This window comes from Salvelinus alpinus, chromosome 20 (assembly GCF_045679555.1).
Source record: "Salvelinus alpinus chromosome 20, SLU_Salpinus.1, whole genome shotgun sequence".
NCBI classification, from domain to species: domain Eukaryota; kingdom Metazoa; phylum Chordata; class Actinopteri; order Salmoniformes; family Salmonidae; genus Salvelinus; species Salvelinus alpinus.
Genome location: NC_092105.1, coordinates 23,828,689 through 23,888,429, shown reverse-complemented (window position 1 = coordinate 23,888,429; position 59,741 = coordinate 23,828,689). Strand labels below are relative to the sequence as shown.

The window sequence follows — 59,741 nt, the reverse complement described above, 5'->3', positions numbered from 1 at the left end:
GGTCGTACTGAACGCCGTCTTCCACTCGTCTCCCTCCCGGATACGCACCAGGTTGTAAGGGCTCCTGAGATCTAGTTTGGTGAAGAAGCGCGCCCCGTGCATTGACTCAATCGCAGTGATCTGATTTAGGCCTCAGTAGTCAATGCATGGGCGCAGACCTCCCTCCTTCTTCACAAAAAATAAACTTGAGGAGGCGGGTGAAGTGGATACCCCTGACGCAGGGATTCGGAGACATATGTTTCCATAGCCGCCGTCTCCGCCTGTGACAGGGGATACACGTGACTCCTGGGAAGTGCGGCGTCTACCAGGAGATTTATCGCACAATCCCCCCCGTCGATGGGGTGGTAATTGAGTCACCTTCTTTTTGGAGAAGGCGAGAGCCAAATTGGCATATTCGGGGGGAATTTCCACCGTAGTAGCACCAATGGAAACCCCTACACACCTCCCTGATCACTCTCGCGACCACCCCGTGAGAGCCCTCTGTTGCCATGAAATGGTGGGGTCATGAAGAGCTAACCATGGAAGGCCTAGTACCACGGGAAACGCAGGAGAGTTAATGAGGAAGAGACTGATTCTCTCCTCGTGACCCCCCTGCGTCACCATGCCCAGGGGAATGGTAGCCTCCCTAATCAACCCGTACACTAATGGTCGACTGTCCAGAGCGTGAACTGGGAAAGGCCTAACCACCTGAACAATAGGGATCCCTAACCTATGGGCGAATGCTCTGTCGATAAAATTCCCAGCTGCGCCTGAATCGACGAGCGCCTTATGCTGGGAATGCGGGGGAAACTCAGGAAAGTAAACATGCACAAACAGGTGGACAACAGAGGGCTCTGGATGAGAGTGGTGCAGGCTCACCTGGGGCAACGCCAGAGTGCCCTGCCTGCTGCCTCGACCCCTAGAGGAACCAACCCGGCACCGACCAGCAGTGTGACCTCTGCGGCCACAGATGGTACACATGAAGGCCCCTCCTCCGGCCTCCCTGAGCGCAGCACCTCCCAGCTCCATAGGCACCGGAGCGATGGTGCTGGGAGGGGGAATCGACAGAGCCCTCTCTTGACGTCCGCGGGTGACCAGCAGGTTATCCAACCGAATGGACAGGTCCACCAGCTGGTCAAAGGTGAGGGTGGTATCCCTGCAGTCCAACTCCCGACGGACCTCCTTGCGCAGGCTGCAGCGGTAGTGGTCGATAAGGGCCCTGTCCTTCCATCCCGCTCCTGCGGCCAGGGTCCGAAATTCCAAGGCGAACTCCTGGGCGCTCCTCGTCCCCTGCCTCAGGTGGAAGAGACGTTCACCCGCCGCTCTACCCTCGGGCGGGTGGTCGAAGACTGCCCGGAAGCCGTGAACTCCTCGAAGTCATCGAGCGCTGCATCTCCTTCTCCCCACACGGCGTTAGCCCACTCCAGAGCTCTCCCCGAGAGGCACGAGACGAGGGCGGACACCCTCTCCCTTCCTGAGGGAGCCGGGTAAATGGTGCCCAGGTATAAGTCCAGCTGTAGCAGGAAACCCTGGCAGCGTGCTGCCGTCCCATCATACTCCCTGGGAAGGGCATCCCACTGGGACCGGGTACAGGAGGGACGAGTAGTGGTAACCCCTGTTGTGCTGGTGGAGGTGCTGGAGGGACTCTCTGTCTCTCCCAGCGGTCCATGGTCTGAACGACGCGGTCCATCGCAACACCGAGATGTTGTAGCATCGCCGCGTGTTCTCTGACGCGCTCCTCGACTCCTATAACCGGGGTACCTGCTCCTGCTGACTCCATGGTCGGGTGTGGAATTCTGTTAGGTATGCGTAACTGGCTGTAAGGGAGTCAGGCGCAGGAGAGCAGAAGTTGGGTAGCCAAAGGAGCCTTTTATTTCGGCGAACAAAACACACGGCACTAAGAACTCTAAACACAATATGGGTTGACATAACCCAGCGCAAACCAGTCTAGCACATATATGAAACAACAAACAATTCCACACACAGACATGGGGGGAACAGAGTGTTATATACACGTCTAATACTGAGGGAAATGAAACCAGGTGTGTAGGAAAACAACACAAGACAAATGGAAAAATGAAAGGTGGATCGGCAATGGCTAGAAAGCCGGTGACGTCGACCGCCGAACGCCACCCGAACAAGGAGAGTAACCGACTTCGGCGGAAGTCGTGACACTAAGACTCTTCCTAGAGCTGGCCGCTCGGCCAAACTGAGCAATCGGGGGAGATTGCTCAGAATGACCAACGGGTTCTTGGTCACCGAGTACAAATGTATCCGACACAGAGACAAGAACAAGGCACTCAATATCTGGTCTCGAGACAGGACTCGTTCTCGAGTACTACAACACTGGTGGCAGCCATCTTGGATCAAGTGAATCCATGGACACTAAGAGGGAAACAGCAGGGGTTAGCTGGTGTTCAGTTGTAGGCAGCTTCCTTTTCCCCGTTATCATCTCCTTTAAAAAGGCTGGGGGCCAAACACTTGCCAATCAAATTCAATCAAATAGATTATGCTCACAAGACTATATTGCTTATAACATCAAGGTGGATCAATGTCATTGTGTCTTAAATTCATCATTAGACTTCAAATGTTAAAGAAGATCCTGGACGTTTCTCTGACAGGGTATCGGTGGGGAACATTGAGAAAGTGTACAGCAATGATAAAACACTTTGTTCTAACATTATCAACAAGTTTTGTACACTTTAAAGGTAGACAGCAAAATTACTGGAGATATTGAAATGGGCGAGATGCAACACTTCGCTCTCACACGGTCAGACACATTATCTGTGCATGTGCACTGGTTAGCTTCATGCTGTTAACAGTGTGGTAGCCAGGGCACCAAAACAGCTGAGAAGTTGAGCCTCGCGCTTCAACGCTCTTAGTTGTGGAAATTGACCCACTATGCTGTTTACTTTCTGAATCTACGTCATATCGCTGTGTCTACCTTTAAACAATTCAGCATAACAGACCTGTATAATTTTCAAACCAAGTTCAAGTGATAAAGGAGCATAATCTGAGTCTTTCAGTTCTTCAATTCTTCAGCTCTTGGTCTCTGTGTACATATCCACTCACATGAGTGTGCCTAATTGCTGAGGTGTGGTCTTTCCACCCAGCTCTAATTAAACCTCACCGTTGTTACCACTGACCCATGAGTCTTTTTGTATTTGCACATGGGATAGCTGAGTTGGGTCTAATTCAGCCAAACTAATCAAATGGGTTTCTATTGCTCATTAAAAGGCCTCATCTGCCATGCGGTGTGCAGTCTCTAACCTTTGAGAGTGGCCACGTGGGAGATGTAATCTCATTTGTATACTGTGCATGTCAGTGGAGGTGTTAAAGGGCAAGCAAACAGCACTCTGTGTAGACTGGAGTTTAAGGAGTGTCATTATCCATGACTGTTTCCCCTGACTCTCCCAAATGAGCCCCTTAGCAGCATTGGCTCAGACTCTAAGTGGTGCCAAGTGTAGATTAATTACAGCAACTGTAGCTTGACGTGTGTACTTCAGAAACGATAATCAAAGGGATTCATTGTGTTCCACAACACCCCAAAGTCTGGCCATTGATTATATATTTTTCAGATTTTAAACACATGATACCCAAATAGCCATCTTACTGTAGCCTACTCATGATATTGCCATGGTCCCTCTCCCTTGTCGCTCTCTTTTCTTGAATATTAAGTGGCTGGAGGGATCATCTGTGTGGTGCCACTAAAGTGGTGAATGTCAAGAAGCGATGGTGACGGCAGAAGGAGCGTTAGAGTGGTGATTATGTGTCGGAGCTGGGCAAAAGAACGCGGCCCATTTCAGGAGAATGATGGGAATCTCCTGATAGAAGCAGTGCACCCCACAGTCCACTCTGATGCCCTGGGGGTGGCAATGTTGGGTGATGGATTCTCTGCCCTGTGTAGCTGCCTTATTATGAATAAGGCCCATGAATGTGACACATCTGAGAAACAGTGGCTCCCCATTCCGTCTGATTAACAGGATCCTGGGTTTAAATCAATCGGAGCTGAGCGCAGGGCAGACACATAACTCAGCCACTATGCCTCTGTCTCAGTGGTGGACACTGCCAGGTTACTGTGGGTATCAGAGGAACCAGAAACATTTTGTGTGTGAGGTTAAAAGGGTGTAATCGTTTGTAATATTGACACTGTGGCTACTGAATCAATCCCAACTGAAGCTTTTCAGAGAAGTTATATAGGACACTGTGAAAATATAGGACACTGTGAAAATATAGGACACTGTGATTTTGATCTCCTCTGCTCACTCCACAGTCCCACATCAAGGTCAGAGACTCCAACCCATGTTCTTTTTCCTCTAGTGATTTTACATCCAGGCTTCTCAATGCTGTGTCTGTGTACCGTATCACTCACCACAGAGCTTTATAGAAGAGATTTTACACTGAGGTTTTACACTTCTGCTCCTCTATAGACCCACGTTTTAATTTCAAAGGCCAGGGACTTGAGTCTCTCTCTAGCTGTCACGACTGATCTTTCACACAGCGCTTAATTGAGATGACACTGAATCAAAACAGTACAACCTCAACATAGAGACTCACGGCAGTGGACAAGCTGCCGCAGCACTCCCAGCCCCAGCAGCAAACATGCACTGAGGCAGAATGCCCCATGATTCACTACTACAGGTTGTCCAAATATTTGCTGTGAAAGCATATACAGATATAGGATCTTAATCTGACCAGTATTGTCACAGCAAAAAGATCCTGCAGCAACAGAATTTTAACATTAGTCCATAACGTTGCTTGATCTGTGGTTAAGCTATTATCTGGCCAAAATTAGACTACTGTCACGCCCTGACCATAGATTGCTTTGTATGTTTCTATGTTTTGTTTGGTCAGGGTGTGATGTGGGTGGGCATTCTATGTTGTATGTCTAGGTTGTCTTTTTCTATGTGTTTGGCCTAGTATGGTTCTCAATCAGAGGCAGGTGTCAGTCGTTGTCTCTGATTGGGAGCCATATTTAGGTAGCCTGTTTTTCATTGTGTTTTGTGGGTGATTGTATTTTCTGTTCTGTGTTTTGTTTTCACGGTTCAGGAGTGTTCATTTGTCGTTGTATTGTTTTTGTTCAGTGTTCAGTTTTCGTATTAAACAATATGGACACTTACCACGCTGCGCATTGGTCCTCCTCTTCTTCCAACAACGACGAGCGTTACAACTACATTAAAGTGGAAACTGTTAACATAACCATGTGTTGGTGCGAGTTTTCTGTGAATTTATGTAAATCACAAAGCTCATCTATATTTCCTGCAGTGCAAGAAAATTTGCTTCAACAAAAAAGTGATCAAATTATGATCCCACACCTGTAAAGCGGGACATTTATAGGTGGAAATATATGCTTTTTGGAAATGGGCGGGCATTTCAGCTACTGTTTTAAGCTGACCTGGTGATTCTGTAGGGTTCATTCAGCCGGGCCTTATGTCTTCAAATTGAGACAATTTTTCAAATTCATTAGAAGAGTTTGATAACTTCTACGCTTGGTAGTGGGTTTCTAAATGCGTGTATAAGCTGGTGTCTGGATATTGGTCCTTTGAAAGGGCGTCAAAGCAGGGACATCAGAGCCCAGTGGAGAACCACAGGAATCCTCAGCATACTGATATCCTGCATCTCAGTCCCTTCTGAGAACTGAAAGTCACAGGACGAGGACGGTTACTGATTCAGACGATGTCTACTCTGGAATCAAGAGCAATGACTGCTGGCTTTGTTGTACCATTAGAATCTACTCCCAACCTCCCTCCCAGAAAGAGAAGTGAACGGTAGATAGAGAAAACCCAGGTGGCCAGAGCAACAATAGTTGATAAAACCTACATGAGCTGACTTTGAATAGTAATAAATGTCACAGAAACAAAAGATACAGTACAGTACACCTGCTACCCTTACTTGTGTTATTTTTGAGTGTGTCTTATTTGGAGATGGAAGGATGTGACAATGATTGGATCCGAAATTAGGAACATTTGTGGTGAAGGGAAATGATAAATAGTAAATGATCTGCATCTTTCACTTCTTGTTTTCTTCCATTAACATATCTCCCATACAATCTCCTTGTGCCCTTCTGCTTTTGTAGAATGCGACCTTTAGCAGCCTTTGAAATAAACAGGGTAAACAGATAAGAACGGGTTGAAAGTTTGTTTGCTTTGATATTTTCACTCAAGTCGGATGAGAATGTCAGTCATGACGCATTTGATAAAATGCAAATGGTGAAAAAGTGTAAGTCATTAAATAGAGATTTTGTATTTCAACATATTTCAGTTAGTTTTTGTAAATCCGAAAGGAAAAGGAAATTGGAACAGAGAGAGAGAAAAAACAAAGATGAAAGTTAGAGCCACAATCGAAAAAACTAACTTCTCTGTTTGAAAACAACCTATGTGCAATCGATATAAGTCAGAAACATTTATTCTAGTGTGAAAATGTACTACAAAGTGTAAAAAGGATCATTTTGGTCATGAAGCCCAAAACGGATATTTGTGAGATGTAAGGAATCTTACATCTCACAAGTAATCACAAATTCGTAATCACCAATTCACAAGTAATCACCAATTCGTAGTGCAGCTGAAGGCTACTCGATTGTAATGCACAACATGTGGGTGTGGAATGCACACTGACCGTGGTAAATTTGGTTTGACTTTGGATATCCCTATGGCGGTAGCTAGGAACCATCAGTAAAATGCACAATGTACATTGGACAATATTTTTATGTTTCAATAGCTCCAAATTTCAACGACTTAAAAACCTAAAATCAACAATAATTTGTATAAATTCATATACAATATATTGAAAGCATTTAATGACACAACTAAAAGGTGTACAACATGAAAATATTGTCCCATTTAAATTGTGTATTTTATTGATGGTCCCTAACTAACCCCACAGATAGGCTATCCAAAGTCAAACCAATTTTGCCACGATCGCACACCTGCGCTGAAGTTAACTGGTGAAAGAAGTTGGCTAGCTTGCTACTTCCATACACAATACCTGTTTAGACATTTTCAAGTTATCTAGAAGTGAGTGACTAACTGTGTACTGTTTTGGCAGAGTGAATGTACAAACGCTTCGCACGTGCGAACACACACAAGAGACATTCACATCGAAGCACGTCTCTGTGACCCAAATCTCATTCTCAGTCGCATTTCCTAATGAGGATTGAAACCATGGCAAAATTAGTCATTTCAGGCCCCCTTTAAAAACTATTTTCAGGATTGTTTCCTGTTATATTGATGTAATCTACAGAAAACGACAATGTTTTTTTCGATCTTGTCTCATCACTGCAACTCCCCAACGGGCTCGGGAGAGGCAAAGGTTGAGTCATGCTTAACCCTCACCCGCTTAACCCGGAAGCCACCTGCACAAATGTGTCAAAGGAAACACCGTTCAACTGACGACTGAAGTCAGCCTGCAGGCACCCGGTCACCACAAGGAGTCTCTAGAGCGCGATGAGCCAAGTAAAGCCCCCCCGGCCAAACCCTCCCCAAACCCGGTCTGGGGACCCCGCTCAGGGCAGCGCTGGCACGTTCGTTGCAAACAGAACATCCAGGACACCGCTACTTGCCTCATTCACCCATCACTCTGTTGAAGCACTCTGAGGGAAGGTTGTGGATATTATAGGATGTGAATGATATAGGTTTGGAGACATCTGAGATTTAAGCTTCATACTGTGCTACATATGTGCTCTTACAGCCTTCTCAGAACTCTATTCACTCCTTTTCTCATCTGGTCTCTTCTCCGTCTGAGAGAGAGAGAGAGAGAGAGAGAGAGAGAGAGAGAGAGAGAGAGAGAGAGAGAGAGAGAGAGAGAGAGAGAGAGAGAGAGAGAGAGAGAGAGAGAGAGAGAGAGAGAGAGAGAGAGAGAGAGAGAGAGAGAGAGAGAGAGAGAGAGAGAGAGAGAGAGAGAGAGAGAGAGAGAGAGAGAGAGAGAGAGAGAGAGAGAGAGAGAGAGAGAGAGAGAGAGAGAGAGAGAGAGAGAGAGAGAGAGAGAGAGAGAGAGAGAGAGAGAGAGAGAGAGAGAGAGAGAGAGAGAGAGAGAGAGAGAGAGAGAGAGAGAGAGAGAGAGAGAGAGAGAGAGAGAGAGAGAGAGAGAGAGAGAGAGAGAGAGAGAGAGAGAGAGAGAGAGAGAGAGAGAGAGAGAGAGAGAGAGAGAGAGAGAGAGAGAGAGAGAGAGAGAGAGAGAGAGAGAGAGAGAGAGAGAGAGAGAGAGAGAGAGAGAGAGAGAGAGAGAGAGAGAGAGAGAGAGAGAGAGAGAGAGAAGCTATGTGCACACTGCCCACAAAATGAGGTGGAAACTGAGCTGCACTCCCTAACCTCCTGCCCAATGTATGACCATATTAGAGAGACATATTTCCCTCAGATTACACAGATCCACAAAGAATTTGAAAACAAATCCAATTTTGATAAACTCCCATATCTACTGGGAGAAATTCCACAGTGTGCCATCACAGCAGCAAGATTTGTGACCTGTTGCCACAAGAAAAGGGCAACCAGTGAAGAACAAACACCATTGTAAATACAACCCATATTTATGCTTATTTATTTTAACTTGTGTGCTTTAACCATTTGTACATTGTTACAACACTGTATATATATAATATAACATTTGTAATGTCTTTATTGTTTTGAAACTTCTGTATGTGTAATGTTTACTGTTAATTTGTATTGTTTATTTCACTTTTGTATAATATCTACCTCACTTGCTTTGGCAATGTTAACACATGTTTCCCATGCCAATAAAGCCCCTTGAATTGAATTGAATTGAGAGAGAGAGAGAGAGAGAGAGAGAGAGAGAGAGAGAGAGAGAGAGAGAGAGGTTACATGTTGAATATTCTGTGTTTTCATTCAGGGAAGTTTCTCTATAAGTACAGAGCAATTAGCTACTTAGATAATCACCTAATCATGCACACGTGGTAATTGGAAAAATACACTAAGCAGCTTAAGTCATTCAAGCAGATAGGCGGTCACTATGTAAACTCTCCAGGTGCGGATAAGAGAATTTGTCCCAGATTAAAATCTGTTTATTTTGGATGGGTGTATTTATCTGGATATGTTAGCATAACCTGATATTATCCCCAACTGACAACATAAATGTAAACATGATTGAATAGATAATCATTTGAAAGGAAGAGAAGAAATTGACTTAATATGTGTTAACGCGAGGAAAGGGCTGAGAAGTACTCTGTTGCGGTCAGTCCATTCCAGTACACACCTTTCTCTTTTTTGTATCATTCTTTGTAATACTTTTTCCAAGAAGTCATCAGTCCCCTTTCCCTACTGTTTCAGTGGTTGTTTGTGAGTGGCTGTCTCTGCCTTGCCCTGTAAAACAACAAGGCAGATTTATTAATATAAATGTGTAAAAATAAAAACTTTATTGGAAGACCATGCTAAACAGAGAGACAGGTGAGACCATGCTTAACAGAGAGACAGACGAGACCATGCTAAACAGAGAGACAGATGAGACCATCCTAAACAGAGAGACAGATGAGACCATGCTAAACAGAGAGACAGATGAGACCATGCTTAACAGGGAGACAGATGAGACCATGCTTAACAGAGAGACAGATGAGACCATGCTTAACAGAGAGACAGATGAGACCATGCTTAACAGAGACACAGATGAGACCATGCTAAACAGAGAGACAGATGAGACCATGCTTAACAGAGAGACAGATGAGACCATGCTAAACAGAGAGACAGATGTGACCATGCTAAACAGAGAGACAGATGAGTCCCATTTAAATTGTGTATTTTATTGATGGTCCCTAACTAACCCCACAGATAGGCTATCCAAAGTCAAACCAATTTTGCCACGATCGCACACCTGCGCTGAAGTTAACTGGTGAAAGAAGTTGGCTAGCTTGCTACTTCCATACACAATACCTGTTTAGACATTTTCAAGTTATCTAGAAGTGAGTGACTAACTGTGTACTGTTTTGGCAGAGTGAATGTACAAACGCTTCGCACGTGCGAACACACACAAGAGACATTCACATCGAAGCACGTCTCTGTGACCCAAATCTCATTCTCAGTCGCATTTCCTAATGAGGATTGAAACCATGGCAAAATTAGTCATTTCAGGCCCCCTTTAAAAACTATTTTCAGGATTGTTTCCTGTTATATTGATGTAATCTACAGAAAACGACAATGTTTTTTTCGATCTTGTCTCATCACTGCAACTCCCCAACGGGCTCGGGAGAGGCAAAGGTTGAGTCATGCTTAACCCTCACCCGCTTAACCCGGAAGCCACCTGCACAAATGTGTCAAAGGAAACACCGTTCAACTGACGACTGAAGTCAGCCTGCAGGCACCCGGTCACCACAAGGAGTCTCTAGAGCGCGATGAGCCAAGTAAAGCCCCCCCGGCCAAACCCTCCCCAAACCCGGTCTGGGGACCCCGCTCAGGGCAGCGCTGGCACGTTCGTTGCAAACAGAACATCCAGGACACCGCTACTTGCCTCATTCACCCATCACTCTGTTGAAGCACTCTGAGGGAAGGTTGTGGATATTATAGGATGTGAATGATATAGGTTTGGAGACATCTGAGATTTAAGCTTCATACTGTGCTACATATGTGCTCTTACAGCCTTCTCAGAACTCTATTCACTCCTTTTCTCATCTGGTCTCTTCTCCGTCTGAGAGAGAGAGAGAGAGAGAGAGAGAGAGAGAGAGAGAGAGAGAGAGAGAGAGAGAGAGAGAGAGAGAGAGAGAGAGAGGGAGAGAGAGAGAGAGAGAGAGAGAGAGAGAGAGAGAGAGAGAGAGAGAGAGAGAGAGAGAGAGAGAGAGAGAGAGAGAGAGAGAGAGAGGCTATGTGCACACTGCCCACAAAATGAGGTGGAAACTGAGCTGCACTTCCTAACCTCCTGCCCAATGTATGACCATATTAGAGAGACATATTTCCCTCAGATTACACAGATCCACAAAGAATTTGAAAACAAATCCAATTTTGATAAACTCCCATATCTACTGGGAGAAATTCCACAGTGTGCCATCACAGCAGCAAGATTTGTGACCTGTTGCCACAAGAAAAGGGCAACCAGTGAAGAACAAACACCATTGTAAATACAACCCATATTTATGCTTATTTATTTTAACTTGTGTGCTTTAACCATTTGTACATTGTTACAACACTGTATATATATAATATAACATTTGTAATGTCTTTATTGTTTTGAAACTTCTGTATGTGTAATGTTTACTGTTAATTTGTATTGTTTATTTCACTTTTGTATAATATCTACCTCACTTGCTTTGGCAATGTTAACACATGTTTCCCATGCCAATAAAGCCCCTTGAATTGAATTGAATTGAGAGAGAGAGAGAGAGAGAGAGAGAGAGAGAGAGAGAGAGAGAGAGAGAGAGAGGTTACATGTTGAATATTCTGTGTTTTCATTCAGGGAAGTTTCTCTATAAGTACAGAGCAATTAGCTACTTAGATAATCACCTAATCATGCACACGTGGTAATTGGAAAAATACACTAAGCAGCTTAAGTCATTCAAGCAGATAGGCGGTCACTATGTAAACTCTCCAGGTGCGGATAAGAGAATTTGTCCCAGATTAAAATCTGTTTATTTTGGATGGGTGTATTTATCTGGATATGTTAGCATAACCTGATATTATCCCCAACTGACAACATAAATGTAAACATGATTGAATAGATAATCATTTGAAAGGAAGAGAAGAAATTGACTTAATATGTGTTAACGCGAGGAAAGGGCTGAGAAGTACTCTGTTGCGGTCAGTCCATTCCAGTACACACCTTTCTCTTTTTTGTATCATTCTTTGTAATACTTTTTCCAAGAAGTCATCAGTCCCCTTTCCCTACTGTTTCAGTGGTTGTTTGTGAGTGGCTGTCTCTGCCTTGCCCTGTAAAACAACAAGGCAGATTTATTAATATAAATGTGTAAAAATAAAAACTTTATTGGAAGACCATGCTAAACAGAGAGACAGGTGAGACCATGCTTAACAGAGAGACAGACGAGACCATGCTAAACAGAGAGACAGATGAGACCATCCTAAACAGAGAGACAGATGAGACCATGCTAAACAGAGAGACAGATGAGACCATGCTTAACAGGGAGACAGATGAGACCATGCTTAACAGAGAGACAGATGAGACCATGCTTAACAGAGAGACAGATGAGACCATGCTTAACAGAGACACAGATGAGACCATGCTAAACAGAGAGACAGATGAGACCATGCTTAACAGAGAGACAGATGAGACCATGCTAAACAGAGAGACAGATGTGACCATGCTAAACAGAGAGACAGATGAGACCATGCTAAACAGAGAGACAGATGAGACCATACTTAACAGAGAGACAGATGAGACCATGCTTAACAGAAAGACAGATGAGACCATGCTAAACAGAGAGACAGATGAGACCATGCTTAACAGAGTAACAGATGAGACCATGCTAAACAGAGAGACAGATAAGACCATGCTAAACAGAGACAGATGAGACCATGCTAAACAGAGAGACAGATGAGACCATGCTTAACAGAGTAACAGATGAGACCATGCTAAACAGAGAGACAGATAAGACCATGCTTAACAGAGACAGATGAGACCATGCTTAACAGAGAGACAGATGGGACCATGCTAAACAGAGAAACAGATGAGACCATGCTAAACAGAGAGACAAATGAGACCATGCTTAACAGAGAGACAGATGAGACCATGTTAAACAGAGAGACAGATGAGACCATGCTAAACAGAGAGACAGATGAGACCATGCTAAACAGAGAGACAGATGAGACCATGCTTAACAGAGAGACAGATGAGACCATGCTAAACAGAGAGGCAGATGAGACCATGCTTAACAGAGAGACAGATGATACCATGCTAAACAGAGAGACAGATGAGACCATACTTAACAGAGAGACAGATGAGACCATGCTAAACAGAGAGACAGATGAGACCATGTTAAACAGAGAGACAGATGAGACCATGCTAAACAGAGAGACATATGAGACCATGCTAAACAGAGAGACAGATGAGACCATGCTAAACAGAGAGACAGATGAGACCATGCTAAACAGAGAGACAGATGAGACCATGCTAAACAGAGAGACAGATGAGACCATGCTTAACAGGGAGGCAGATGAGACCATGCTTAACAGAGAGACAGATAAGACCATGCTAAACAGAGAGACAGATGAGACCATGCTTAACAGAGAGACAGATGAAACCATGCTAATCAGAGAGACAGATGAGACCATGCTTAACAGAGAGACAGATGAGACCATGCTAAACAGAGAGACAGATGAGACCATGCTGAACAGAGAGACAGATGAGACCATGCTAAACAGAGAAACAGATGAGACCATGCTTAACAGAGAGACAGATGAGACCATGCTAAACAGAGAGGTAGATGAGACCATGCTTAACAGAGAGACAGATGAGACCATGCTAAACAGAGAGACAGATGAGACCATGCTTAACAGAGAGACAGATGAGACCATGCTAAACAGAGAGACAGATGAGACCATGCTTAACAGAGAGACAGATGAGACCATGCTAAACAGAGAGACAGATGTGACCATGCTAAACAGAGAGACAGATGAGACCATGCTAAACAGAGAGACAGATGAGACCATGCTAAACAGAGAGACAGATGAGACCATGCTTAACAGAGAGACAGATGAGACCATGCTAAACAGAGAGACAGATGAGACCATGCTTAACAGAGAGACAGATGAGACCATGCTAAACAGAGAGACAGATTAGACCATGCTTATCAGAGAGACAGATGAGACCATGCTTAACAGAGAGACAGATGAGACCATGCTAAACAGAGAGACAGATGAGACCATGTTAAACAGAGAGACAGATGAGACCATGCTAAACAGAGAGACAGATGAGACCTTGCTAAACAGAGAGACAGATGAGACCATGCTAAACAGAGAGACAGATGAGACCATGCTAAACAGAGAGACAGATGAGACCATGCTAAACAGAGAGACAGATGAGACCATGCTTAACAGGGAGGCAGATGAGACCATGCTTAACAGAGAGACAGATAAGACCATGCTAAACAGAGAGACAGATGAGACCATGCTTAACAGAGAGACAGATGAAACCATGCTAATCAGAGAGACAGATGAGACCATGCTAAACAGAGAGACAGATGAAACCATGCTAAACAGAGAGACAGATGAGACCATGCTAAACAGAGAGACAGATGAGACCATGTTAAACAGATAGACAGATGAGACCATGCTAAACAGAGAGACAGATGAGACCATGATTAACAGAGAGACAGATGAGACCATGCTAAACAGAGAGACAGATGGGACCATGCTTAACAGAGAGACAGATGAGACCATGCTTAACAGAGAGACAGATGAGACCATGCTTAACAGAGAGACAGATGAGACCATGCTTAACAGAGAGACAGATGAGACCATGCTAAACAGAGAGACAGATGAGACCATGCTTAACAAAGAGACAGATGAGACCATGCTTAACAGAGAGGCAGATGAGACCATGCTTAACAGAGAGACAGATGAGACCATGCTTAACAGAGAGACAGATGAGACCATGCCAAACAGAGAGACAGATGAGACCATGCTAAACAGAGAGACAGATGAGACCATGCTTAACAGAGAGACAGATGAGACCATGCTAAACAGAGAGACAGATGAGACCATGCTTAACAGAGAGACAGATGAGACCATGCTAAACAGAGAGACAGGTGAGACCATGCTAAACAGAGAGACAGATGAGACCATGCTAAACAGAGAGACAGATGATACCATGCTTAACAGAGAGACAGATGAGACCATGCTAAACAGAGAATGAACAGTGTTGGAGGGGAGAACATCTGTTTGTTGGCATAGAAAACTTAAAGAGACATTCTCAGCTCTTTCCCTCAGATAATGTGGCTAATGCATCACACTGGAATGCACTGGTGACCAATCAGGTAATCAGGCAAACTCAGTTTCTGGATGAGTGAGGCATACAGCAAATGGAAATAACTCACTCATAACTCACTCATTGAGATTCGGCACCTTACTTTAACTAGAAATAAGTTTAGCATTATCAAACTTCTGAATAATTTGAACCCAGTTGAAAAAGCATTAATTGCAGGTAAGCCTCTCACTCATAATGCTTCTTATTGTTGCTCTCTCATTTGAGAATGCAGGCCTTGTAGCTCTGAGAATCAGTATGGCCACTCCTACCTTGAACCATATCAACATGCAGGACTGAGACTGGGATCCAGGTTTAATTGGTTTAATGTAAATGGGAAGCCAAGGGGAAGCATCGGTGGCACACCTGAGGAGAGTGAACACAATGTTATTTTTAGAGGGAAAACGGAGAGCAGTGTCACACCAACTTATTGTGAAGGGATGTCTTTTTCACTTCAGCTAACATCCCCCTATCTCTCCCTCTCTTTTGCCCTCTCTCTCATTCCCTTTCTCACCCTCTCTAGCTCTCTCTCTCCTTCTCTTTCCTTCTCTCTCTTGCTCTCTCTCTCTGTGATTCTGTGATTATATCGCCCCATTTCTACCTCCCCCTATACTCAAACAGCTACCGTGTCATGCTATCTGACGTATCTGTAGTGAAACATGTTTCCCTAGAACCAATATAGACCATGCCTATTCCATCAAACTAACAATGATTTAACAGCTAATGCATCAACATGTCAACCATAGACACAGAATGGGGTGTTGTGAAGCATATAGTCTGTATGAAGCAATCACATACTACAGAATATAACCAACTACAGAGGTAAGTAACATGTTATTATTGTATAGCAGTAGTGTGATGTCTCTAGCAATGGTATTGTGTTAGTGTTGTGTAAGTATTGTGTCATTATTGTGTCAGTATTGAGCAGTGCTATGGTGTCAGTGTGCTGACACCACTGAGCCTTGTTAGTGTCTGAGGTGCTGTGTTTAAATATAAACGCTTCCTCAGGCTTACAGACGATCACTGTGGTCTCAGCTGCAGAGCTTTAGGGACAGTGTGCCTCTAATACACTCCTATCAAACACATAGCAAAGCAGTCTCCATTCTTCTGTCCCTCTCACTAGCACAAAACATCCACTCTAATGACTGCCTCTAAACACATCAACATGACACTCAGACACGAGTCGATAGGGATTCAATCTTTACCTTTAGGAGTTAAGTTCTCATTTACAGTCCCAAATTAAATCTGACATTATTATACAAAGTAGAAAAGTGTTGTATTTAAATGTAGCTCTGCAGAAAGTAATGTCTAAATGGGCTGAGTAAGAGCCCTGACCCCTAAGAACCCTAAGTAGGACATGACACTCCCAGAATTCCTAGTGGAGTCTCCTGATAGTGTGTGAGTCATGGGTAAAGATCCCTCTCTAAGTGTTTAGTACCCTCCTGACCTTTCCACTAGGTTGGAGCTGAGGTTGCCCATAGTAACGCCAATCAAACTACTCATTATGCTAATTGTTCACCGGAGAAAACGAGCTTCGTGTTTCCACAGATACACAGTGTACTATGATATCCTCTCAGACGGAACCAATGAATGACACATTTTTATTTGAGATGTCCTAATCTACAATATCGTGCATGCATACATTTACACGCAAAACTGTACACACACACACTCACATACACACCTTCCACCTCACCCATTTTTGCGTTTAAACTGCCTTGTTGAAGCTGTGCACCTTGACTATGTTCCCTTGAGCCCATTCTTACTCTTTCCATTATTTATCAGCTCTCTGACAAGAGCAGGGAAGCTGATTTCTGTCGTGTTTTAAGATGATGCGCATATGAAAAGAGCCTGTTGCCTGAAAAGGTCAGACAAGGAAATGGGAAGCTTGACTTGCCTAGAATGTAAAGAGACCAACTCCCACCGTTTACTGTTCAGCCATAACTTTTCCTTTAGGATTTGGATTTTGGCTAAGTGCCACAGGACTTATATCTCCATTCTCTGAGCTGGTGTGTCAACAAGGATGTTTTCCATTTTCTTTAATGCAATAAGGGGCCCAGGGATTGAGACAGAGATTTCTGTTCAATGAATGACATGAATGCCTTCTAAAAGCGATAGGTATTTGGATCTCATATAGCGTAGGCTACCATCTTATGACGGGGTCTTGCTGTGATGTGTAACCTTCTAGAGGAGAACAACCTCATCTCTAGGTTATTTTCTGATTACATCCCAAATCTCCTCCACCATTTCCTGATGTTCTCTGTTCCTTGAAAATATATGTTGCTGATTCCAGAACAGTAACCTAAGCACTTTCCAGTATTTCACACAGACCATGTCCCATCCATATAACACCTCCACAAACCAGCCCTATCCCCCAGCCTCCAGCCCGGACCATGTCCCGTCCCATCCCATATAACACCTCCACAAACCAGCCCTATCCCCCAGCCCCCAGCCCGGACCATGTCCCGTCCCATCCCATATAACACCTCCATCCCCCACACCCCCCAGCCCAAGCCCCCCCCCCAGCCCCATCCCCCAGCCCTATCCCCCAGCCTCCATTCCCCGGCCTCTATCCCCCAGCCCCCCTCCCCCAGCCGCCAGCCTCCATCCTCCAGCCCCATCTTCCAGCCCCTTCCCCCATCCCTAGCCTCCATCCCCCAGCCTCCATCTCCCAGCCTCCATCTCCCAGCCTGATTGTGTGTCATTGTCCCTCTACAGGCTGCTCTCCAGCCCAGGCGGTGAATCTTCTCTCTCTGCTCATCTCTCACAGATCTCCCCCATACTGGCCAATGGAAAGTGACATTTTTAGGGAGCGTGTGCGTTCCTGTGCTGACTGCCTGGGATGTTACCCTACACTATTATCTCATGGGTTAGTCATTCAGTGACACCGAACAAACAGGCTGTGCCTGTGTAGCATTCCTGATTGGACTGACCTCATTTTCCTCTATGGAGACAGTACTGGGGAGAATCAAGAGGGAAACACTATAGTAACACCGTAATGGGCAACCCGAGCCAACACCTCTCAGCTCATATGGGTACGATTGGGACAATATGTTTCCTTAAGTGCCTTTGCCTTTGTTGTTTCCTTCCCTTTAGTTTTCAAAGATCTTCCTGGACTAAAAAAACTATTTCAAAGTGACTCCTCTTGTCAGAAGAAGTTAGTGTGGGATGCTAAACACTAACCGAAGGCCTCGTCCTCCTCCATTTGTTTCCTGGAGAAACAGAGAACGTCTTGTTGTTTTATTAGTGGTGGTGCGGAGGGAATCTAGTGTCTGTCAGAGTGTGTGTCAGGTGTCAGTGAGGGACATAAAGCACACCTGCCTCTTGTCTCTCTGGAGAGAGAGAGAGACAATCCAAATAGACGGGGAGTGCTGAATGAAGTGTTATATAATTTCCCACTGTGTTCATTTTTTTACGCCAGGGTATAAAACCTGTTGCCTTTAATTTAGGGGGCAAGCTTCAACCATAGTGGAGGGACAGCAGTAAACATGTGTCTGTCACAAGTTGACGGTTATTGGGAGAGAATTGAGACCCCTGTTTATTTGTGATGGAGGCATTGGAGAACCCTTGCTTTGACCTTGAGTTCAAAGTAAACCTCCATATCACAATCTAGAGATGAGGTAGTGCTACTGGTGAGGTCAAGGGTCTCTCTCTCTCCTACTTAAACATCATGGGTGAAAATCCCCACCATTCTGTGGAATGGCTAATAAACTGATTTAGATTATTACGTGATCAGTCCCTCTCTGGAAGTCAAGAAACAGATGGTGAGTTCCCACAATGCAGCTCTGTGGTGACTCCAACCTTCCCACACCTGTCACACGGTTGATGGACACACAGTGGCCAGTAGTTTATGTGTAGGCTACTTCTATCAGCACACACACTTATATTTTTGTGAGATTTTAGTCACATTTTAGTTGTGTCATACCAGTTAATTTACCCCTGTATGATGATGCTGACACCTACATGTACAGTAGTATAATGTGGCCTACGGTAAACCTCACAGAATCAGTGAGAACAGGACTACTCAGCAATTTAACTCTCTCAGTTCCTATTAACTCCCCCAACTTCTCTTTTCCCAACTGTTCTCCATCATAAAAACAAGAAAAGAAACTTGATTTGTTGTTTTTTGCTTTAGCCTTTCGTTGAATAAATTCACCTAGTTATCAGTTTCCTACTTCAATTATCTCTCAGGGCAGAGACAAGCTCACTAGTGGTGTGCAGTTCAGCTAATATAGAAAATGGCCTGTAGGCTACAGAGAAGGCAGAACTCTTTTTTGACAGGGGGTGTATGTTTCTGCATATAATTGCAACATTTTGGCAGGCTATTTCTTAGTCAACTTGTTTATAATTAAATACATGCAGCTTCTCTTCTGTCATTATACAATATCTTGCCCTAGATGACAAAATAAACCCTTGGTCACCCGAATTATGTCATAAATGATAGAATGAATGCCTCAATCTAGTTGACATCTGTAAAGTTTTCTCTGTCGTCTCTGCAATAAGATTATAGATTAAAGTCAGTGTCGAGATTTCAGTTTCCATTTAACCCATCTTAACAGAAGGCTTCAGTTCCATTGATGTGTCATAGGCCTATTTTAAGGCCGTGTTCACATGCTAGTTGGAACTAGGAAACTCAGAAATGTCCGACTTGCTAATTCTTAAACGCTGCACGTGTTTATCAACAACTAGTTATCAAGTCGGGATTTTCCGCATTACCTAGTTCCGACTAGCACGTGAACACGGCAGAAGGCCCCATCTTGTGACTGTCGAATTTGTATAGCACCTCACAATCATCACACATAACATAGGCATCATCCTCTTTTACCACTTCACAAAATCTTTCCAAAACATGACTTTTCTGGCCCTTCCGTCTCTTTATTTTCAACTCTCCATTTCGCAGCTTTTCTCTTACTGAATTAAATTCTGACATTGTCCTTTTTGCCTCAGTGGATCGACATTAACTTTTTATGCCCATTCTCAAAAGCATTTGGCGATTGGCGTGTAGGATATTTGGCGCCCGTAAAGTTAGGCCCTAGAGATTAGGTTTACGCACTAATGCCAGATAGCCTAAAAATAATCAAAGAAAACCTCAATGTAGCCTATATCAGCCTAGATATAAATATTTCATGACCCTAAACCCGCCCACCCCATGGTTATATCCGTGGGGACTGCGGGCTAAAAGTAGGGGCATGTATTCATGGCTGCCAAGAGAAACCAAAATTACCATGAAAAAATGAAAAATTTATGTATCTTACGTCTCTCTGTGTTTCAGAATGTTCCTTCAATTAGCAAGAGGTTGAATGTATCTCCCCAGAGAAAGCCATCCGAGTGAGCGAAACAGCACCCCTTTGTCTCTGTATGTATAGGCCGTCTATCTGGTCAAGAGTATGACATTGTTGCCACCTGTTGTCATGTTTTGTCTTTGATCATCATGTCTTGTCCCTGTGCTTCCCTCTGCTGGTCTTATTAGGTTCTTTCCCTCTTTCTATCCCTCTCTCTCCCCCTCCCTCTCTCCCTCTCTCGCTCTCTCTCTCTATCGTTCCGTTCCTGCTCCCAGCTGTTTCTCATTCTCCTAAACTACCTCATTTACTCTTTCACACCTGTCCCCTATTTTGCCCTCTGATTAGAGTCCCTATTTCTCCCTCTGTTTTCCGCTTCTGTCCTTGTCGGATTCTTGTTTGATGTTTGCTGTTCTGTGTCCTTGTTCCGCCCTGTCGTGTTTTTGCCTTCTTCAGATGCTGCGTGTGAGCAGGTGTCTATGTCAGCTACGGCCTGTGCCTTCCTGAAGCGACCTGCAATCTGTGGTCGCGTCTCCAGTCATTCCTCTCTACTGACGAGAGGATTTCAGTTTCCTGTTTTGGATTTACCTAGGATAATATCCAGGAGTATCATTGTTTGTTGAAGACTGGAATAAAGACTCTGTTTCTATTAAGTCGCTTTTGGGTCCTCATTCACCAGCATAACAGAAGAATCCGACCAAGAATGGACCCAGCGACTACGGATTCTCGCAACACTGCCGTCGAGATCCAGGGAGCAATGCTCGGCAGACACGAGCAGGAATTGTCTGCTGCTCGTCATGCCGTTGAGACCCTGTCCGCTCAGGTCTCCGATCTCTCAGGACAGTTTCAGAGTCTTCGTCTCGTGCCACCAGCTACTTCCTGGTCTTCCGAGTCTCCGGAACCTAGGGTTAATAACCCACCATGTTACTCTGGGCAGCCCACTGAGTGTCGCTCCTTTCTCACCCAGTGTGATATTGTGTTCTCTCTCCAGCCCAACACATACTCAAGAGAGAGAGCTCGGATCGCTTACGTCATATCACTCCTTACTGGTCGGGCTCGGGAGTGGGGCACAGCTATCTGGGAGGCAAGGGCTGAGTGTTCTAACGTTTATCAGAACTTTAAAGAGGAGATGATACGGGTTTTTGATCGTTCAGTTTTTGGGAAGGAGGCTTCCAGGGCCCTGGCTTCCCTATGTCAAGGTGATCGATCCATAACGGATTACTCTATAGAGTTTCGCACTCTTGCTGCATCCAGTGACTGGAACGAGCCGGCGTTGCTCGCTCGTTTTCTGGAGGGACTCCACGCTGAGGTTAAGGATGAGATTCTCTCCCGGGAGGTTCCTTCCAGCGTGGACTCTTTGATTGCACTCGCCATCCGCATAGAACGACGGGTAGATCTTCGTCACCGAGCTCGTGGAAGAGAGCTCGCGTTAACGGTGTTTCCCCTCTCCGCATCTCAACCATCTCCTCCCACCGGCTCAGAGACTGAGCCCATGCAGCTGGGAGGTATTCGCATCTCGACTAAGGAGAGGGAACGGAGAATCACCAACCGCCTTTGCCTCTATTGCGGTTCTGCTGGACATTTTGTCATGTCATGTCCAGTAAAAGCCAGAGCTCATCAGTAAGCGGAGGGCTACTGGTGAGCGCTACTACTCAGGTCTCTCCATCAAGATCCTGTACTACCTTGTCGGTCCATCTACGCTGGACCGGTTCGGCTGCTTCCTGCAGTGCCTTGATAGACTCTGGGGCTGAGGGTTGTTTTATGGACGAAGCATGGGCTCGGAAACATGACATTCCTCTCAGACAGTTAGGGAAGCCCACGCCCATGTTCGCCTTAGATGGTAGTCTTCTCCCCAGTATCAGATGTGAGACACTACCTTTAACCCTCACAGTATCTGGTAACCACAGTGAGACCATTTCCTTTTTGATTTTTCGTTCACCTTTTACACCTGTTGTTTTGGGTCATCCCTGGCTAGTATGTCATAATCCTTCTATTAATTGGTCTAGTAATTCTATCCTATCCTGGAACGTTTCTTGTCATGTGAAGTGTTTAATGTGTGCTATCCCTCCTGTTTCTTCTGTCCCCTCTACTCAGGAGGAACCTGGTGATTTGACAGGAGTGCCGGAGGAATATCATGATCTGCGCACGGTCTTCAGTCGGTCCAGAGCCAGCTCTCTTCCTCCTCACCGGTCGTATGATTGTTGTATTGATCTCCTTCCGGGGACCACTCCCCCTCGGGGTAGACTATACTCTCTGTCGGCTCCCGAACGTAAGGCTCTCGAGGATTATCTGTCTGTTTCTCTCGACGCCGGTACCGTGGTGCCTTCTTCCTCTCCCGCCGGAGCGGGGTTTTTCTTTGTTAAGAAGAAGGACGGTACTCTGCGCCCCTGCGTGGATTATCGAGGGCTGAATGACATAACGGTTAAGAATCGTTATCCGCTTCCCCTTATGTCGTCAGCCTTCGAGATTTTGCAGGGAGCCAGGTTCTTTACTAAGTTGGACCTTCGTAACGCTTACCATCTCGTACGCATCAGAGAGGGGGACGAGTGGAAAACGGCGTTTAACACTCCGTTAGGGCATTTTGAATACCGGGTTCTGCCGTTCGGTCTCGCTAATGCTCCAGCTGTCTTTCAGGCATTAGTTAATGATGTACTGAGAGACATGCTGAACATCTTTGTTTTCGTTTACCTTGACGATATCCTGATTTTTTCACCGTCACTCGAGATTCATGTTCAGCACGTTCGACGTGTACTCCAGCGCCTTTTAGAGAATTGTCTCTACGTGAAGGCTGAGAAGTGCGCCTTTCATGTCTCCTCTGTCACATTTCTCGGTTCTGTTATTTCCGCTGATGGCATTCAGATGGATCCCGCTAAGGTCCAGGCTGTCAGCGATTGGCCCGTTCCTAAGTCACGTGTCGAGTTGCAGCGCTTTCTCGGTTTCGCTAATTTCTATCGGCGTTTCATTCGTAATTTCGGTCAAGTGGCTGCCCCTCTCACAGCTCTGACTTCTGTCAAGACTTGCTTTAAGTGGTCCGGTTCCACCCAGGGAGCTTTTGATCTCCTCAAGAAGCGTTTTACATCCGCCCCTATCCTTGTTACTCCTGACGTCACTAAACAATTCATTGTCGAGGTTGACGCTTCAGAGGTGGGCGTGGGAGCCATTCTGTCTCAGCGCTTCCATTCTGACGATAAGGTCCATCCTTGCGCTTACTTTTCTCATCGCCTGTCGCCATCGGAACGCAACTATGATGTGGGTAACCGCGAACTGCTCGCCATCCGCTTAGCCATAGGCGAATGGCGACAGTGGTTGGAGGGGGCGACCGTCCCTTTTGTCGTTTGGACTGACCATAAGAACCTTGAGTACATCCGTTCTGCCAAACGACTTAATGCACGTCAAGCTCGTTGGGCGTTGTTTTTCGCTCGTTTCGAGTTCGTGATTTCCTATCGCCCGGGAAATAAGAACACCAAGCCTGATGCCTTATCCCGTCTCTTTAGTTCTTCTGTGGCTTCTACCGACCCCGAGGGGATTCTCCCTGAAGGGCGTGTTGTCGGGTTGACTGTCTGGGGAATTGAGAGACAGGTAAAGCAAGCACTCACTCACACTGCGTCGCCGCGCGCTTGTCCTAGTAACCTTCTGTTCGTTCCTGTCTCTACTCGTCTGGCTGTTCTTCAGTGGGCTCACTCTGCCAAGTTAGCTGGCCACCCCGGCGTTCGGGGTACGCTTGCTTCTATTCGCCAGCGGTTTTGGTGGCCTACTCAGGAGCGGGACACGCGCCGTTTCGTGGCTGCTTGTTCGGACTGCGCGCAGACTAAGTCAGGTAACTCTCCTCCTGCCGGTCGTCTCAGACCGCTTCCCATTCCTTCTCGACCATGGTCTCACATCGCCTTAGACTTTATTACCGGTCTGCCTTCGTCTGCGGGGAAGACTGTGATTCTTACGGTTATCGATAGGTTCTCTAAGGCGGCACATTTCATTCCCCTCGCTAAGCTTCCTTCCGCTAAGGAGACGGCACAAATCATCATTGAGAATGTGTTCAGAATTCATGGCCTCCCGTTAGACGCCGTTTCAGACAGAGGTCCGCAATTCACGTCACAGTTTTGGAGGGAGTTCTGTCGTTTGATTGGTGCTTCCGTCAGTCTCTCTTCCGGGTTTCATCCCCAGTCTAACGGTCAAGCAGAAAGGGCCAATCAGTCGATTGGTCGCATATTACGCAGCCTTTCGTTTCGAAACCCTGCGTCTTGGGCAGAACAGCTCCCCTGGGCTGAGTACGCTCACAACTCGCTTCCTTCGTCTGCTACCGGGCTATCTCCGTTTCAGAGTAGTCTTGGGTACCAGCCTCCTCTGTTCTCGTCCCAGCTCGCCGAGTCCAGCGTTCCCTCCGCTCAGGCTTTTGTCCAACGTTGTGAGCGCACCTGGAGGAGGGTCAGGTCTGCACTTTGCCGTTACAGGGCGCAGACTGTGAGAGCCGCCAATAAACGTAGGATTAAGAGTTCTAGGTATTGTCGTGGTCAGAAAGTGTGGCTTTCCACTCGTAACCTTCCCCTTACGACAGCTTCTCGCAAGTTGACTCCGCGGTTCATTGGTCCGTTCCGTGTCTCTCAGGTCGTCAATCCTGTCGCTGTGCGACTGCTTCTTCCGCGACATCTTCGTCGTGTCCACCCTGTCTTCCATGTCTCCTGTGTCAAGCCTTTTCTTCGCGCCCCCGTTCGTCTTCCCCCCCCCCCCCCCGTCCTTGTCGAGGGCGCACCTATTTACAAGGTACGGAAGATCATGGACATGCGTTCTCGGGGACGTGGTCACCAGTACTTAGTGGATTGGGAGGGTTACGGTCCTGAGGAGAGGAGTTGGGTTCCATCTCGGGACGTGCTGGACCGTTCGTTGATTGATGATTTCCTTCGTTGCCGCCAGGGTTCCTCCTCGAGTGCGCCAGGAGGCGCTCGGTGAGTGGGGGGGTACTGTCATGTTTTGTCTTTGATCATCATGTCTTGTCCCTGTGCTTCCCTCTGCTGGTCTTATTAGGTTCTTTCCCTCTTTCTATCCCTCTCTCTCCCCCTCCCTCTCTCGCTCTCTCTCTCTATCGTTCCGTTCCTGCTCCCAGCTGTTTCTCATTCTCCTAAACTACCTCATTTACTCTTTCACACCTGTCCCCTATTTTGCCCTCTGATTAGAGCCCCTATTTCTCCCTCTGTTTTCCGCTTCTGTCCTTGTCGGATTCTTGTTTGATGTTTGCTGTTCTGTGTCCTTGTTCCGCCCTGTCGTGTTTTTGCCTTCTTCAGATGCTGCGTGTGAGCAGGTGTCTATGTCAGCTACGGCCTGTGCCTTCCTGAAGCGACCTGCAGTCTGTGGTCGCGTCTCCAGTCATTCCTCTCTACTGACGAGAGGATTTCAGTTTCCTGTTTTGGATTTACCTAGGATAATATCCAGGAGTATCATTGTTTGTTGAAGACTGGAATAAAGACTCTGTTTCTATTAAGTCGCTTTTGGGTCCTCATTCACCAGCATAACACCTGTAGCATTGAATGCAAGGGAAGTAAGCCAGTGAGCACTTGGCCACCCCTAATTTATTTTATTTTATAAAAGCTCATCAGCATTGAGCTAAATTGAGCGAGCTCAACTGTGAATGGTCCTTGCGCACCAAAAAAAGGGTCAAGGGAAGCCCGTTTGGATTTGGTTTCTCTCTAACTACATCGAATGAGAGCAATATGTCTTTGACAGACACAACTTCAATTGTTGGATCTTGTTGTGTTGTTGTCAGGTGGCTTGCTAACTAAAATTGACCCTTTCCTAAATAAGCCATGTATTGAGATAGGGATTTGGACTTGTGGTTTTACGTCACTGTACTGGCCAATAATTATAATCGATTCTGATCCAACCATAAATTCCTACATTGTGCCCCTGGCCTGAGAAGATGGAAGTTCAGTATGTAGCTAGATATAGAAGGCTAATGTTAACTAGCTAATGTTGCCCATGGAAAGGAAGTTAGGCTAGTGAGCAAGCATTTTAGCCAGGTAGCCCAGGACAACAAAAAATAAAAGTGTTTACTGTACGACAGAGTGATATACTGTTTAGTCAACATGAAAGATAGGATGATAGCATTGGCTTTCTTTTCAAGTAGGGTGAGACAACATGTTTTTTCTACTTGCATGAATGCAAGCACAGAAATCAGAACCATGGACAGCCACATCATATTTAGCTTACCTTGATTGGACTAAATTATTTTTGTATCTTTTAGTTGGGAAGAAGTAGAAGGTGCTCAACCAATGTGAGTAAAGGTGCAACCTAAACATGTGTAGACATCCTTGGACAGGAAAGTGCACAATGCTCGCTCATCAGTAAAAATGCGTAGTTTTATTAGACAAGTTTAAAAGATTGACATTTAGGCTTTCAATGGTCTTCTTCAGGATTCTGAAGAAGACCATTGTGCACTTTCCTGTCCAATGATAGCCTATACTTTAGTTGTCACTGTATTAGATTAAGCATAGGTGGTTTGATGATGTTGAAATGGTGCTGGAATAGTGGGGGCAGCTCCTGTAACTCTCTGTAGTTCTAAATCAATAGTTTATGTACATCATTTCAAACTTTTGGCAGCTATCTGGCTCCATAGCATGCAGACGCCTTTATGAGTCAACCCGTCATCACTAAAGCCCACATTGCACGCACCCTATTGGTATAGGGGAAACTGTTTCTGTTGAATCCAAAATCCCCCCTTCGCCACGCCCCGCCATTTGTGCTTTCTCACGCGCCTCCAGCATTTGAAAAAGTGTCCCAAACCTCAGGGAGTGAAAATTATTGAAGCTGTCGGAGCTAATTAGACCCTCAGATAGCCACTTCGACGGAGCCAGCAAGGATGCAGGTTTCAGAGCGAAGTGCTATCCCGACACCCACTGTGATATGTTTGGAGTTTGGACAATTTCATACAAAATCATGGAGAGGCGTGGCTAATTACACGTGCATTTGTTTAAATCTGATTTAGAGACTTGGCACATGTAAGAGATTAAATACCTCCCACATAAAAATATTACACTTACTGAGGTTTATATTTTGTAAAAGTATAGGGGGGATAAAATCAATAGGGGGGTTGTTCATTTTAATATCATGCTCCTTTTATTATTTAAAAGTGGAACATGAATTGTATCATTCAAGTCAAAACCTAGTCAGTTGTACAATTAAAATGTGTCCTCCGCATTTAACCCAACCCCTCTGAATCAGAGAGGTATGGAGAGCTGCCTTATTCGACATCCACGTCTTCGGCTCCCGGGGAATAGCTGGTTAACTGTCTTTCTCAGGGGCAGAACAACATATTTTTAAATTGTCAACTCGGAGATTCGATCCAGCAACCTTTCGGTTACTGACCCAACGCTCCTACCCGCCAGGCTACCTGCTGCCCCGGCGAGTGTGTCCCGAAGTTGATGGATTTATGGATCCCATCGCCACTCTCTGGAAGTCACCCTCGGAGTTTCATCAGCAACAGTGACAAAGGAGGACCCTCCGAGCGAGTTGGTAGGGGCGAGAGGTTGGTTTGGGATTCACGGTCTGTCTTTGCCTAACCTGCGCTGTCCATGGTGCTGAAACCACTTGTCCGGCGGCGGTTGCTGTCCACGGTGCTTAAGCACTCTGCAGCGCAGCAACTTTAGCAAATGCAACCAACAGCTTGACTTCGGAAATCCGTATACAAGGCTATTTAGATGCTTGTGCATTATTTCGAGGAAGAAGAATGGCATCATTAACTAAATGTTAACATGAACCACTGTTAACCTGTGTATTTTAATCAGCTAATCAGCCTTCTACCAAGACACGTGAAAAACATGCAGGTTGACGTTTATTGCCATGAATCTTGATCTCGAGGAAGAACTGAGCGATTTCTGCTAGATGGTACAGCTGCGAAGTCAAAGATGGCTTTATCGTAAAAATTCATGAAAACAAAATTGTGCTTTTTGATCTTAATTTAGGGCAAGGCATTAGGTTCAGGCATTAGGGTTAGGAGTCTGATTAAGGTTAGGGTTAAGGTTAGGGTTAGATTTAAAATGAGATTTTATGACTTTGCCACCTTTCGACCACCCTGCAGAGCTGCCTCCAGGGCAAGATTCATGACAATAAATGCCAACCTTTGAAAAAACACTCAAACATATTCAAAAGTATTTGTGCAAACAATAACGGCATTAAAAGCCAAGTGCAAGCAGAAAATAAAAACAACTGCTTGATGAATAACACATGTTTACCCAGTGGCTGTGAGGGGGCATGCTTTAAAGATCTTAATACAGGATTAGCATGCAGGCGAAGTATCATAGGCCATCAGGTCTGTTGTGCTATCTGTTCAATATATGGACGGGTACCATAGTGGAGTATGATTTCTAAGCTGTTGTCCCAGACATCTTCGTAGAACATGAGGTGCTAAGACCCACGTCCCTCCAATATTAATTGGGCGTGAATAGATCAGTGTCGAGGTAAATTAAGCCATGCAGGCCTTAGTCTGTGCCCCGTAGGACATCCATCTCCAACCGTCCCCACCACAAACACCGACAGTGACACCGGTAGTGACACCCCTGGATGGAGACTGGAGGCGTGAGACAAGAATACAGATTCCCCCGCCTAGGGTCGGCCTATTTGTAGTTATAATGTGGAGTGGAGGACAGCTCCAGACAGAGTCAGACAAAAACGCAGCGCAATGGTATTCTTAGCTAACACTCCGTTAAAAACATGTATTAGGCCACACATTCTAGGCTAAATCTATTGGGGGGGTGGTTAATTTATGGTTAAAATTATATCTATAATCTACAATATATTTGAAGAATGAATGTGATCTTAAACATGACAACAAATTCCACAAATAAACTGACATAATAGAAAACATAATTTATTGAAATACTTATTTTCAATGGACGTAGTGTACTGGAATAAGCTACTATATGACATAAAACATTTTTGTAACATACGGACCTTGGTGGAACAATAAATATGAAGTCTGACTCCTTACTTTCATCTTTGTTGCTTATTTTTGATACATATATATTTTAATAGGCTATATATCTTGAGTGGAAACAGACAGATTTTCAAGCAAAATATACCACATCACACGGAAATGTCTTCTGTATACGGGCGGATGGCATGTCTTGGCTCCCCAAACCCCACAAATATACAAACAAATGACGCACAACCGCTTACAGGGGCGCCCGGACAACGGGCAACTTGCTCTAGGTATGATAGAGTCTAATAATGATAGTAGAGTTCACATCCCTGCATGTCTAGGTTTAGTCCGGATACAAAATGAAACCGGAAAACGTGCTGTACTTGTTGTTGTTTCCCCCATGCGCCTTGCCTCCGTCCAGCTTGATGTAGATCTCGTCCCCGGAGTCTAGATGAAGCACTACACTGTTGCTGGCGTAGTCATAGTTCTGGTCTGCGTCTTGGGCTATCGCACTGGCGCGGACCTGCGGATAAGATACATTATTAGAGTAGTGAAGGACTTTGCAACATTAATTATTAGACTATTGACTGACTCGTGTCCACCCTTGACCCAATGCTGAAACATTATAGATTCTCCACTTTGAACCTAACAAACTAATAAAGGATTTCTTGTTTGTTTATGTTGGCAATGTGCATAGGCTAGACAGCTCAAATGGCTCCAGATGGTTTGGCCAGGGTAGGGCTAACCGCTACAGTAGACGACAAAGGTCTTGTAAAAACCACCAAGCGATTAGTTTGTCCTTGCTGATAAATGAAGTGGTCCAAGCCTGTTCATTCACTGACTGAATTTACTGAGTGAGATTAAGTGCACGGAGTAGATGCCGTTTTGGAGAGACAAGCGCTTTCTGCGCGTAATAACTCTCCAATATCAATCTGGATCAATGCACAGTGAATGCGGCCGCTCTCCTTCAATTACAGAAGTGTATAGCATATAATGTTGACTTTGCATAAGAGGAAATATAATTGCGTAATATAAGGTATAGCCTACCTGTCCGTTTTTGCACAAATCTGCCCACATGCTGGTCCCGTCGCCTCCACGCATTAACACATGGTATGTAAAGTAGTAGATCCCGGACACTTCACACGTGAACTTGCCGGTAGACGGGTCGTAATGGTTCCCCAGGTTTGTCACCACGTCGTCGAACCTTAGCACCTCGTATCCCTCGTGGGGGTTTTTCAGACCCACGTAAAATGCGATTTTTGTGCCGCCAATTGCGGAGTCTCGGTCCTCGCCATTATCGGTCCTAGCGCTACTCACGGTCCCTTTAGCCGTCTCCCCCGTGGTAAGGCCGGGATAACCCGGTTTCCCCGAGTTCCCCCTGTCCCCCGGCGGTCCTCTTGGACCGGGTGGACCTGGTTCGCCTGGCGGACCTCTCGGTCCTGGTTTCCCCGGCCGACCCGGATCGCCTTTAGTCCCATGCGAGAACGCCGGGGATGGGATGGCGCTCAGGTCCTGCATGACTTCCATAGCATTGGCGCTGGGTTTGGGGTTGTATGGATCACATATCATCCTACAGGTGCCCATCATCTCGTAGTGTGCGTCCGTCTTGGATGCTTGGACCAGCAGCGGTATCGCTATGATAAGCGCTAACACCATGACGATGCCAACCACAGCAGCAACAACACGCTTCCTCTGGAGAGTCCGAGAAGCAAGCGCTAAAAAGTCTGTTTTGCTTTGGGAAGTAATGGTGAAAGGTTGTGATTGCGCTAAAATTCAATGCAGAAAAGGCAAGTGCTCCAAAAACGAATCACTCTATTCAAGGAATATAAAAAAATATGAAAACAACAAATGTGTTGTAACCTTAAGCTTAGTTCACCTTGGGGCGCTTAACGCTGTGCCAGTATCACTACGCTTCACAGAGTTGACAGGGGAAGTATTCGTTGTGGCATGGCTGGACACTCGCTGGATTTCGGCGCTGAATAGAAAAAGCTTCGAGCGATTTCTGCCCGTCTGCAACAACAGAGGGGAGTAGAGCGGCGCTGACGTAACAGAAGTTGAGGGCAAAGCTTGCTGCCATTTAGATTAAGACTGCAACAATAATCATGCCATCTATATGTATGAATTATTGAATTATACATCCTCTGCACCTACCAGGAGAATATTAGATCAGAGAGCGTCTCTAACTCTTAAAAGTCTAATGGGGGAGGGGTAGGGGGTTCTAAGATGACATGTGGAATTGTTTTAAGAGCCTCACTAACACTTAAACCCCATTATTGAAATGTTGACAGTGAATTCTCCTTATTTGAGAGAAGACACATCTACAGTGCTTTCAGAAAGTATTCACAACTCTTGACTTTTTCCACATGTTGTTGTGTTACAAAGTGGGATTAAAATTGATTTAATTGTGCTTTTTTTGTCAATGATCTACACAAAATACTCTAATGTCAAAGTGGAAGAAACCTTTTAACATTTAAAAAAATTATGGAAAATAAACACTACTATATCTACATGTTAGAATCACATTTGGCAGCAGTTACAGCTGTGAGTCTTTATGGGTAAGTCTCTAAGAGATTTCCACACCTGGATTGTACAATATTTTCTCATTATTCTTAAAATAATTCTTAACCTTCTGTCAAGTTGGTTGTTGATCATTGCTAGACAGCCATTTTCATGTCAAGAATTTGTCCCCCAGTGTCTGTTGGAAAGTAGACTGAACCAAGTTCCTCTAGGGCTTTGCCTGTGCTTAGCTCTATTCCGTTTATTTTTATAATAAAAAAACCCTAGTCCTTGCTGATGACAAGCATACGTATAACATGATGCAGCCACCACCATGTTTGAAGAGTGGTAATCAGTGATGTGTTGTGCTGGATTTGCCCCAAACATAACGCTTTGTATTTAGGAAATAAAGTAAATTTCTTTGCCATATATTTTTGTAGTTTTACTTTAGAGCCTTATTGCAAACAGGATGCAAGATTTAGAATATTTTTTATTCTGTACAGTCTTCCTTCTTTTCACTCTGTCATTTATGTGAGTATTGTAAAGTAACTACAATGTTGAACCATCCTCAGTTATCTCCTATTAAACTCGGTTTCCTTCCTCTCCGGCAACTGAGTTAGGAAGGGCGCATTTATCTTTGTAGTGACTGGGTGTATTGATACACCAAACAAAGTGTAATTGATAATTGCACCATGCTCAAAATGATATTCAATGTCAGCTTTATTGTATTTTCACCCATCTACCAATTGTTGCTTTTCTTTGCGAACCATTTGAAAAGCTCCCTGGTCTTTCTGGTTGAATCTGTGCTTGAAATTCACTGCTCGACTGAGGGACCTTATGTGAGGATAGACGCTGGGAGACTTGAAGCAAGTACAGGGAGTGAATATTTAATAAATAACCGACATGAAACAAAACAAGGACAGCGCCTGGACAGGGGGAACAAAACGACATGAATGCTGACACGGGGCTGAAATTGAAGAATAGACAGATATAGGGGAGGCAATAAATAAGTGAAGGAGTTCAGGTTAGTCCAATGACGCACTGATGCGCGTAACGATGTTGACAGGTGTGCGTAAAGATTGGCCGCCTGGCGCCCTCGAGCACCAGAGAGGGGGAGCAGGAGCGGGAGCAGGCGTGACACCTTACAGATGATTGTATGTGTGGGGTACAGAGATGGGGTAGTCATTTAAAAATCATGTTAAAACCTATTATTGCACACAGAGTGAGTCCATGCAACTTATTATTTGAGTTTTTAAGCACATTTTTACTCCTGAACTTATTTAGGCATGAAAATATAATTCCACTTTGACATTATTTTAAATTCAGGCTGTAACACAGCAAACTTTGGAAAAAGTCAAAGGGTGTGAAAGCTTTCTGAAGGCACTGTAAGTGTACGTTTTCTTGTTATAAATGTGTCCTGGGAAATGGCATTATTTAGTTAAAAATTCCCAATTGCCCCTTTATATTCAATGCATCAAGGTGAGGAAGATATCCATTCCAAAGAAGAACCAAAGAATATTAGAGAAAATAATCTACATCTGTGATAATACCAAAAGCCATACACTGTAACGGAAAACTAATTTAAACTGTAATTTTGGGTAACATCAACAAGAACAAAAAATGTAATAATTTGTAACGTTTTACTGCACCATACTGGTATGTGAAGACATGCTCTGATGAATGTCGACTGACCAAAATACATTTGCATCTGACTGGATGTGTGCAGACTTTTTCATGTTTCTCCAGCTTTGCCTTTTGCCTCCAGCACCTTCATAATCAGCTCTGGGTGCGTGGTAATCAGGTTGGGTGTGTGGTAATCAGGTTGGGTGTGTGGTAATCAGGTCGGGTGCATGGTAATCAGCTCTGGGTGCGTGGTAGTCAGCTCTGGGTGCGTGGTAGTCAGCTCTGGGTGCGTGGTAGTCAGCTCTGGGTGCGTGGTAATCAGGTCAGGTGCGTGGTAGTCAGGTTGGGTGCATGGTAATCAGCTCTGGGTTCGTGGTAGTCAGGTTGGGTGCATGGTAATCAGCTCTGGGTGCGTGGTAGTCAGGTTGGGTGCGTGGTAATCAGGTTGGGTGCGTGGTAGTCAGCTCTGGGTGCGTGGTAATCAGCTTTGGGTGCATGGTAGTCAGGTTGGGTGCGTGGTAATCAGGTTGGGTGTGTGGTAGTCAGCTCTGGGTGCGTGGTAATCAGGTTGGGTGCGTGGTAATCAGGTTGGGTGTGTGGTAGTCAGCTCTGGGTGCGTGGTAATCAGGTTGGGTGCGTGGTAATCAGGTTGGGTGCATGGTAATCAGCTCTGCGTGCGTGGTAGTCAGCTCTGGGTGCGTGGTAGTCAGCTCTGGGTGCGTGGTAATCAGGTTGGGTGCGTGGTAATCAGCTCTGGGTGCGTGGTAGTCAGCTCCGGGTGCGTGGTAGTCAGCTCTGGGTGCGTGGTAGTCAGCTCTGGGTGCGTGGTAATCAGGTTGGGTGCGTGGTAATCAGCTCTGGGTGCGTGGTAGTCAGCTCTGGGTGCGTGGTAATCAGGTTGGGTGCGTGGTAATCAGGTTGGGTGCGTGGTAATCAGCTCTGGGTGCGTGGTAATCAGGTTGGGTGCGTGGTAATCAGGTTGGGTGCGTGGTAATCAGCTCTGGGTGCGTGGTAATCAGGTCAGGTGCGTGGTAATCAGGTTGGGTGCGTGGTAATCAGGTCGGGTGCGTGGTAATCAGGTTGGGTGCGTGGTAATCAGGTTGGGTGCGTGGTTATCAGGTTGGGTGCGTGGTAATCAGCTCTGGGTGCATGGTAATCAGGTTGGGTGCGTGGTAATCAGCTCTGGGTGCGTGGTAGTCAGCTCTGGGTGCGTGGTAATCAGGTGGCGTGCGTGGTAATCAGGTTGGGTGCGTGGTAGTCAGCTCTGGGTGCGTGGTAATCAGCTTTGGGTGCATGGTAGTCAGGTTGGGTGCGTGGTAATCAGGTTGGGTGTGTGGTAGTCAGCTCTGGGTGCGTGGTAATCAGGTTGGGTGCGTGGTAATCAGGTTGGGTGTGTGGTAGTCAGCTCTGGGTGCGTGGTAATCAGGTTGGGTGCGTGGTAATCAGGTTGGGTGCGTGGTAATCAAGTCAGGTGCGTGGTAATCAGGTCGGGTGCATGGTAATCAGCTCTGCGTGCGTGGTAGTCAGCTCTGGGTGCGTGGTAGTCAGCTCTGGGTGCGTGGTAATCAGGTTGGGTGCGTGGTAATCAGCTCTGGGTGCGTGGTAGTCAGCTCCGGGTGCGTGGTAGTCAGCTCTGGGTGCGTGGTAGTCAGCTCTGGGTGCGTGGTAATCAGGTTGGGTGCGTGGTAATCAGCTCTGGGTGCGTGGTAGTCAGCTCTGGGTGCGTGGTAATCAGGTTGGGTGCGTGGTAATCAGGTTGGGTGCGTGGTAATCAGCTCTGGGTGCGTGGTAATCAGGTTGGGTGCGTGGTAATCAGGTTGGGTGCGTGGTAATCAGCTCTGGGTGCGTGGTAATCAGGTCAGGTGCGTGGTAATCAGGTTGGGTGCGTGGTAATCAGGTTGGGTGCGTGGTAGTCAGCTCTGGGTGCGTGGTAATCAGGTTGGGTGCGTGGTAATCAGCTCTGGGTGCGTGGTAATCAGGTCGGGTGCGTGGTAATCAGGTTGGGTGCGTGGTAATCAGGTTGGGTGCGTGGTTATCAGGTTGGGTGCGTGGTAATCAGCTCTGGGTGCATGGTAATCAGGTTGGGTGCGTGGTAATCAGCTCTGGGTGCGTGGTAGTCAGCTCTGGGTGCGTGGTAATCAGGTGGCGTGCGTGGTAATCATGTTGGGTGCGTGGTAATCAGGTTGGGTGCGTGGTAATCAGGTTGGGTGCGTGGTAATCAGCTCTGGGTGCGTGGTAATCAGGTCAGGTGCGTGGTAATCAGGTCTGGGTGCGTGGTAATCAGGTTGGGTGCGTGGTAATCAGGTTGGGTGCGTGGTAATCAGGTCCGGTGCGTGGTAATCAGGTCGGGTGCGTGGTAATCAGCTCTGGGTGCGTGGTAATCAGGTTGGGTGTGTGGTAATCAGGTTGGGTGCGTGGTAATCAGGTCGGGTGCGTGGTAATCAGGTTGGGTGCGTGGTAATCAGCTCTGGGTGCGTGGTAATCAGGTCGGGTGCGTGGTAATCAGCTCTGGGTGCGTGGTAATCAGGTCGGGTGCGTGGTAATCAGCTCTGGGTGCGTGGTAATCAGGTTGGGTGCGTGGTAATCAGGTTGGGTGCGTGGTAATCAGGTCGGGTGCGTGGTAATCAGGTTGGGTGCGTGGTAATCAGCTCTGGGTGCGTGGTAATCAGGTTGGGTGCGCGGTAATCAGGTTGGGTGCGTGGTAATCAGGTTGGGTGCGTGGTAATCAGGTTGGGTGCGTGGTAATCAGGTTGGGTGCGTGGTAATCAGGTCGGGTGCGTGGTAATCAGGTTGGGTGCATGGTAATCAGCTCTGGGTGCGTGGTAGTCAGGTTGGGTGCGTGGTAATCAGGTTGGGTGCGTGGTAGTCAGCTCTGGGTGCGTGGTAATCAGCTCTGGGTGCATGGTAATCAGGTTGGGTGCGTGGTAATCAGGTCGGGTGCGTGGTAATCAGGTCGGGTGCATGGTAATCAGCTCTGCGTGCGTGGTAGTCAGCTCTGGGTGCGTGGTAGTCAGCTCTGGGTGCGTGGTAATCAGGTTGGGTGCGTGGTAATCAGCTCTGGGTGCGTGGTAGTCAGCTCTGGGTGCGTGGTAGTCAGCTCTGGGTGCGTGGTAGTCAGCTCTGGGTGCGTGGTAGTCAGCTCTGGGTGCGTGGTAATCAGGTTGGGTGCGTGGTAATCAGCTCTGGGTGCGTGGTAATCAGGTCGGGTGCCTGGTAATCAGGTTGGGTGCGTGGTAATCAGGTTGGGTGCGTGGTAATCAGGTTGGGTGCGTGGTAATCAGGTTGGGTGCGTGGTAATCAGCTCTGAGTGCATGGTAATCAGGTTGGGTGCGTGGTAATCAGCTCTGGGTGCGTGGTAGTCAGCTCTGGGTGCGTGGCAATCAGGTTGGGTGCGTGGTAATCAGGTTGGGTGCGTGGTAATTAGGTTGGGTGCGTGGTAATCAGCTCTGGGTGCGTGGTAATCAGGTTAGGTGCGTGGTAATCAGGTTGGGTGCGTGGTAATCAGGTTGGGTGCGTGGTAATCAGGTTGGGTGCGTGGTAATCAGGTCGGGTGCGTGGTAATCAGGTCGGGTGCGTGGTAATCAGGTCGGGTGCATGGTAATCAGCTCTGCGTGCGTGGTAGTCAGCTCTGGGTGCGTGGTAGTCAGCTCTGGGTGCGTGGTAATCAGGTTGGGTGCGTGGTAATCAGGTTGGGTGCGTGGTAATCAGCTCTGGGTGCATGGTAATCAGGTTGGGTGCGTGGTAATCAGGTTGGGTGCGTGGTAATCAGGTTGGGTGCGTGGTAATCAGGTTGGGTGCGTGGTAATCAGCTCTGGGTGCATGGTAATCAGGTTGGGTGCGTGGTAATCAGGTCGGGTGCGTGGTAATCAGGTCGGGTGCGTGGTAATCAGGTCGGGTGCATGGTAATCAGCTCTGCGTGCGTGGTAGTCAGCTCTGGGTGCGTGGTAGTCAGCTCTGGGTGCGTGGTAATCAGGTTGGGTGCGTGGTAATCAGCTCTGGGTGCGTGGTAGTCAGCTCTGGGTGCGTGGTAGTCAGCTCTGGGTGCGTGGTAGTCAGCTCTGGGTGCGTGGTAATCAGGTTGGGTGCGTGGTAATCAGCTCTGGGTGCGTGGTAATCAGGTCGGGTGCGTGGTAATCAGGTTGGGTGCGTGGTAATCAGGTTGGGTGCGTGGTAATCAGGTTGGGTGCGTGGTAGTCAGCTCTGGGTGCGTGGTAATCAGGTTGGGTGCGTGGTAATCAGCTCTGGGTGCGTGGTAATCAGGTCGGGTGCGTGGTAATCAGGTTGGGTGCGTGGTAATCAGGTTGGGTGCGTGGTTATCAGGTTGGGTGCGTGGTAATCAGCTCTGGGTGCATGGTAATCAGGTTGGGTGCGTGGTAATCAGCTCTGGGTGCGTGGTAGTCAGCTCTGGGTGCGTGGTAATCAGGTGGCGTGCGTGGTAATCATGTTGGGTGCGTGGTAATCAGGTTGGGTGCGTGGTAATCAGGTTGGGTGCGTGGTAATCAGCTCTGGGTGCGTGGTAATCAGGTCAGGTGCGTGGTAATCAGGTCTGGGTGCGTGGTAATCAGGTTGGGTGCGTGGTAATCAGGTTGGGTGCGTGGTAATCAGGTCGGGTGCGTGGTAATCAGGTCGGGTGCGTGGTAATCAGCTCTGGGTGCGTGGTAATCAGGTTGGGTGTGTGGTAATCAGGTTGGGTGCGTGGTAATCAGGTCGGGTGCGTGGTAATCAGGTTGGGTGCGTGGTAATCAGCTCTGGGTGCGTGGTAATCAGGTCGGGTGCGTGGTAATCAGCTCTGGGTGCGTGGTAATCAGGTCGGGTGCGTGGTAATCAGCTCTGGGTGCGTGGTAATCAGGTTGGGTGCGTGGTAATCAGGTTGGGTGCGTGGTAATCAGGTCGGGTGCGTGGTAATCAGGTTGGGTGCGTGGTAATCAGCTCTGGGTGCGTGGTAATCAGGTTGGGTGCGCGGTAATCAGGTTGGGTGCGTGGTAATCAGGTTGGGTGCGTGGTAATCAGGTTGGGTGCGTGGTAATCAGGTTGGGTGCGTGGTAATCAGGTCGGGTGCGTGGTAATCAGGTTGGGTGCATGGTAATCAGCTCTGGGTGCGTGGTAGTCAGGTTGGGTGCGTGGTAATCAGGTTGGGTGCGTGGTAGTCAGCTCTGGGTGCGTGGTAATCAGCTCTGGGTGCATGGTAATCAGGTTGGGTGCGTGGTAATCAGGTCGGGTGCGTGGTAATCAGGTCGGGTGCATGGTAATCAGCTCTGCGTGCGTGGTAGTCAGCTCTGGGTGCGTGGTAGTCAGCTCTGGGTGCGTGGTAATCAGGTTGGGTGCGTGGTAATCAGCTCTGGGTGCGTGGTAGTCAGCTCTGGGTGCGTGGTAGTCAGCTCTGGGTGCGTGGTAGTCAGCTCTGGGTGCGTGGTAGTCAGCTCTGGGTGCGTGGTAATCAGGTCGGGTGCATGGTAATCAGCTCTGCGTGCGTGGTAGTCAGCTCTGGGTGCGTGGTAGTGAGCTCTGGGTGCGTGGTAATCAGGTTGGGTGCGTGGTAATCAGGTTGGGTGCGTGGTAATCAGCTCTGGGTGCATGGTAATCAGGTTGGGTGCGTGGTAATCAGGTTGGGTGCGTGGTAATCAGGTTGGGTGCGTGGTAATCAGGTTGGGTGCGTGGTAATCAGCTCTGGGTGCATGGTAATCAGGTTGGGTGCGTGGTAATCAGGTCGGGTGCGTGGTAATCAGGTCGGGTGCGTGGTAATCAGGTCGGGTGCATGGTAATCAGCTCTGCGTGCGTGGTAGTCAGCTCTGGGTGCGTGGTAGTCAGCTCTGGGTGCGTGGTAATCAGGTTGGGTGCGTGGTAATCAGCTCTGGGTGCGTGGTAGTCAGCTCTGGGTGCGTGGTAGTCAGCTCTGGGTGCGTGGTAGTCAGCTCTGGGTGCGTGGTAATCAGGTTGGGTGCGTGGTAATCAGCTCTGGGTGCGTGGTAATCAGGTCGGGTGCGTGGTAATCAGGTTGGGTGCGTGGTAATCAGGTTGGGTGCGTGGTTATCAGGTTGGATGCGTGGTAATCAGCTCTGGGTGCATGGTAATCAGGTTGGGTGCGTGGTAATCAGCTCTGGGTGCGTGGTAGTCAGCTCTGGGTGCGTGGTAATCAGGTGGCGTGCGTGGTAATCATGTTGGGTGCGTGGTAATCAGGTTGGGTGCGTGGTAATCAGGTTGGGTGCGTGGTAATCAGGTCGGGTGCGTGGTAATCAGGTCGGGTGCGTGGTAATCAGCTCTGGGTGCGTGGTAATCAGGTTGGGTGCGTGGTAATCAGGTTGGGTGCGTGGTAATCAGGTCGGGTGCGTGGTAATCAGGTTGGGTGCGTGGTAATCAGCTCTGGGTGCGTGGTAATCAGGTCGGGTGCGTGGTAATCAGCTCTGGGTGCGTGGTAATCAGGTCGGGTGCGTGGTAATCAGCTCTGGGTGCGTGGTAATCAGGTTGGGTGCGTGGTAATCAGGTTGGGTGCGTGGTAATCAGGTCGGGTGCGTGGTAATCAGGTTGGGTGCGTGGTAATCAGCTCTGGGTGCGTGGTAATCAGGTTGGGTGCGCGGTAATCAGGTTGGGTGCGTGGTAATCAGGTTGGGTGCGTGGTAATCAGGTTGGGTGCGTGGTAATCAGGTTGGGTGCGTGGTAATCAGGTCGGGTGCGTGGTAATCAGGTTGGGTGCGTGGTAATCAGCTCTGGGGGCGTGGTAGTCAGGTTGGGTGCGTGGTAATCAGGTTGGGTGCGTGGTAGTCAGCTCTGGGTGCGTGGTAATCAGCTCTGGGTGCATGGTAATCAGGTTGGGTGCGTGGTAATCAGGTCGGGTGCGTGGTAATCAGGTCGGGTGCATGGTAATCAGCTCTGCGTGCGTGGTAGTCAGCTCTGGGTGCGTGGTAGTCAGCTCTGGGTGCGTGGTAATCAGGTTGGGTGCGTGGTAATCAGCTCTGGGTGCGTGGTAGTCAGCTCTGGGTGCGTGGTAGTCAGCTCTGGGTGCGTGGTAGTCAGCTCTGGGTGTGTGGTAGTCAGCTCTGGGTGCGTGGTAATCAGGTTGGGTGCGTGGTAATCAGCTCTGGGTGCGTGGTAATCAGGTCGGGTGCGTGGTAATCAGGTTGGGTGCGTGGTAATCAGGTTGGGTGCGTGGTAATCAGGTTGGGTGCGTGGTAATCAGGTCGGGTGCGTGGTAATCAGGTTGGGTGCGTGGTAATCAGCTTTGGGTGCGTGGTAATCAGGTTGGGTGCGCGGTAATCAGGTTGGGTGCGTGGTAATCAGGTTGGGTGCGTGGTAATCAGGTTGGGTGCGTGGTAATCAGGTTGGGTGCGTGGTAATCAGGTCGGGTGCGTGGTAATCAGGTTGGGTGCATGGTAATCAGCTCTGGGTGCGTGGTAGTCAGGTTGGGTGCGTGGTAATCAGGTTGGGTGCGTGGTAGTCAGCTCTGGGTGCGTGGTAATCAGCTCTGGGTGCATGGTAATCAGGTTGGGTGCGTGGTAATCAGGTCGGGTGCGTGGTAATCAGGTCGGGTGCATGGTAATCAGCTCTGCGTGCGTGGTAGTCAGCTCTGGGTGCGTGGTAGTCAGCTCTGGGTGCGTGGTAATCAGGTTGGGTGCGTGGTAATCAGCTCTGGGTGCGTGGTAGTCAGCTCTGGGTGCGTGGTAGTCAGCTCTGGGTGCGTGGTAGTCAGCTCTGGGTGCGTGGTAGTCAGCTCTGGGTGCGTGGTAATCAGGTTGGGTGCGTGGTAATCAGCTCTGGGTGCGTGGTAATCAGGTCGGGTGCATGGTAATCAGCTCTGCGTGCGTGGTAGTCAGCTCTGGGTGCGTGGTAGTGAGCTCTGGGTGCGTGGTAATCAGGTTGGGTGCGTGGTAATCAGGTTGGGTGCGTGGTAATCAGCTCTGGGTGCATGGTAATCAGGTTGGGTGCGTGGTAATCAGGTTGGGTGCGTGGTAATCAGGTTGGGTGCGTGGTAATCAGGTTGGGTGCGTGGTAATCAGCTCTGGGTGCATGGTAATCAGGTTGGGTGCGTGGTAATCAGGTCGGGTGCGTGGTAATCAGGTCGGGTGCGTGGTAATCAGGTCGGGTGCATGGTAATCAGCTCTGCGTGCGTGGTAGTCAGCTCTGGGTGCGTGGTAGTCAGCTCTGGGTGCGTGGTAATCAGGTTGGGTGCGTGGTAATCAGCTCTGGGTGCGTGGTAGTCAGCTCTGGGTGCGTGGTAGTCAGCTCTGGGTGCGTGGTAGTCAGCTCTGGGTGCGTGGTAATCAGGTTGGGTGCGTGGTAATCAGCTCTGGGTGCGTGGTAATCAGGTCGGGTGCGTGGTAATCAGGTTGGGTGCGTGGTAATCAGGTTGGGTGCGTGGTTATCAGGTTGGATGCGTGGTAATCAGCTCTGGGTGCATGGTAATCAGGTTGGGTGCGTGGTAATCAGCTCTGGGTGCGTGGTAGTCAGCTCTGGGTGCGTGGTAATCAGGTGGCGTGCGTGGTAATCATGTTGGGTGCGTGGTAATCAGGTTGGGTGCGTGGTAATCAGGTTGGGTGCGTGGTAATCAGGTCGGGTGCGTGGTAATCAGGTCGGGTGCGTGGTAATCAGCTCTGGGTGCGTGGTAATCAGGTTGGGTGCGTGGTAATCAGGTTGGGTGCGTGGTAATCAGGTCGGGTGCGTGGTAATCAGGTTGGGTGCGTGGTAATCAGCTCTGGGTGCGTGGTAATCAGGTCGGGTGCGTGGTAATCAGCTCTGGGTGCGTGGTAATCAGGTCGGGTGCGTGGTAATCAGCTCTGGGTGCGTGGTAATCAGGTTGGGTGCGTGGTAATCAGGTTGGGTGCGTGGTAATCAGGTCGGGTGCGTGGTAATCAGGTTGGGTGCGTGGTAATCAGCTCTGGGTGCGTGGTAATCAGGTTGGGTGCGCGGTAATCAGGTTGGGTGCGTGGTAATCAGGTTGGGTGCGTGGTAATCAGGTTGGGTGCGTGGTAATCAGGTTGGGTGCGTGGTAATCAGGTCGGGTGCGTGGTAATCAGGTTGGGTGCGTGGTAATCAGCTCTGGGGGCGTGGTAGTCAGGTTGGGTGCGTGGTAATCAGGTTGGGTGCGTGGTAGTCAGCTCTGGGTGCGTGGTAATCAGCTCTGGGTGCATGGTAATCAGGTTGGGTGCGTGGTAATCAGGTCGGGTGCGTGGTAATCAGGTCGGGTGCATGGTAATCAGCTCTGCGTGCGTGGTAGTCAGCTCTGGGTGCGTGGTAGTCAGCTCTGGGTGCGTGGTAATCAGGTTGGGTGCGTGGTAATCAGCTCTGGGTGCGTGGTAGTCAGCTCTGGGTGCGTGGTAGTCAGCTCTGGGTGCGTGGTAGTCAGCTCTGGGTGTGTGGTAGTCAGCTCTGGGTGCGTGGTAATCAGGTTGGGTGCGTGGTAATCAGCTCTGGGTGCGTGGTAATCAGGTCGGGTGCGTGGTAATCAGGTTGGGTGCGTGGTAATCAGGTTGGGTGCGTGGTAATCAGGTTGGGTGCGTGGTAATCAGCTCTGAGTGCATGGTAATCAGGTTGGGTGCGTGGTAATCAGCTCTGGGTGCGTGGTAGTCAGCTCTGGGTGCGTGGTAATCAGGTTGGGTGCGTGGTAATCAGGTTGGGTGCGTGGTAATTAGGTTGGGTGCGTGGTAATCAGCTCTGGGTGCGTGGTAATCAGGTCGGGTGCGTGGTAATCAGGTCGGGTGCATGGTAATCAGCTCTGCGTGCGTGGTAGTCAGCTCTGGGTGCGTGGTAGTGAGCTCTGGGTGCGTGGTAATCAGGTTGGGTGCGTGGTAATCAGGTTGGGTGCGTGGTAATCAGCTCTGGGTGCATGGTAATCAGGTTGGGTGCGTGGTAATCAGGTTGGGTGCGTGGTAATCAGGTCGGGTGCGTGGTAATCAGGTCGGGTGCATGGTAATCAGCTCTGCGTGCGTGGTAGTCAGCTCTGGGTGCGTGGTAGTCAGCTCTGGGTGCGTGGTAATCAGGTTGGGTGCGTGGTAATCAGCTCTGGGTGCGTGGTAGTCAGCTCTGGGTGCGTGGTAGTCAGCTCTGGGTGCGTGGTAGTCAGCTCTGGGTGCGTGGTAATCAGGTTGGGTGCGTGGTAATCAGCTCTGGGTGCGTGGTAGTCAGCTCTGGGTGCGTGGTAATCAGGTTTGTTGCGTGGTAATCAGGTTGGGTGTGTGGTAATCAGGTTGGGTGCGTGGTAATCAGCTCTGGGTGCGTGGTAATCAGGTTGGGTGCGTGGTAATCAGGTTGGGTGCGTGGTAATCAGCTCTGGGTGCGTGGTAATCAGGTCAGGTGCGTGGTAATCAGGTTGGGTGCGTGGTAATCAGGTTGGGTGCGTGGTAGTCAGCTCTGGGTGCGTGGTAATCAGGTTGGGTGCGTGGTAGTCAGCTCTGGGTGCATGGTAATCAGGTCGGGTGCGTGGTAATCAGGTCGGGTGCGTGGTAATCAGGTTGGGTGCGTGGTAATCAGGTTGGGTGCGTGGTAATCAGGTTGGGTGCGTGGTAATCAGCTCTGGGTGCATGGTAATCAGGTTGTGTGCGTGGTAATCAGCTCTGGGTGCGTGGTAGTCAGCTCTGGGTGCGTGGTAATCAGGTTGGGTGCGTGGTAGTCAGCTCTGGGTGCATGGTAATCAGGTCGGGTGCGTGGTAATCAGGTCGGGTGCGTGGTAATCAGGTTGGGTGCGTGGTAATCAGGTTGGGTGCGTGGTAATCAGGTTGGGTGCATGGTAATCAGCTCTGGGTGCATGGTAATCAGGTTGTGTGCGTGGTAATCAGCTCTGGGTGCGTGGTAGTCAGCTCTGGGTGCGTGGTAATCAGGTCAGGTGCGTGGTAATCAGGTTGGGTGCGTGGTAATCAGCTCTGGGTGCGTGGTAATCAGGTTGGGTGCGTGGTAATCAGGTTGGGTGCGTGGTAATCAGGTTGGGTGCGTGGTAATCAGGTTGGGTGCGTGGTAATCAGCTCTGGGTGCGTGGTAATCAGGTTGGGTGCGTGGTAATCAGGTCGGGTGCGTGGTAATCAGCTCTGGGTGCGTGGTAATCAGGTTGGGTGCGTGGTAATCAGGTTGGGTGCGTGGTAATCAGGTCGGGTGCGTGGTAATCAGGTTGGGTGCGTGGTAATCAGCTCTGGGTGCGTGGTAATCAGGTTGGGTGCGCGGTAATCAGGTTGGGTGCGTGGTAATCAGGTTGGGTGCGTGGTAATCAGGTTGGGTGCGTGGTAATCAGGTTGGGTGCATGGTAATCAGGTCGGGTGCGTGGTAGTCAGGTTGGGTGCGTGGTAATCAGGGTGGGTGCATGGTAGTCAGCTCTGGGTGCGTGGTAATCAGCTCTGGGTGCATGGTAGTCAGGTTGGGTGCGTGGTAATCAGGTTGGGTGCGTGGTTGTCAGCTCTGGGTGCGTGGTAATCAGCTCTGGGTGCATGGTAATCAGGTTGGGTGCGTGGTAATCAGGTCGGGTGCGTGGTAATCAGGTCGGGTGCATGGTAATCAGCTCTGCGTGCGTGGTAGTCAGCTCTGGGTGCGTGGTAGTCAGCTCTGGGTGCGTGGTAGTCAGCTCTGGGTGCGTGGTAATCAGGTTGGGTGCGTGGTAATCAGCTCTGGGTGCGTGGTAGTCAGCTCTGGGTGCGTGGTAATCAGCTCTGGGTGCATGGTAATCAGGTTGGGTGCGTGGTAATCAGGTCGGGTGCGTGGTAATCAGGTCGGGTGCATGGTAATCAGCTCTGCGTGCGTGGTAGTCAGCTCTGGGTGCGTGGTAGTCAGCTCTGGGTGCGTGGTAATCAGGTTGGGTGCGTGGTAATCAGCTCTGGGTGCGTGGTAGTCAGCTCTGGGTGCGTGGTAGTCAGCTCTGGGTGCGTGGTAGTCAGCTCTGGGTGCGTGGTAATCAGGTTGGGTGCGTGGTAATCAGCTCTGGGTGCGTGGTAATCAGGTCGGGTGCGTGGTAATCAGGTTGGGTGCGTGGTAATCAGGTTGGGTGCGTGGTAATCAGGTTGGGTGCGTGGTAATCAGGTTGGGTGCGTGGTAATCAGGTTGGGTGCGTGGTAATCAGCTCTGAGTGCATGGTAATCAGGTTGGGTGCGTGGTAATCAGGTTGGGTGCGTGGTAATCAGGTTGGGTGCGTGGTAATTAGGTTGGGTGCGTGGTAATCAGCTCTGGGTGCGTGGTAATCAGGTCAGGTGCGTGGTAATCAGGTTGGGTGCGTGGTAATCAGGTTGGGTGCGTGGTAATCAGGTTGGGTGCGTGGTAATCAGGTCGGGTGCGTGGTAATCAGGTCGGGTGCGTGGTAATCAGGTCGGGTGCATGGTAATCAGCTCTGCGTGCGTGGTAGTCAGCTCTGGGTGCGTGGTAGTGAGCTCTGGGTGCGTGGTAATCAGGTTGGGTGCGTGGTAATCAGGTTGGGTGCGTGGTAATCAGCTCTGGGTGCATGGTAATCAGGTTGGGTGCGTGGTAATCAGGTTGGGTGCGTGGTAATCAGGTCGGGTGCATGGTAATCAGCTCTGCGTGCGTGGTAGTCAGCTCTGGGTGCGTGGTAGTCAGCTCTGGGTGCGTGGTAATCAGGTTGGGTGCGTGGTAATCAGCTCTGGGTGCGTGGTAGGCAGCTCTGGGTGCGTGGTAGTCAGCTCTGGGTGCGTGGTAGTCAGCTCTGGGTGCGTGGTAATCAGGTTGGGTGCGTGGTAATCAGCTCTGGGTGCGTGGTAGTCAGCTCTGGGTGCGTGGTAATCAGGTTTGTTGCGTGGTAATCAGGTTGGGTGTGTGGTAATCAGGTTGGGTGCGTGGTAATCAGCTCTGGGTGCGTGGTAATCAGGTTGGGTGCGTGGTAATCAGGTTGGGTGCGTGGTAATCAGCTCTGGGTGCGTGGTAATCAGGTCAGGTGCGTGGTAATCAGGTTGGGTGCGTGGTAATCAGGTTGGGTGCATGGTAGTCAGCTCTGGGTGCGTGGTAATCAGGTTGGGTGCGTGGTAGTCAGCTCTGGGTGCATGGTAATCAGGTCGGGTGCGTGGTAATCAGGTCGGGTGCGTGGTAATCAGGTCGGGTGCGTGGTAATCAGGTTGGGTGCGTGGTAATCAGGTTGGGTGCGTGGTAATCAGCTCTGGGTGCATGGTAATCAGGTTGTGTGCGTGGTAATCAGCTCTGGGTGCGTGGTAGTCAGCACTGGGTGCGTGGTAATCAGGTTGGGTGCGTGGTAGTCAGCTCTGGGTGCATGGTAATCAGGTCGGGTGCGTGGTAATCAGGTCGGGTGCGTGGTAATCAGGTTGGGTGCGTGGTAATCAGGTTGGGTGCGTGGTAATCGGGTTGGGTGCGTGGTAATCAGCTCTGGGTGCATGGTAATCAGGTTGTGTGCGTGGTAATCAGCTCTGGGTGCGTGGTAGTCAGCTCTGGGTGCGTGGTAATCAGGTTGGGTGCGTGGTAATCAGGTTGGGTGCGTGGTAATCAGGTTGGGTGCGTGGTAATCAGGTTGGGTGCGTGGTAATCAGGTTGGGTGCGTGGTAATCAGCTCTGGGTGCGTGGTAATCAGGTCAGGTGCGTGGTAATCAGGTTGGGTGCGTGGTAATCAGCTCTGGGTGCGTGGTAATCAGGTTGGGTGCGTGGTAATCAGGTTGGGTGCGTGGTAATCAGGTTGGGTGCGTGGTAATCAGGTTGGGTGCGTGGTAATCAGCTCTGGGTGCGTGGTAATCAGGTTGGGTGCGTGGTAATCAGGTCGGGTGCGTGGTAATCAGCTCTGGGTGCGTGGTAATCAGGTTGGGTGCGTGGTAATCAGGTTGGGTGCGTGGTAATCAGGTCGGGTGCGTGGTAATCAGGTTGGGTGCGTGGTAATCAGCTCTGGGTGCGTGGTAATCAGGTTGGGTGCGCGGTAATCAGGTTGGGTGCGTGGTAATCAGGTTGGGTGCGTGGTAATCAGGTTGGGTGCGTGGTAATCAGGTTGGGTGCATGGTAATCAGGTCGGGTGCGTGGTAGTCAGGTTGGGTGCGTGGTAATCAGGTTGGGTGCGTGGTAGTCAGCTCTGGGTGCGTGGTAATCAGCTCTGGGTGCATGGTAGTCAGGTTGGGTGCGTGGTAATCAGGTTGGGTGCGTGGTTGTCAGCTCTGGGTGCGTGGTAATCAGTTCTGGGTGCATGGTAATCAGGTTGGGTGCGTGGTAATCAGGTCGGGTGCGTGGTAATCAGGTCGGGTGCATGGTAATCAGCTCTGCGTGCGTGGTAGTCAGCTCTGGGTGCGTGGTAGTCAGCTCTGGGTGCGTGGTAGTCAGCTCTGGGTGCGTGGTAATCAGGTTGGGTGCGTGGTAATCAGCTCTGGGTGCGTGGTAGTCAGCTCTGGGTGCGTGGTAGTCAGCTCTGGGTGCGTGGTAGTCAGCTCTGGGTGCGTGGTAATCAGGTTGGGTGCGTGGTAATCAGCTCTGGGTGCGTGGTAATCAGGTCGGGTGCGTGGTAATCAGGTTGGGTGCGTGGTAATCAGGTTGGGTGCGTGGTAATCAGGTTGGGTGCGTGGTAATCAGGTTGGGTGCGTGGTAATCAGGTTGGGTGCGTGGTAATCAGCTCTGGGTGCATGGTAATCAGGTTGGGTGCGTGGTAATCAGGTTGGGTGCGTGGTAATCAGCTCTGAGTGCATGGTAATCAGGTTGGGTGCGTGGTAATCAGCTCTGGGTGCGTGGTAGTCAGCTCTGGGTGCGTGGTAATCAGGTTGGGTGCGTGGTAATCAGGTTGGGTGCGTGGTAATCAGGTTGGGTGCGTGGTAATCAGCTCTGGGTGCGTGGTAATCAGGTCAGGTGCGTGGTAATCAGGTTGGGTGCGTGGTAATCAGGTTGGGTGCGTGGTAATCAGGTTGGGTGCGTGGTAATCAGGTTGGGTGCGTGGTAATCAGGTTGGGTGCGTGGTAATCAGCTCTGGGTGCATGGTAATCAGGTTGGGTGCGTGGTAATCAGGTTGGGTGCGTGGTAATCAGCTCTGAGTGCATGGTAATCAGGTTGGGTGCGTGGTAATCAGCTCTGGGTGCGTGGTAGTCAGCTCTGGGTGCGTGGTAATCAGGTTGGGTGCGTGGTAATCAGGTTGGGTGCGTGGTAATCAGGTTGGGTGCGTGGTAATCAGCTCTGGGTGCGTGGTAATCAGGTCAGGTGCGTGGTAATCAGGTTGGTTGCATGGTAATCAGGTTGGGTGCGTGGTAATCAGCTCTGGGTGCGTGGTAGTCAGCTCTGGGTGCGTGGTAATCAGGTTGGGTGCGTGGTAATCAGGTTGGGTGCGTGGTAATCAGCTCTGGGTGCGTGGTAGTCAGCTCTGGGTGCGTGATAATCAGGTTGGGTGCGTGGTAGTCAGCTCTGGGTGCGTGGTAATCAGCTCTGGGTGCGTGGTAGTCAGCTCTGGGTGCGTGATAATCAGGTTGGGTGCGTGGTAGTCAGCTCTGGGTTCGTGGTAATCAGGTTGGGTGCGTGGTAATCAGGTCGGGTGCGTGGTAGTCAGCTCTGGGTGCGTGGTAATCAGCTCTGGGTGCGTGGTAATCAGCTCTGGGTGCGTGGTAATCACTTTGGGTGTGTTGTAATCAGGTTGGGTGCGTGGTAGTCAGGTTGGGTGCGTGGTAGTCAGCTCTGGGTGCATGGTAGATTATTAACTGCATCATACTGAAAATTATGGTGCATTGTGGGAAAATGTTGTGGTTGGTGGAATACTTGCTTTCCAATGGTATTGTAATTCCACCCCACATAATACAGTATTGTACAGTATCTTTGGAATGCCAAAAAACCTTTTGACTGCTAGTGGGTGCATGGTATTGTTGTTTCTGTCTCATTAAAAAATGTTGAGGTATGCTTTGTAAGAGCCTATATTTGTTGCACCCATGATTGGGAATGCTGTACCAATTTAACTCTTACGTGTTTAGCAGGTTGACATTTATTGTCATGAGTCTTGTCCTGTAGGCAGAACTGAACAATTTCCCCCTCGATAGACCAGTTGCAGGGTCAAAATTATTGTAAAAATTCATGACAACTAAAACGAGTGTTTTGGTCATATTTTAAGATTAGGGTTAGGCATTAGGGTTAGCAGTGTGGTTAAGGTTAGAGTTAGGTTTAAAATCCGATTTTATGACTCTGTGGCTGTGCTAGCTAGTGACCACTCTGCAGAGCTGCCTCCAGAACAAGATTAATGATGAAAAACGCTAACCTGCATGTGGTTATAGTGCCCTTTCAATTTAAAATGTATAGGTTGGGGACAGATTGGAGTGAAAGCAAGTCTTTAACCTTAAATGGTTGAGCATTTTGCCATGTTCTTTTGGTCTGTTTTGCCATGTAGTCGCTGCCAGTTTGAAAGTCTTTGTTACCACTTCTAGAAGTGCAAGTGATATAAAACACCAAATATTAATTAATACTGTATGTTGTAATGTGTAAAAACTACCAAGCAGCCAACTTGCTTGCACCAATCCCTTGCAATTATAGAAACATTTTGTGAAATACAAACCCAGCCTCCCTTCAATGAATTTCATCCATTCATTCATTCAGTCATTCATATTACGGCAGAATTAACTTTTTTCCAGTATAATACAGTCAATTGTACGGTATTGTACAGTGTCATTATACATTACTTGCTTTGATATCATATTTATATTACAGTAGGTGTACTGTAATATGAAAGACAGAATTTAACTTGCCAATGAGCTGCCTGTAAGTTACTGTCAAATTCACGGCAGCCCCTTTACAGTGTATACCTGGAATCCACAATGACAAATTGTGTATGCACGCGCACAGTAGCCTAATCTTTACCATAAAGCCAAGGCTGAAGCAATGCAGTGCCCTGTGTTGATGTTGCATGTAATGTTGAGCATTTAGTCCTAGATTACGCATAAAACTGCTAAAATAGGCCTATTTCATTTTGACACAGAGTACTTTCTGTGAACACTGGTCAAAGGTCAAAGAAGTCAACTTTGTGGTTTCTTTGAGACTAATTTTAGTTGTCCAACTCAGGTCTCTTGTGAGTCTTATTAAACGTATCACACTGTCATAAGACTGTGATAACCCGCTGAGCTAAAGCCCAGGAATTAGCTTGGGGAGTTTACAGAAGTCTTTAGATGTCAGGCTTTGTTACTCATCATAAGAACATTGCATAATAACAGAACATTACACTGCCATTACACTGGAAATCGCAAGGTACATTGCATTCGGAAAGTATTCAGACCCCTTGACTATTTCCACATTTTGTTACATCACAGCCTTATTCTATAATAGATTTTTTTTTTATCCTCATCAATCTACACACAATACCCTATAATGACAAAGCGAAAACAGGTTTTTAGAAACCAACCCTTGAGGTCGAAGCAATTGTCCGTAGAGCTCCGAGAGGATTGTGTTGAGGCAGCATTGAAGGTCCCCAAGAACACAGTGGCCTCAATCATTCTTAAATGGAAGAAGTTTGGAACCACCAAGTCTCTTCCTAGAGCTGGCCGCCTGGCCAAATTGAGCAATCGGGAGAGAAGGGCCTTGGTCAGGGAGGTGACCACAAACCCGATTGTCACGTTCTGACCTTAGTTCTTTTGTATTTTCTTTGTTTTAGTATGGTCAGGGCGTGAGTTGGGTGGGTTATCTATGTTTTGTGTTTCTATGTTGTGTTTTTCGTTTGGCCTGATATGGTTCTCAATCAGAGGCAGGTGTTAGTCATTGTCTCTGATTGGGAACCATATTTAGGTAGCCTGTTTTCTGTTGTGTTTTGTGGGTGGTTGTCTTCCGTGTTTGTGTGTTCCACACGGAACTGTTTCGGTTTTCTATTCTATTCACTTTGTTATTTTTGTATTGTTGTCGTGTTCAGTATTATTAAATATAATGGACACTTACCACGCTGCGCATTGGTCCGACCTTTCTTACTCCTCGTCAGATGAGGAGGACGAATTCCGTTACACCGATGGTCACTCTGACAGAGCTCCAGAGTTCCTCTGTAGAGATGGGAGAACCTTCCAGAAGGACAACCATCTCTGCAGCACTCCACCAATCAGGCCTTTATGGTATAGTAGCCAGACGGAAGCCACTCCTCAGTAAAAGGCACATGACAGGGACTGGGAGACTAGTCAGGATCGAGGGAAAGATGATCGGAGCAAAGTACAGAGAGATCCTTGATGAAAACCTGCTCCAGAGCACTCAGGACCATAGACTGGGGTGAAGGTTCACCTTCCAACAGGACAACAACCCTAAGCACACAGCCAAGACAACGCAGGAGTTACTTCGGGACAAGTCTCTGAATGTCCTTGATTGGCCCAGCCAGAGCCCGGACTTGAACCCGATCGAACATCTTTGGAGAGACCTGAAAATAGCTGTGCAGCAACGCTCCCCATCCAACCTGACAGAGCTTGAGAGGATGTGCAGAGAAGAATGGGAGAAACTCCCCAAGTACTGAGTAAGGGTCTGAATACTTATGTAAATGTGATATTTCAGTTTTTTATTTTTAATACATTTGCAAAAATTTCTAAAAACCTGTTTTTGCTTTGTCATTATGGGGTATTATGTGTAGATTGATGAGGGGGAAAAAAGATTTCATCCATTTCAGAATAAGGCTGTAGCGTAACAAAATGTGGAAAAAGTGAAGTGGTCTGATTACTTTCCGAATGCACAGTATACCACTAAATACAAGTGGGTCTACATGCAATTTGTAGTCTGAAAGCCCATGCATGAGAGGGCTGCAAAGTGGCACCACCCTGCTGCTGGCTGGAACTCTCCACTGTAATCTGGCGCAGAGCACCGGCTTTCCTTCTGTTGCTGGGCTCAGCTAATCCTTATCTCCTAGATCCGGGGTTTAACTTCGAACACCCCTGTCTCAGTAGGCTAAACTAGCGGCTAACAAGACACCAGTGTTTATTCCCCTCGTTCCTCACTGATGAGTTTCTCACAAACACAGCAAGGAGCAGGAAGCGGGGGGGGGGGGGGGGCATCGTGTCCCCCCCCTCCCCCCGATCAACACCCCCTGGGAGCGGTAATTAAGTCAATATACTTTGTGATTAGCATCCTTCTCCTGGATTTGGAGAAAGTGTCTCTGAACAAACTCTGAGCTCTTCACTAGTTTTATCAGTGCTGTAATACAAAGTCATAAGAGTGTGCCTGTGGGTGTGAGATTGTTTGGTACATTCTAATATTACGAGGCCCATCAGGCTTTTCATGAGTAATGCCTTAGATGGCCTGGTTTGAGACAACATGCACATTCAAAAGGTTTCAGTCTACATCATAGTTGGCACAACCTGCTTTTCTCTCTCTGTACTGTGGTTATGAAGCAAGGCTAATGGGATGTGGGACAGCAGCAGGAGTGTTTTTTTTTCACCTCTACCTCCCACAGCGTTGTACGAGATCTTCAGTTTCTTGGCAATTTCTCGCATGGAATAGCTTTAATTTCTCAGAACAAGAATAGACTGATGAGTTTCAGAAGAAAGTTCTTTGTTTCTGGTCATTTTGAGCTTGACAAATGCTGATGCTCCAGATACTCAACTAGTCTAAAGGCACGTTTTATTGCTTCTTTAATCAGAACAACAATTTTCAGCTGTGCTAACATAATTGCAAAAGGGTTTTTTAATGATCAGATAGCCTTTTAAAATTATAAACTTGGATTAGCTAACACAATGTGCCATTGGAACACAGGAGTGGTGGTTGCTGATAATGGGCCTCTGTACGCCTATGTAGATATTCCATTAAAAATGTCCAGCTACCATAGTCATTTACAACATTAACAATGTCTACACTGTATTTCTGATCAATTTGATGTTATTTTAATGGACAAAAAAAGTTGCTTTTCTTTAAAAAACAAGGGCATTTCTAAGTGACCCCAAACTTTTGAACGGTAGTGTAGGCTGTGACTTACTTAGAATTAAATACAAATTAAACCAAAAATTACTTATTAGTGCCCTTGAATTCATTTTTTGAAACACACAAGTTTGGCCAGTTTGTGGTTTCAGGCTCATGCGATGGTGCCTGGAGAGCAGGCCAGAGCGAAGAATACCCTCTCCACACTTGCAGACCCACTGGGGATGCTAAACACCCTTTTGGCCACTCTTGCCAGGCTGGGCAGAGATGCAGAGTTTTTTTTAAATAATATATATATAGGTAGTCCTAAAGGTTTTTAGACAAAATAGCTCCTTGAACTTGGGAATATGCCAGACCAATTGGGCCAAAATCAATCATGGCCTATTGTATAGATAATAGAACAAAAAGTAACGAAACGTTTAAGAGATCTAATTTTTTGTTTATAAATACTTTGCTACAATGACACATTTAGTTATCTACCCACCTCATCCTTTCCTTTAGCATGTGCACGTAGTAAGTACACCGCCATGCTTCTAGGATACATGTCTTTTCAGATTCCACAATGATTATTTAGTTGTGGGCACTACATTACTGCACTCCCTATCTTTCTCTTGGTCCTCATATTTGTAAGTCACCTTGATTTAGCACATGTGTTTTATCAGTTTCTTTATAAAAATTATTTGACAGTAGCTAAAGCAAGGGGCTATAGCAGCACACAAGAAGACTACTAAATGCATGCTGGGCCAGGCATGCCCTGAGCTCGTGAAGTGAGCCTTAATGGAGCGCTACTAGAGTGAAATTGGAGTGTGCGAGAAGGCCGACGCTCCAGCCTCAAGTCAAAATGGGCACGCTCCGCTCCGCTCCTCACTCAGCTCCGCTCATCGCTCCACTCGCTCAGCTCCGCTCCTCGCTCCACTCGCTCAGCTCCGCTCCTCGCTCCACTCGCTCAGCTCCGCTCCTCGCTCCACTCACTCAGCTCCACTCGCTCAGCATCCGAAGCTATAGAGGGTAGTGCGTACGGCCCAGTACATCACCGGGGCCAAGCTTCCTGCCATCCAGAAGGCTCCAAAAATTGTCAAAGAGTCTAGTCACCCGTCATAGACTGTTCTCTCTGCTACCGCACCACAAGCGGTTCCGGGTAGTCAAGTCTAGGTCGAAAAGGCTCATTAACAGCTTCTGTCCCCAAGCCAGAAGACTGATGAACAATTAATAAAATGGCCACCCAAACTATTTGCATTGACACCCCCCGTGTTTTTACACTGCTGCTAGTCGCTATTTATTATCTATGCATAGTCACTTTACCCCTACTTACATGTACAAATTACCTTGACTAGCCTGTACCCCCACACGAGGACTCAGTACCGGTACCCCCTGTATATAGCCTCGTTATTGTTATTTTATTGTGTTCGTTTAAAAAAAAAAAAACTTTCGTTTATTTAGTAAATATTTTCTTAACTCTATTTTCTTAAAACTGCATTGTTGGTTAAGGGCTTGTAAGTGAGCATTACACGGTAAAGTTCTACGCCTGTTGTATTCGGCGCATGTGACAAATAAAATTTGATGAGATTTTTTATTTGACTCACATTGTCCGCTCCAATGGTGATGAATCCCTGCTCGCCGCTATTAGCTTGTCTGTGACTTTAGTGCCATCTGACCTTTTACTTATATGTGACTCGTTTCAGGAAACTAAGCGTATGTCGCAAGTCACTACTCACAGGAGCGGCATTTGAACGTAAACATAAATTTTTTTATCAAAATGTTTTTTGGGGGCAGAAATGCCTTCTGGAATATGTGAACATTCATGTCCCTTAATAACAAACTTGCATTCCATCCATAAATACAAATAAAATACAAGCATATTTGGATTAGCCAAGGAAAAAGTTAAGAACCTTCCCGGTAGCTATGATTGGCTGAGATAATGGATGGGCTGGACATGCCGGGAGATGAGTTTGGATTGGTCTGCCATGTAGGATGCTTCTGTCTATAACGTGAGCTGTTCAGTGTTGACAATCCTTTCTACCTCGCCGTTTTTTAAAGATATTATGTTAGCCATCAAGAACTACAAAAGTTTTGCTACTTTTCTCAACAATAACAATACCCTGAATTTAGCAGGCGCTATCGACAGATCAGTTGGAAAAAGTGATGGGCTACTTTCTGCACACACCATGGTCAGTGTGAACCGGAGTGATACAACACTGGCCAAACAAGATGTAGCTACAAACAAACGGAGTTTAATGGTTCCAGTGTGCCGTGAAGCGTTCATCCATGTATACGGGTAAGAGTCTAGCTACATTTTTAGATACACGTTTCAAATTTAGTCAGAAAGTTGTTTTTATTGCAGTTAAAGCATACTATTACTTAGTTAGCTATCAAACGTTAGCTTGCTGGCTCACTAGCTGACGTAACGTGTATGATTTATGTAGTAATATTCGAATCAGAAACCCATTTGCATTGCTAGTTATGGCCTAATGTTAGCTAGCTAACATTGAACCTAGTTTGTTAGCTTTAGCTACATGAAGATTCATGGCAATGAATCTATTGGTAGTAGTATGAGTTGGGATTATGCCGGTTCATTGTTTAGCCAGCTAGCTACCTAGCTAGCTACATGTCTTAACAAAAGACTCCACTTCAGCCGGATTATTACATGACCCATCAAATTAATCACGCCCAGGTGTGTCTGGCTGTGATTACAGCCATTTGTTGTATTTCATTAACATGTGTACATGTCTAGACAATAGTGAGGGGTGGTTATAGCATTTCCTTAACATGACCCATTTATTTAGACAAGTGTGTTGGGTAAGAATCATCTAATAATGATAAACTATTTTTATCTGGACACTTTCTGTTCGTCTTATTGCTACTATGCAAGTAACCTCTTCACTGTACCGTTTACACCTTCTGTATCCTCTATCCTGTTTACACCGTCCTAAAATCCTTAGATTTTATTTGATATAGCATGCGTTTACAAAATGGCCTCACATGTGAATCCTTAAAGAGATGGGTGGGGCTACGGTTTAAGAAGGTGTGAATGATGCTGAATGGGGGTAGACAAAGAAAAGCTCTCCAGTAGGTGTACCAAAACATTCAAGGGCCATTTTCACAAAAGTGGGGTTACAAGTTTATCAACCTTCAAAGCAGAATGACTTTCCCATTGTTCCTCAACTGCAGTGTATGTAATACCATTTTCTAGCTCTGAGTCTCTACTTTTATCCAATATAAAAAACACAAGCTCAAAAACTACATAAGACCGAATCGAGGCGGTCGGCAACATATGACTAAGTCACCACGGTTTACTACCAATCTGATACAAAGAGAGCAATGCTGTCTGATAGTGGGGGGTAGATCTTTCTTTCTCTTTCTTCTTGTCATTTCTACAATCTCTTACAACAGGCGAAATGAACTCTCTCCACAACAGACTTCCTGTCAGATTGAGAGACAGTCAACACTGTTTTGTGCCAATGGGCTAGGGGTTCTGGGGAAAGACGACCTCACAACATGGCGTTAAACAGCTCAAAGTGTTTTTTTGTCTGAGCCTCTGGAGGAATGTGCGCCGCCTAGTGGGCCACTTTTGGTAAACAGAATTGACGCTGCGGGATGAACCAATGTGAAGGCTGGTTGAGTAACAAACACCCAACAAGGAAAATATACACACATAGGCCCTGCAGAGGACAGTTGAAGGTGAAATTAAAGCTTGTGTGACTGACTGGGTTTGAACCTGGGCGGTCTTTGTGCCACAAGATTGTTATCCCACAGAGCTAAAGCCTTGGCATTCGCTTGGGGAGCTAATACAAGTCACGCAAACATACACACATGCAGTGTAAACAGAAAAAAGCATTGCTCTAGACTTTACAACAATTCACGTCTGTACCATGACACATTTTCAGCAGTAAAAATATCAGTGGCCAATACCTAAATGTAAACCTTCTCTCATTCCACTCTTGTGTAAATGTCAGTTTGCCGCTTATAGCACACAACGTGGCACAGTGCAGCACTGGACTCCAGACAAGGGGCACACTACAGCACTACACCACCAGGCCACTTTGTGACCTCCTTGAATTCAACACACCTCCTAGCCACAAGAGAGCAAGATGCCAGCTCTGTGTGTCACACAGACATCACCACACACTGCTGTGGCAGCACCACACAGTCCAGTCAAACTGTCTCCACCTATCACACTGCTCTCTTGAAGCTGCCCTACGGGGTGATTGGTGGAAGCAGACATGGACTGTGTGCTTGATGTACTGGTCAATTATTCAATTGTAGCATTTGCTATTAAAGTTCATAAGGCCGTTCAGTTTTAGAGGCACAAACCTTTTATAATACTACATAAAAAGGAAAAAACTCCAGCCCACTGGTGATCTACAAGACGCTCTGTATAATTAATGGATCTTACAAACAACGTTTCCATTTTAATTAAATTGTTTGTGAAACATCGGAGATATGAATAAAACAAATGCATGGTCAGCCTTGCATACAGCCAGGACCATGGGGCTCTGCTGTTCTCAAACTGTGTGCTCAGCTGTGACCCTACCCAGAAAGCCACAGGCCCTCCCCAAACGCTTTCCTAATGCTGCATGGCACAGTCAGCAGCTGACAGAGGGCCCATTACAGTTACCTCAAAGGCACTCAAGTGTTTTCTCCATAGACAATTCTTATGTAATGAAATATACTGTACATGAACATCTCGAAGGTTGACCAGTGTAAGACCTGATGAAGCGTTGTTTTGATAAACCTTTTATTGAACATATCTTTTTATATCCAGTGTCCTGCTTAAAAACACTGGATGTGCTTGTATGTAATACTTTCAAATACATAACATGCACATCCGTCTGGTATGTCGCTCTGTATATCATCACCAGAGGCAGACATGTTTTGGCACCAGAGGCAGGCATGTTTGGAACTGCCACTGCCCAAGGTTAACATGGAACCTGCTACCAGCCAACATCTCTGCTCCATAGTATTTAGCCTGCAAGTGAACTGTGTCTGTCACTATGCTGAAGAGACTGAGACTGAGAAATGAATGTATTTTATTTCCAAGTCATGTTCAAAGAACTGACTATACACCACCACTTCAACACACCAATATAATGTAGTTACCGAAAGCTCAATAGGTAAGGCTGGTCTGAATGGCTCATCACTTTATATTAATCTAGTAAACTCATATAATTCACATTGCTTCCTATCTCACTCATCAGCATAGCAGGTATTTACACTGAGTGTACAAAACATTAGGAACACATGCTCATTATCACTCGTGCAATAATCAGTTTCCTTTCTTTCAACCAATGGGCATGAATCTAGGGGAGTATTTATATGTCAACTCAAACCTTGTGTCTCCCACTTGCTGTTTTGCAGCAACAGTCTTCTAACGACCTTCCACCTGCCCACCACCACAAACTGAAGGCCTGTCATCAGATCCCTGTTCTCCCAGCAGGGGGGGGTTAGGGCAGCTGCCCAGCATAGGGCAACCTGTCATCAGCATCTGGGTCTGAGGAGCATTCCTCGGAGACGAGGCCTACCCAAAACTATTCAATAACATTCCATAATGTATTCTGTCTCTGTGGTCATTCAGTTAAGCTTATAGTTGATTGAACTGCCATTAGACATGTGTGCAGAGACACAAGAGGAGAGGCTGAGGGAATGAGCTCAGTTACTGTTGAGTATTAAGACTATAAGACATTGTAGCTGCCATTGGGACATGGTGGAGAACACTGAGCAGTCTGTGAGCTATGGCTGCCACATAAAACAACACAAAGGCAAAGACATTTAAAATCCTCCTCAAACACTCTTCTCGGTTCGGCTCTTCCTAGCTTTAGAACTTTTCCTGAGAAAAAGGGATTTGCAATTGTACCCTTTAATCCTGTTCCTCCCTCACATAGAAGGATAAGATCATGAGCTTGACAGTTGAGAAGTTCAGTTTCGTCAAATATAAAGCCTTTTTTGGTTCCTTCATGATAGAATAGCTGTCAAGGTCAATGTGAGATGAGGAGTTATTGATATTAGATACAATACTATTATAGATTTATTTATGCACTGTATGTTCTTCTCTACCTTGAAAAATAAACAAAAGCTGTAGTTCATCCCTGTCTAATCTCATTTTGCTCGAAACCATCTTCGGGTATCAGGTATGTCCTCCGTAAAGTTTGAAGGATAGTTTTGTGTATCCTTTCATTGCTTTGAGCCTATGTTTGTCCTGGTACATATTTGTTTTGTTCTGGGTCAGTATTTGCCTTCTCTTCATGCCTGTGGGGTTTACTCTAATTGTTCTACAGCATCAGCATGTCACTGTTTGGAGCGCTCTTTGTGTCAGCTCTTGTCAGAGTTGTACTCCAGTACTCTTCAGGCGAGGTACAACATTATTCTACTCTACTCGTCTCCCACCCAGCATAGATTTGTCTGTAGTAGTTGTTAACTTTGGAGATAACTCTGAGGAAGGTCGATTGAAAGGAATGTAACTAAAACCCGCCTGAATCATGTCTGCCTCTCCTCATGTCAGCACTACATCATACTGGGAGCATCTACATCTGTATCTAGACAGGACAGATAAAAAAGAGACAGACATGGGTAAGGAGACAGTTTTGAAAGAGAGTGAGAGAAAAAGAGAGTTCGTGTGTAAGAGAGAGAGCGAGGGAGAGAAAAAGAGAGAAAGAGAGAGACCGTTTGTGTGTGAGATAGAGAGAGAGAGAGAGAGAGAGAGAGAGAGAGAGAGAGAGAGAGAGAGAGAGAGAGAGACTTGTGTGATTGTAATGTTTACTGTTAATTTTTTATTGTTTATTTCACTTTTGTTTATTATCTATTTCACTTGCTTTGGCAAT

The 59,741-nt window shown here is 47.5% G+C and overlaps 1 protein-coding gene across 1 annotated transcript; it reads right to left on the bottom strand.

Annotated features, from left to right (window-relative positions):
- Positions 1–29,003: 29,003 nt before the first annotated feature.
- Positions 29,004–31,097, bottom strand: c1ql2 (complement component 1, q subcomponent-like 2). The gene is made up of 2 exons (XM_071355019.1): positions 30,118–31,097; positions 29,004–29,593 (listed from the first exon to the last, which is right to left on the bottom strand). Exons 1-2 carry the CDS (start codon positions 30,724–30,726, stop codon positions 29,414–29,416), a joined length of 789 nt encoding a protein of 262 aa, XP_071211120.1. The 5' UTR covers positions 30,727–31,097; the 3' UTR covers positions 29,004–29,413.
- Between the last annotated feature and the right edge of the window lie 28,644 nt (positions 31,098–59,741).

Bases quoted from the DNA above. Each gene is read 5' to 3' on its own strand.
- c1ql2 (XM_071355019.1), bottom strand. From the start codon at position 30,726: ATGGTGTTAGCGCTTATCATAGCGATACCGCTGCTGGTCCAAGCATCC. The intron at 29,594-30,117 runs GTAGGCTATACC...TCTTATCCGCAG, and splicing joins ATTTGTGCAAAAACGGACAG to GTCCGCGCCAGTGCGATAGC.